We start from the raw sequence: 70982 nt of genomic DNA on the forward strand, positions 1-70982 counted from the left end.
CATGTTCACGAAAGCACTCATGGTCACACTGTACAAAAACACAAAACCAACGTACAGATGCGCGCACCGACAACCAGCGCAAGGCAGCCCTCGCGTCCGGGGGTGCGTGGTTACATCCAGAACCAAAAAGCGACGCTGGGCCAGCCTGCACGCCAACAACGCAGAAGTGTGGTTACATCCAGAGGCAAGTAAGACAGGCTAACAAATAAGGCAACGCCAATGGAGCACGCCACACACTTGCACAATAAAGTCGCCGACGGCCGCCCGCTCTTGAGAGGATCGGGGGCATCGGAGTTCATGGAATCACACTCAGAAAGGCAAAGCGTGCACTGTTGTGTGCGTGCAAAAGTCTTGAGTAGTGCAATGCGCCAATAGTGCAGTAATCCACCGCGTGGCGCAGTACTGCACTATTGAGCGGTATGGACTGTATGTACCAAAAGGGTGCCCTAATTATGACACAAACAGCGCGCATGACGCAGCGTGCCGTTTCTAAAATGCGGATAAATCAACCAATTTGCTTCTTGTTTCTCTATTAAGGTCCTCGTGTCATAATTAGGGCACGCTGTTGGTGCTGTGCTTGCCAAGATAGGCATATCATAGGGCCTTTGGCCATGAGGTGGCGAAAGCCATTTCGTCCAATAAGAACGCTCCGGACCGCCGCCGTCCATACTTGGAGGGCTAGCATTGGGCGACGAATGTAGTCGGACCAAAAGGGAGAATTTTGTATGCGCACCATCGTAGATTTAACTATTAATTAGTAATCTACACTCGACGGCGGCGCGGTATCGCGCCCACCAGTTTCGGACTGGATGACCTAAAGTTGTGTGACCGGGAGCAGCTCACCCCTCACAGAGGAGAGGAACCAACTCTGGATCACGTTTATTGCTCACCTCGTTCAGTGCTGTGTGTGACGCCAAGCGTCACACCAAACAGACTTGGAGGAAAGCATAACCTGGTTGCGTAGAGAGGTTTCCAACAAGGTGTCGATCGTTCGACATGGTTATGAGGAAAGCCCACAAACGGCGACGAGGGGGGTTGGCCTATCTTTAATTTTGCGCACTGTACGATACGTGCCCGCTTGACAGTGAATTTTGGAGTGATTTCCTACATTCTTCAAAGGAGAGGGCGGCTGTGCCGATTGTTGCTACGGTGTTGGTACATCGTGAGTTGAGTAAGGCTGCACTCGCAAGGCCCAAACAATGACTTTTACGCCAGCAGTGGGAGCTCCAAGTAATTCCAGGGAGGCGTATGATACAGTACTGTACTCCAGGGGCTTGTTTATCAGTATTACAGTATTGTAACGACAGCCGTGGAACCGTACGGGAACAGTGCCCTCGCGGGTGGTAATTTACGTATCCCGCCTGAACGTTCCCCCAAAGTGGAGTCATGTGCCGAGTGGGCAGCTGGTGTCGGGAGACCGACCGAAAGGGGCGGTCCGGAGGGGATTTTAGTGAAGGGTAAAAGGGTGGTAAATAGGGTTACCTTAAAGGGAGGGGGAAAAGCGGCAGGCTATTGCTTCAGAACAGCTACAGAGGGTGAGCACGGTCAATGGACGGGATTATCCAGTTGATGGTTCAGGTGATCGAATGTGCTGAGGTCGAAGACGAGTAGCGTCTTCGACCTGGCTTTATAGTCCTATTGACTCTACAATAAAAGTAGGCGCACTACCATAAAAGAGAGGTTGCGCGACCCACGAAATGTATCTAAACGGTTACACCCTAAAACAGGTAGAATTGTAGGTGGCACGTCCTTAAGTAACTCTATCGTTGATAGCTAAACGTAGTCTACATAATCCCTGAATTGATATTGACAACATAGAAGTGTGATATCTACTGTAGTCTAGTCAATAAGTCTATCACTCCCCAAACTTTTTTCGTGACATATGTCATGTGTTCACGAATTGCGATTGATCCACTGTTCGATAGGATGTGTAAGAATTGACCGTTGTATCATTTCGAGCAGTATATCACTTTTCTTGACCTTGGTCAAAGAATCTGCGGGGTTGTATTCGGAGCGAATGAAGCCAATGGCGTGCAGGTCGTGTCTCAGGTATGCATCCTTGAAAAATTTAACATCGATCATTAACCGCCTTTCAGATGTTATCTTTGCTTTAGTGATAAGATCAAACAGGATAGACTATCCGTACGCATAACGATAGGAATGTGGAGCGATGTCATGGTGTGAAGATCGTTTTTCATTGCGAAGGCCATATCGAAAGCGTCAGCAAAGGCCATTGTTTCGCTTCCTAGGACAGATCTGGAAACGCGTTTGGATTTGTGGGACGACCAGAACAATGGTTGGCAATTATCATTTGCATCAGCAAGGAAAATGATATACCCTAACTGAGAAGATCCGTCAAGGTTGTTTCCGTATGAGGCATCAGAATAGACTTGTAACCGAAGACTTTTGTGGTCCAATTTAGGGAATTTGAGGACCTGATCTGTACTGATAAGGAGATGTTTTACCACAGAATTAAGTCCCTTACAGTACTTCGTGGGGTCCGAGTTGAAGATTTCTTCAGTAACCTGAGCTGCCTGTGCAATAGAGCATGTAATATCCGGACGGGACTGAGTGGCCCAAGAGAGTTAGGCACGAAGTGAGCTAAAGTCTTTGAAAGAAGCTTCCTTACTGATGTTCTTAATCTTGGAGATATAGTGCTTCTGATGTACTTGGAATCCGTTAGGTGTGGATTCAATCTTAATGCCTGAAAATTGGACCTTGTCGTAGTCTCTCAGTCGACATTTGAATTTTCTTTCGACACACTTGACCTGTTGATAAAACTCTTCAGTGCCGGCTTGTAGACAGTCATCAACATAAGTATTGTAGCATAAACCCCTGGTCGCGTTGGGGGTTTAGCTGTGGTTCTTCGAAGACCTGTGTACGCGAGAGAGGACAAAAACACACACACCAGAAAAGAACGCGGGCGGTGGTAGCGTGGTAGAGCGGTGGGGAGCGGACGCGAACACAGTACGCGGTAGAGCGGTTCGACGCGCTCGGCGCCCCGGGGCGGCGCTAGGTAGCGTTCTAGCACCGACGGGCGGAGGCGGATCCAGCTCGCGCGCGTACGTTCGCGACCGCTACCCGCGTTAGTTTCTAGTTAACGCGCTCGCGTTAAGAGAACCCGTTTAGAATAAGCGGACGGGGTTAGACCTGCGGTGGAGGATCTGGTACCAAGCCTGTGCTTGTCCTTGTCCTCCCTCCGCCGCCGGTCACCCTGTCACTTAATATACAAGTAAACAATCTATCATAACATATACTACAGTATCTAGGTAGCGCCTTACATGGTAAGCTCGCGCGCCTTACTCCGGATCGTCACGCTGTACACGTACACAGCGAGCAGCAAGCGCGTACTTACAGGCGCGGGTGTGTGCGCTGTAATGCATTTTGCGGGAGTACAGTAGTCACCCCGCGCGTTCAAATAACGTCCTCGCGATTATGCTACAAAGGCCCCCCTCAAGGGTGAACGTCCGCGTTCACTCTTTTGGTAGCGCGGGGGGGGGGTTATAGTCCACGACGGCAATTCGAGTCCTCATGCGTGCCCACCACGCGTGCTCTCCCACTCTCGCAATCCCGTCTTTGCCAACCATACCACAGCCTCGCGTAAGGAACTTAAGCATGACGCCGCGAGCGCGTTCACTCCATCCCAATTGTGCGTTTTGACCGAGGCGTGAAACCTCTCGTCTGTGTCCCCCAACTCTGGCTCGTCCATTCTGTACTGTGAACCTTCATTTTCCCCCTCCTGCAGAATTTGTCCACGCGCCGTCCGTCCGAACCTCATTGCCGCAAGGGCTTTTCTCGGATTGACGGGATCAATCGGTTTTCTTTCCCCTTCGCCAATCTCCTCCTCACATCGGGGAGGATCTCTGTTCTCTGCAGTTTAGCTCCCACTCACACTTCGGTTCAAACGCCGGCCGCGTTACGTGCGGTCCAGCATCTCCGGTCTTTGCTCTTTCACGCTCGCCAGAATCGTCAATCACGACGATACGAGCGACTTTCATCCACCTCTACCGATCCCTCTTACTGACAGCTCCCACTTCCGGCCGTGTCGGGGACACCGACACGGCGAACGTTAGGGCTCTCCACCGCAAGGGGCTTCTCCCCTCTCCCCTGCGTCCTCAGGTCCATCTTCATGGCGCGGTGGGTACAGCGACGTGTGGGGTAAGAATTGAGGCGAGGGAACGGGAAGCAGCCGGTCGGATGGAACTTCCAAACGTTTGTTTCGGGGATTACGACCGACCTGAGTGAGACTGTGAGGATACAGGTTTTCTGTGTCAGTCGGTGAGGGAGTAGAGCCCTGCCCTTGCTGTTAGTAGCGCCGGGGTGAGGTCGCCTGGCCACTCTTACAGAATAAGCGAGGTGGGGGTGCGGTGGTACGCGTGAACGACGCGAAGGGGAAGAGCGGTGGTCATGAGAGCCGCAGCGGGGCGGTAGCTAACGGTCGCTGGCTCGAGGTCTCCCCCTTCTTAGGCCTGGTACCCTTGCGACGGGCGAGCGGAGGTGGCCTTGTGGAGCATGGCGCGTCTCCTCCGGCTCTTACTGTGCTCCGGGCGACCCCAATCGCGACGCCCTTTACAGCGCCCGTGATGACGCGTTCACCTGGCACCTTATGCGCACCCGCCATAGGCGAACGCGTCCGGTGGGGTACAAATTTGCCCTCGATTTTTTTTGGTTCTTCTATATCCATAACGGCGGCTGGTGTGTTGTCCGGCCGCGCGCCGCAGCCCCAGCCCTAGCTAACCGCGTGCCTTTCCTGCAGCGCCCCTTGCGCTTACCATTCTTGACGTGTTTTCCTTCGGTTTCCTTTTGACCCGCCCCTCTCCTGTGCCTCATCGCACCCTTCCCTCATTCCAGATGCCCAACCGCCTCGACAGTATGGGCCCGTCGTTGCGGCCGTTTGGCACGCCTCTTATCCCGCTGTCGGTGCCGCCGGCCAACGACGCCGGGCAGCGCGCAACGAGGACCTCGAGTGCCTCGGGGAGCGAGCTGGGGAGCCTCCGCTCCCCGTTTCAGAAGACCCGCTCACGCGCCTCTACTGTGTCTGTCGTTCTAGATGCCGGCCCGACCTCCGTTTCGCGTGGGGGGAGGGCACGGCGTATGAAGTGCCGGATGGGATCCCATGTGATCGCACGTTCGCGTATAGCGCGGCGGAGGCCGAATATATAGACCGCATGGCGTCCGCCATGTCCTGTGGCCCCCGCCGCGAACCACGGCAGTTCGTACTGTCAGGGGTCGCGCCGTTGTTCGTGTGCCCTCGCCCTTACGCGTACTCCAAGTCCCGCGTATCCTTACAAAAGTCCGCGAGTTCGCCGATGCGTCTCCACGGCATCGCAGTGGCGCATCACGACTGGGCGGCATATAAGAGAGCAGATGAAGTCGACGGTCGCGTGTTTCGGTCGGCTTCTTTCGAAGGGGGTCTCACCCCCTTCGACTTCTCTTCTCTGCCCGACGCTGTCCGTGGGTCCGTTCCGTCCTCGGGTATCCACCCGCTGCTCCCTTACGTATTGAAACACTTCAGATACGCGTGTGTCGACCGTCGGCATCCTGCCTATGCCCTTCTCGCGTATAATTGTGAACGCAAATGGGCCTGGTCTCTCACGAGCGCCATAATGAGTGAGGTCAGCATCAACAGACGGGTGTTTATCCAGCCCCCGGCCACTCTCGCGTATCTAGAGAGGGTTGCAGTGGGGCTTCCGAACGTAGCGTTACACCCTCTCGAGTGGAACTCTTCTCACTTCCTCTGGACATTTAACTCCCCGCTTGACCTTTTACAACGAGCGGTTCGCGTCGGCGAGGCAGCTCGACGCCTGTGGATCGACTTCACATTTGGTGAACGGGCGGCGTTCTTGCTGTACGACCTCCGGAGCGACGCGTTCGTCTCGCGTTCCGAATTGGGTCCGTCCAACCCTCCTCGTGCGGGGGCGCTCGGGGGCGTGGGGTCCAACGCTCGCCAGGCGCGGCGGAAGAGGTACCGCGATTTGGACGCGGTAGGTCCGACCACGGATTTCGTAGGGTGTAACCATTTCCGCGCTGCCGCGCCATTTGCTCCTGTCTGTATGACGGATCCGGTCCCTGCTGTGCACCCTGTTCCATCCCTCGTACCGACAGCGTCCCAGCCAATTTGGGAGGCCGAAGTGCGCTTCCTTCAAGTTCACCTACGCGAAGTCGCGGTCATACCCGAGCTCTCGAGCCCTTGGTAAATTACGGGACCGCGCCTGGTCGGTCGGCGAGCTACTGACGACGTTGTTGACCTGGTTCTTGGCGCGGACGGAACACGCACACCGCTGCGGTGGCGAATGTGATCGTCTATCGTCTGAGTTGCAGCGCATCACGGAGAAACTGCAGAGATCCTGAGAAGACTGTCTCCAGCGTTTGGACCCGTACGAACGTGCATGCGTTAACCGCGATCGGTACCGCAGGGAGCGTGACGCGGTCTGCAGCAGTCGGGCGACGTCCTCTCGCGAGGGTGGTGCTCTCCCTCCGAACCCCACTCCCGTGCAGCGGGAGCCAATCCGCGACCCGTACGCGCATATCCCGAGCTACGCCGCCGTGAACGAGGTCCCTCATCACCCCAGCTACTGTCCCCCGGATCCCTATGGTGCGGGTCCGGAGGGAGCCCCTGGTAGGGCTAACCCGTGATTCCGAGACTTGGTCATAGTCCCCCGTCAGTAAGTAGTCGTGCGTGTAGATGGTCACCGTAAAAAGGGGCTTGGCATCCCTTCTCATCTCCCGGAAATTCGATCCATGCGCGTTGTCCTTGTCAGTAGTGAAATACCCGTGATCTCGTCGGTACGGAGCGTAGTCTCCTAAGGAGAACTGATCCTCAGATGGTAGTGCCGTAGTTACTGGAGAGTTACCTGCAAAGAGTCTTAATGCTCCAAACATATCGAGCACGGCGGAGGAGTGGCCATCGGTAGAAAATAGAACATCCCTGAGGCGTGGTCTGGCGTTTGAGGACGTCACAACGCTTCGTGAAGGGGGGAAGTGGTGTCCGGAGGGTTGTGCGTCAAAACATATTTGGCGTGAACGATGCCAATGCTTGCACACGACGCTATGCTTTCGCGACCGTAGTATCTGGGATGTGTCATTCTCGTCATGCGGAAGATGTGTTTCGACAGTTGAAAAGGGCCTGCAGCTTTGCCCGCTCTTTGTGCAGACGTTACAAGACGCGTTGACGCGAACCTCTAACTTATCCTCCTGCGGTTGCCAACACAGAGTTTGGTGCAGTATCTGTCCCACGATAACCATAACTAAGCGGTTCGATCCTCCTTCCGACTCGTCCCCCCTCCGTTGCGGTCACTGTACCGCGAGCACAGGGTGGCCCTCATCCGTGTTCACGTCCCGCTGGCAGACCGCCTCCGCTCGACTAGGGCCGCGACGCTTATTGCCCCTCAGCCCTCCCTCGCGTAGTAGCCGTCCGACGCAGCGAGCCCTTCGGTGTCGATGCTTCGTATCGCAACCCTTCATCGCGCAGTGACCGTGTGAGCACCATTGCGGGGAACGTACCGCCGAGCGCCACCGTCCTCTACATCATCCGTCCGTCCTTGGTCACGTGCGAAGTCTACGACGCTTGTGAAGCGCGTCCTTGATGCGTACTGTACGCGCGTGCACCAGAGCCAGCCTTGGGCCCTTGATCAAATCTTCCAATAAATTGACAAAAATTCCAACTGCAAATTTTTGGCTAAAATCTCAGCGAGATTTTTGATTGGTGCGCTGCCAATCGCACATCAAAAAATCCCAAACATTAGACCGGGGTGGTGCCGGTGCCAAATCATGATGTTGCGCCGATGCCCGTACAGCACCGACGGAGGCCGTACTGTTCCACTTGCATACACGTGTTGCTTGCCTCGCAAGTCCTCTTCCTTTCCACACATCAAGAAAAGCCTTGTGTCTGTTCTTGATTTCTTTGGGTCATGTGTAAGGTAATTGAGCAAGCGTGTTGGCGTACAAGACCCGCTCCTTTGCCGTCATCACACATCACGGGGCCCGGCACTCATCAACTGTGTAGACAGAACCGGCTTGCTTCTGCCTTATTTTCGGGTGGCGCAAACTCAGCAGTTCCGTGAGCGAAACGCGAATGATATCTTGGCGCATGTAGGCGTCCCTGCCGCCATTAGGATTTTGGCGAGGAACAAATGGCGCCTTCTTCTAAATCCAATCACCGTGTCGCTTTCCTTAAATATTTTCCTTATCTTCCGTGTAGGTCGCGTCACACGTCCTCGTATTCGCGTTCATCGTAAATGGTTTGGCGTGGCAGAACGTACGGCTACTTTTCGTGATGTGCGTCGCGTCCGTTGCCCCCGCCCTTGTTTCCGTTCTGACGTTCGGACCCCTTTTTCATTCGCTCGCACGCAAGTACCTTGCCACGCAGTCTCACCGAACAGCGCGCTCCTGCCCTTTGATAAAAATGGCCGCACCTCACCGAATTGAGCAAAAGATGGGACGGAGATGGCCCTGGGCACAAGCGCAGATGCTGAAGTTGTGTGACCCGGGGATGTTCTCTGTGGGGAAGGGACTCGTCAATCCCATGCACTGGAACGGGGAACGGCAATGATCAGATGAAAGCGATGGGTAACTGACGCGCCTGACGCGTCGGTTTAAATGGGCGTTACGTGAGGATCTCTGCAGACGTGCAGCGAGGCTTAGGCGCCTTCCGGCAGTGACGGCAGCGGGTCCATTGGAACGCATTCCCTCCGCGCATCAGTGCGGTTTTAGGAATCGTTGGGAGGCCGGTTTAAGGGACTAGTTGGTCGGCTTGCCACAGAGAAGCGGCGAACTATTCTGGAAATGATCGCGACGGCTCCAATTTTCGGCTTTGTCCTTGCGCACGTCTTTTGTCTCGCTCTATTTCTCCAAGTTCCGATAGTGAGGGGGAGGTTCCCAGTCAGGACCACACCGGTCCCCCTTAAGATCTATTTCAAAAGCGGGGGGCGTGGTTCACGGTGCCACGCGGCGATGAGGCTTTGGGAAAAACTCCCCCTCAGCTCCTCCATGATGATGGGCGAAGCCCATGGCGGCCTGCCCTTCGCGTCTACCTTCACACCGTTCCCGAGCCTTCAACTCTTATTGATGTAACTGTTTCCCCGACGGTGCGTGAGGATGTCCGCTGCGTTTGCCATGACAGCGCACAGTCCAGCCAAGTTCTTTTCCTTTCCCCATCGTTTCCTTCCAGTAGGGGTCCGTTTCAAGATCGAGCTAAGCGCATCGATGGTTTCTCGTGACTAACGCCAGGGTGCTTCCCCTAATGGCGTCGTGCGCAGGCGCAGTACGCCGAGGTCCTTGCGACGGGTTCTTGCTTGCGGTGGCGGGGGTGCGTCATGCTTTGGTCTCTTCTATGGCCACTTGGCCTCTGCCCCGTTGAGCGGCAGTCTTATTCATACCTTGTTCGTCGCGCGACAGTCTCCTGGTCTTCTCTTCTCTTCCCGTTGTTCATGCCCCAAGGGTGTGGACGTAACTCATATTGGTTGTCACGCGACGAACTTCTGCTTCGCGTGCGCGGTTCGCAAAAACGACAGATAAGTCAGAGTCAGTGGCCCCCGAAGGGGTCCTACGCGATTGGAGAGGCGTCCCGCCCCGCTGATGTGTATTCGAGTGAATCGGGTAGCATTTGCGGGACGATCGCGTGTGCGCGGCCGTGTCGCTTACATTCGGCCGCGACTGCACGATCGCCCGCATATTCAGCCCCCATGTTATCTCGAGGGCTCGTCCATGTTTGCGGTCCGCATTTTGGTCTCGTTTGCTTCCCGATCGCGGCTGCGCGGCAGTGTCGCTTACACTCGGCCGCGACTGCGCGATCGTTAGCATAGCTAGCTCCGTGCTGCTTCGAGGGCACGTTCGCGTGCATCATGCGCGCGTTCCGGTATCATTCGCGGGACGATCGCGTCTGCGCGGCCATGTGGCGTGCAATTCGGCCGCGACAGCGCGATCGCCCACAGGGTCCGTACCCATGACGTCCAAGGACGTGGTGGCGAGGAGGGGCGTCGGCCGCTTGGATCGCGGCGCGGTGCGAGTTACCCCAGAGTTGCGTGTCCCGCGTACGGCTTTCCAGTGTATGCCATGTCGCTGATGGCGTCATCCGAGCTAATTTCTTGTTAAATTTCGGCCTGGAGGCGGCGGCTTGGCCACTGCACGCAAGCGTACAGTACCGGACGACATCCCCTGCCCATTCATAAGGCGTTGGCTCGTCTCGTGACTTGCGGCGTCTCACGTCCGAGTCCTGGCGCGTATCTCCATTGCTCTTCGTGGGCGTGTGCTGTGTTCTCTACTGCCTGTCTGCAGACCCAGTGTTCCATCTCACCTTGCGTATTATTCCGACGTCAACCGTCTCGTTCGGGCGTTTGGTAAGGTATCTTCAGCCTTCTGGCTTTTGCGAATATAGTCCGCGTTCGTCCGCCTCATTTTCACGGCTGCTCAGGGTCCAATTCTTTCTTGAATGTCGACTCTGCCGAGGGGCACGCGTCCTTCACTTCTCTGAATTACTTCGAACGCGATGCGTCAGAGAGCGGTTGAGGGCCCCCCCTTAAGGTTGAACGTCCGCGTTCAACTCGGTTGTCAGGTCCCTACCTGTGTGTGCGCGTAGTCGGCTCGCGTAACGCGAGACGAGTTCTTCGGGGATATGTGTCCTTGCTGTCCACGTGGGATCCTCGTAGTCTGCCCACTTCACCTTGAACTCCGCGGTCCCGTTTTCCATTAGGCGATGATCGAGAAGCTGGTCCACCGCGTACTGTGTCCCCGTAGTGACCTTGTCAGCAAGGTCACCCGGTGCGGTTGTGCTTGCCCGTGGTGCGTCCACTGGTGGTGGCGCGTACACAAACCTATCAGCGGACACGCGTTTTGTGACCCCATCACGATCAATCTTGATGGTACGTTGGTCATTCGCGAGGACGCGGTAAGGTCCCACGGCTGGTGACGCGAGCTTATTTGATGTCTTCGCTCCGTCCGTAGGGTCTAGGTATACATAATTTCCAGGCTTGGCTCGCGTGTTTACGCGTCTCACGCGTTTGTCCAAATCGCGTTTGTAGCGAGCCTGTGTTCGTCGCAGGCTGCTTTATGCCTTCTGAATTGTCTCGTCCAGTCTCTTAAGGAACTCCGCGCGATGCGTTTTTCTATCCGGAAGGGGCGCGTTCCCCTCCGTTCTTCGGAGCGAAAATTTTGGGGGAGGTCGACTGAGTACAAGCTCGAATGGGGTCGTACGCGTAGACCCGTGTACGTGGGAGTTGTATGCGTAAGTTAATGGCCCGACGTACACATCCCAATCGTCTTGGTGTTCGTTGACGTAGTGACGCAACATAGACGTGATAGTACGGTTGTAGCGCTCCGCTTGGCCGTTGGTCTGGGGATGGTACGCGGACGTATACAAGTTCGTAATCCCTAGGATCCGGCACGCGCTGTGGAAGAACTTCGCGTTAAATTGAGGTCCATTATCGGACAACAGCGAACGCGGAATGCCGTACTTGAAAACCCACGCGTGACAAAACGCGGTCGCCACTGTGTACGCGGTCACTGTCCTCTCCTCAACGCGATGACTTGAGTTAACTTTGTGAACCGGTCCGTTATTACCAGAAGGTATTGTTTTCCTCGCTTGGTCTTCGGAAGCGGTCCAAGAATGTCTATCGCGAGGCTCTCTAATGGACACGTAGCGGGGAACAATCTCAGCCGGTTGAGATGTTTTCGGAGTTTGACGCAATTCTTCCCGCATGTCCGGCATCCGCGTACTGTCGCTGCCACGTCCGCGGCCAAATGTGACCAGTAATACCAGCGTCGGAGCGCGTGATACATGCGGTTCTGCCCCGGATGTCCCGCGATAGCGGGGTCATGGCAGAGGCGCAACAGACGCGCGCGTAGTGACTGAGGGACCACCACTTGAATGATTTCAGGATCGTAGGGGTGCTTGCGCTTCAAAACCCCATGGTGGTCCTCAAAGAACGCGGAGTGGCGACTTTTTGATTGTCTGGCCAGTACGGTTTGGCAGAAATTGTCGTTGCGTTGCTCCTCGGCTATCTCCTCCAGGGTGAGAGGGTCCGGCAGGTCGTCCTGTGGAGGAGCGACCTGCGAGCCTGACGCGTCAATTCCTGGTTCTTGAGCCCGTTCAATATCCACCGCGTCGAATTCTTCTATCTCAGCCCATAGGTCGTCGCGTTCTTGTAAAGCCGGGCCTTCTTCGTCGCCCACCGGCCCGTCGCGTGAACGCGTTTTTCTCCTTCTCCCCGCCTTGTTTCGCGTTGTGACGAACACGTGGTCACTGTTGTGGTCGCATTTCGCGGTACAAGTATTGTCGCGTAATTCATCTGACACATCGCGTACGGTAGTGCCGTCGAAGGTGGGAATGTCTTCATCCACCTCGACGGCCTTCCGAGGATCGTCGGCGGTCCTTGGGGAAATGAGACGCGACAGCGCCTCGGGTACCTGATGAACGCGTCCAGGTCTGTATTGGATGGTGAGGTCATACTCCGCTAACCGTAGTCGCCAACGCGTCAGTCGGCCGGAGCTTTCTGTGAGGGACATCAGCCATTGTAACGCGTCATGGTCTGTCCTCACGGTAAATTTGGTTCCATCAATGTAGGGCCGTAGTGTGCGGACGGCCCACACTACGGCGAAACATTCGCGTTCAGTCGCACTGTAGTTCCGCTCACTATCGTTGAGGGAATATGACCAATAGCCGAGGGGACGCCAATCGTTCGTCCAGTCGTGCTCTTGTAAAAGCGTGCACCCCAGTTGATACGCGCTCGCGTCAGTATCAATCATATACGGCCGTCCGTATCTTGGGAGCGCGAGAATTGGGGGCGCAATCATCCGCGCCTTGAGCTCTTCGAACGCGTGAACCTGAGCCGAGGTCGGATTATCGTAGTCCGGATCCGCGTCCTTCCGCGTCATATCGGTGAGGGGGAGTGCGAGTTTCGCGAACCCCTGCAAAAAGCGGCGGTAGACATTACATGCCCCGAGAAATGACCTGTCTTGTGTCAACGTTCGGGGAAATGTAAATGTCTTGAACGCGTCCGCTGCGGTTTCTGTCACGCTTAACTTCCCTGGAGATATCACATGCCCCAGGTAGTGTACGCGTGGCTGAAAGAAGCTGCATTTCTTCAACTTGAGAGAAATGCCGGCGCTTCTCAAAAGTCCCACAACCGCGTCCAAATGTTTCGCGTGCTCCGCGTGCGTACGCCAAAAGACGATAACGTCGTCTAGATACACTAGGCAAATCTGTCATCGTACGCGTGATAGAATTATGTCCAGCGCGCGTTGAAAAGTGGCTGGAGCTCCGCGTAACCCGAATGGCACCCGCAAATGTCGGAACGTTCCCATATGGGTGGTGAAGGTAGTTTTGTCGCGGTCTTCCGGCGCGACCGGAATCTGCCAATATACTGAGTTACAGTCCAGCGTAGTGAACACAGCCGCGTCCCCCAATGAATCAATGAAGTCGTCCATACGCGGAAGCGGATACCAATCCGCCAGCGTTTTCGCGTTCAAGCGACGGTAGTCCACACAGAAGCGTAAAATACCGTCCTTCTTTGGGACAACGACGACCGGGGGCGCCCACTCCGTATTGGCAGGCTCTATAACTCCCGCGTTTAACATTTTCTTCACTTCTTTCGCGACCATTTCAGGCATCGCGGGCCCTTTGCGGTAGGGGATGGCGCGTATCGGCTTCGTGCCGGGCTCAAGTGGGATGCGGTGTTCCGTCGCTTGGATCATTCCGAGCGACCCGCTCCACAAACGTGAGTGTTCGCGTAGCATCTCAAGCACCCGTACGCGTAATTTCTCGTCCTTCACATGTGATAGATCAATCTCCTTTTCCCAATCTTCCGCGTTCGACTTGGGATCCTTATATTGTACGCGTCCGGTATCTTCCGCGAGATTTTGGTACCCTGCGTGCTCCTCGTCCGCGTTCTTGTTCGCGTTCTTATTCGCGGTGGAGTTAGGCCATCCTGCTCCTAATTTTCCTTCTTGGCCGTCCAAGTTGGAAATGTGCAACGCGTGCGCGATCTCCTCGGCCATCCGACGCTCCGGTGTCAGGATGGCAAGAGGGTTCCGTTTCGCGTATCCGACGACTGTATGTTTCGGCAGTCGTCGTACCTGACGCGAAAAATTCGCGACCATAACCTCGAAGACCTGGTTTGGTAGCACTTCCACGACTCTGTGGGTCAGCCGCACCCCGTGGCGGTGCTGCAGCGACGGCTGGGCTCCAAAATACCAGGCCCCTCCCCGCTGTCGTAACGCGTACGCGAACTAGGACATAGCGGGGACATTTACCCAGAGTGCGATCCGAATCGGGTGCTGGGTTTCTTCGCGTACTTCTGCGCGGTTTGTCTTGCGTCCATGTCGCCTTGTAGGGGGAGACGGCTCCCCCTTCGCGTTCACGATGGCCACGGCGCCCCCATGCCGGAGCTCGATCCTCTGGGCTTCTATGTCGATGCTCCGGACATGCGCGTCAATGAACGCGGTGCCCAGAAGCACGGGAACATCCAGTTGGTCCGCGACGACGAACGGGACTCGGAACATCGTGTTCCGAATCCGGACCACCAAACGGACCACCGCACTCAGCCTCAACGGGTTGCTGTTTTCTCCGGCCAGCCTTGGCAATGGCGCGTCACGCAACGCCTGTCGGGTCCAGTCGGGAGGAAGGTCGGCCTTCCTCACCAGATTGTAACCAGAAGACATATCGACGGCGATAGTGTACGGCTTGAACGCGTTCTTCTCAGTAGCTATCGAGCCCAATATATTGTAGATCTTGGACGTCATCAGACAGAAGACGCCCTCGGCGATCTTAGGCGGGGCCGTTCGCTCCAGGTCATTTCGCTTGGGGTGTCGGCGTCGCGTCTTGCCCCTTCTTCGCGTTCTTCTCCCTTGGCCGTCGGAGTCCGGGGCCTCGCGTTTGTCTATCGGCCCTTGACTCCCTGGGCCCAAGGAGGGGCCCACGCGCTTTTCACGCGTTACTTCTTCACGCGGCGCGTTCTCGACGCGCACGTCGCGTTCTTCTTCTTGCACCGGGCTCTCGCTGGCCCTGGTACCTTCACGGCGGATCCGTGGCATCCGACCTCCCGCGGTCGGGAAATATTCGCGTTCGTGGGGTGGTACCGGGCTTACGGAAGTGGCGGTAATTTCGCGTTTGTTAAATACTTGTTTTTGAACCGGACCGACTGGGGTCTCGGTGACTTCGTGTTGCGGCGAGGGGATTATTATCGGTAAATATTCACGTCGCCCTTGATAGGGGTACGTCTGTATTTCTGATTTTCTAAAATTTCCTATGCAGAGACCATGCAAGCCCATGCTCACAATTGGAGCGGTTATCATAACTTTTCCATGGGGATTTGCTTAGGCCTGGTCCTATGCAATACCAAACATGTTCCATGGAACCGTCCATGCACCAGGCTATGTCTGCATGGGGCAATGGTGGCCAAACCAATTCAGATATGTTCAATGCGAGCTCATGCAGGCATTGGTGTGCATGGGTGTTCATGGGCTCCGCATGGCGGATTCAATCCAAGTTTTAGTTTTGCCAAACATGTTCCATAGAACCGTCCATGCAACAGTCTATGTCTGCATGGGGTCATGATGGCCAAACCAATTCAGATATGTTCAATGCGAGCTCATGCAGGCATTGGTGTGCATGGGTGTTCATGGGCTACGTTCACACAAATGTGGAGTTTACATAAACTGGAAGCAACCATGTGGCTCAAGGGTCAGGACACTCCATTTAGAGTCTTATCTATATTCGCTGTCCGCGTTGCGGGGATAGAGAAACAACATTCATTTTGAACGCTCTTTTCGTCAGCCCTTGGTTCGCGTTAAAGCTGGTGCACACTTGTGCTTATCGAGTATGATTTGGTGATGCGCGATTATCTGAACAAGACAGAATGAGTGAGGCTATTTTGCTTTCGACTCTGTTGCATATGTGGTATTGCTTGAGAACAGGCCAGCTCGTCACAGCAGGCAGAAGTCGAAGCAGTCTTTCTCATGTAACATGTCCATATACAAATGACTAGAAGAGGGATGACCATGGACAGAATGAAAAGCAATCAATGATTTCTTAATGTGATGAGTTGCCGGAATAATCAAGAATAGTTCCAAGAAGAATAGAAAACTTGAATGTGTCATAAAATGATGAAGCTGATGGGAGCTATCTCAAACTAGCAAGATCTGACAAATAGCCGGAGATCTTGCAAAACGTCGTCGGTTTATGAGAAGTTTTCGAAACAAGACATCTGGTGTTTTCGTGCAACAGCGAGAATACAACAAGTCACACTCACCAAAACTCTTTGATATAGTTCATCAATAACAGAAATCCTCGCACCTTTGAAGCGCCATCACAACCCTATTTTTTCCACGGCGTTGAAAATATTTTGGTCTTATAGGCTGGTGGTGGAACATCTGAGACGCAAAGTTCTGTTTGGCCTCCCCTGAAGCCCCTTTGCATCCAACCACTGAAAAAGCACGGCATGATATGAGGATGTTTGCGACATGACAATCGCAAAGGACTGATACACGTCAAGTTGGCAACCTTTTCGGTTGCGCCGCTCCTCAGCAAATCAATTTGATCCAGCATGGGGCTGTCTGGGATGCTAAATTTACGCGAGAAAAAGTTCAGGGAGAGAGCAATGTTGTCCCAAAAGGGCCAAAAACCATTCGGCTCTCGCTTGTCGACGATATATGGATGTTGTATACAGAAAAACATTCAGCCAGCACGAATGCTTGCCTGCAGGAATTTACGACGGTGCTCTGTCTAATAGTTTTTGAGCCTAATGTGTACGTAATCTTGGCTCACGGCCAAGGCGCAGCGTTTGCGCAGATGCTCCGAGAACATAGTTGATCTTATCTGCCGATAGGACGTCATGCCTCTTTAATACCGTGAGCGGATGATTCAAAGTAAGGTTGCATACCAACATTGAAGCATTTGGCGATGAGAAACTCTTGTTGAGCAAGCATTCGGTAGGTCGACGATGGCTTGTCAGATACCAGAAAGTCCACTACCCATCGCGTTAACAACAGGACATGTTCGAAAATCAAGAAAGAGACCGCTGGATACCGCTCACCAACGTTACCGATAAAATCCGGGAGAGCCAGTTGAAGTACTGGCGTCGTAATAGTAAAGAGAGCAGCCGTGGTCACGATAGATGCAGTGGACAAAAATTTCAGTACGGGCAACCATCCTCCTATGTCCGCTGCATCATCAGCATCCGGTCGCTGGTGTACGGCGAGCATTTTGTATGTGTCCGTGCGGCATTCCGCCATATTGTTAAGAGAGTTAATCAGTGCTGCAAGCGGAAACGCGAGGCCAAACATCACTAGAAAACCATGTTGAATTACAACTTCTCCATAGTCTTCAACCGTCGACCGATACGGAGGCATTCTTAACTCTTCTACGAGATCTTGCGTGTCTGCATCGTCAATCGTAGCACCTGCCGCGAGCAGTTGTATGCGCTGGGTCGTGTCCATTTCTTCAACTAGCTCGCGATGCTCTCTCCTTTTCAGCCACTGAGTGACGCCCAGTTTGATAAATGGCATCCCTACTTCCATGAACTGCTGCACCGTCGCCTTTGTGATGAGCAATGAAGTGAGCAGCGTCCCAAGCTCAACCATGCAGTCCGGAGCTCCAGATGCATCCAAAAGGCAAGGGTCTGATGGCGTGAATGGCTTGACAAACGCGATATAAAACAATGCAATGTAGTCTGTCGCAGTGGTCAGCAAGGTCTGTTCAACTTTCAAAATCGGATTGGATGTGCTTGCAAAGACGCATCAAACTTACTGGACACAAACTGAAAGGCAAATCGCTTGGTAATGATGCTGTTCTCAGACGCCTGAGTCGTACGATGATTCTCCCACTTTGACAGCTTGAGCGTAGCGCGCTTCCAAAGAGGGTCTGCAACTGAAATGATCACCGCCTGTGCCATACCTGGGGCAAACTTGGCAAACGCATGCGAGCCGAAAAGGCCGGTAATGGATTTTTTGAAGAAGAGGTTCAGAAACGAGCACGCGCCCACACATGATGCGAAAAACAGGGTGACCAACGAGCTGATGTAAACGCGTCCCTGGACGTCGCGCTTACTGGCATACGGAAAGACCGGCAACGACGAAAAGGTCAAGCCCGTAATCGGGGCGTCCAGCACAAAGTCTGGGTCATTCCCGCCGCCAATCCGAATGACGTCCTCGCCACTCGGCTCGAACGCGGCATGCGCGCCCGTCACTCGCAGCAGCTGCCCGCGGATCCTCGATCGCAGCCCCGGCTCTCTGGCGCGTTCGAAATCGTCCGCAGCCGCCCTTTCCGGACCAAGATCCTCCAGGTTGACAAACCCGCCGCGGCAATAAAAACCTTGCCTATCATCGCCTTCGAAATCGGCGCGAATGTCGTTTTCGTTGTCCTCGTAGAACTTGTCCAACCCCCACTTGACGTTGAGCACGGCGTTCCTGCGCTTCCAATAGTCGAGCCAATAGGTCCCCCAGAAGCACAAGCCGAGTGCAATCACACGTTTTAGTTTTAGTTTTGGCCGTGTACTGCCCGAAGAACGTCTCAACGTTCGAATCTTCATGAGATTTGGCAGCGGGACACTGCCAAAAATTAAAATTGTGTAAATCTACAAATTATGTATTAATCTAAACATTATTTAAAATTCAACAAATTATTTATTTATTATCAGTATTCATGCAGAATTGAACTCGCGACCAAAAGAAAGGGTAGCAGGGGAGTGGTACCGAAGCACACTACCCCTGCTGAAACCCCTTCTCCATCGCCCCGCCTTTGCGTGCGCACGACTACCGACCTTTCTGGCGGTGCCAGAAGTAAATTTCCAATCAATTTATATCCGACGATTTCGTGCTACAGTATCGGCCCCCCCCTTGATTAGTGAAAATAAAGACAGATTATAATGTTAAAGAAATAAATGAACTTTTCTGTATCGGCCCACCGCCCACCCTTGCAATTCAATAAAATTCCTCCCGTGCGCAATTTTACACGTGGCTGCAGTCGAGGCATTGCCCGCCCCAGCATTTAATATCCGACGCTCCTCTGCCAACAGGGGGCGCTGCAACTCCTGCAGCCCAGCCTCCCCCCTCTTCGTAACCTCCTGTTCCGCTTTCCACCACTTCCGGACGTCAGCTCGCGCTGCAGAAGCGTCTCCACCCGCACGGCGACAGCTGCACCCACGACTCCGTCGTCCGCGCAGACGTGCCACACACCCGTGGTGCGCCTGCCCCACACGCGGGCCGCTGCCGTCGCGCCGGCAAAGTTGATCGCGGAGAAGAGGCTGGCTCGTGCACAAAGTGCAGGGGGAGCTGATAGGACAGCCGATCTGCACCGCCAGATTGCGCGCTCATCCCTCACGTGGTCATCAAGACGCACGCCGAGTTGGTGGCGCGCAACGCCGTCGACCTCTTGTCTCCGCCGACCCTTCCGCCCTCCATGAGCCCTTCGTACAGCTGCCTCTTGTCCAGCTCGCCCTCCATCCCGTCCCTGCTCTTCGCCGACACGTTCGCCCTCCGCAAGTACCTCCCGATCCAGCGCACGCTCGTACAGCTCCAGGGCGCGGACCTCGTCCATTTCCACTCCTTCCGTGCCGTGGTGTAGCAGCAGACCAAGATTGTCCAATGCATGCACGTAGTCCCTCCTGTCAATCGCAAGCTCGTACAGCTCTGAGGCCCGAACCCCGTTCTTCACGACCCCCCCGAGCCGTCCTGCAGTAAGAGGCCGAGATGCACCATCTCCCATTCGTACAGCGTTAACCGCGTTCGTCTCGACTCCCTCAGTGCCCTTGTGAAGGAAGAGACCGAGATTGACCATCGAAGCGACATCATTACCCTTCTCGATCGCACGCTCAAACTTGTCTATGCCGTGTTTCCCTCGAATCCCTCCACATCATATGCCAGCAGCGTGCCGAAATTGAATATAGAATGGACATGATCTTGTTCCTCAATCGCCCTCCTCTATAGTTTGACAGCCCGCGCTCCGTCCTTCCCAACTCCGTCGTTCCCATCCCTCATTACGTTGCCAAGCTTGTATATCGCGTCGACACACAGGTGTACTTCGATCGCACGTTCGTACAACTACACGGGGCAAGCCGCGTTCCTATCGACCCGCTCTGCGCTCTTCTACAACAGCAAGCCGAGAGCGACCATCGCGGTGACGTCATTCTTGTCGATCGCGTTTTCGTACAACTATGCAGCACGGACTGCATTCATGTCGACCCCGTCTGCCCCCTTCTCCAGTGGTGTGCCGAGGCTCACCATCGCGGCGATATGACCGTGATCCCCAATCGCACGTAGGTCCTCAGTTCGATCCCTCTCTCCATCTACTTTTTGATACGTACTTATCTCTCTGCTTAACCGCAGTGTTGGAACACCTCCCGTCGACTTCCCCAATGAAATTGAACTCAAGAACCTCCTGAAGTTGGCTTGACCATTTTCTTCCGACTGCTGTGAAGTTTGATAAGAAGATCTTCTCTGTAGCTCGTGCCACGTTTGATCATCTTAACGTAGTATTTCATTCGTTCACGGAACTGAACGTTTTCATCGTGCTTCTTCTTTGGTCAACGTAGTCAAGTTCTATGGCTGTACGACGATGAGCTGCCAGAAAAGGGTCGAATCGATCATTCTTGGGAGTACCTTGACACTTGTGTGTGCTGAGTAGCTGTGGCAATGGAAGGCGTGTCGGCATTAGGGAACATCGGAGCGTCGAGCATGGTGATATATGAGCAGTGGCGGGCTCGGGTGTGGGAAAGGAAAGAGGTGTCCGACCCCGACTACCTGCCAACCGAAAACGTCAACCTCTTTTTCGATATATGTTACAAACAATTGCGACATGCTGGATTTTTTTGAAATCATCCGCCTGCACTGTTGCACAATCGTGCCTGTAGCAGCTAGCATTCCCACGCACAGAGAGCGACCTTCAACAATGCTTTGAGGTTCGGTGGCGATTTTTTTTACGATTCGCGATGTGGGCAAGCTGGGCACCATGCTCATCTGCTTCGTCCAGGTCATGCTGTGCGGCTTCGACGTCGTCTAAGGTATGAGAAGACACCGTCACTGCCCCCGTCTGCTGGTCGTGCTTAGAGTGAGGCGCGGCGCAATTTACGTTGAACATGCCAGCGCAAGAAATGCTTGGTTGTTCGGGGGAGGCACAGACAGACGGATCACTGGGAATTCATTGTTGTGTACTATTCGAACTTTTTTTGGTATGGCACTAGTATTTACGTTCTATTACAAGCCTCCAGGTTTGAGTACTACCCCTCGCCGTCGATCCTTATCGGATCAAACTGGGAAGACGTGAGCTCGATAACGCCCACCAAGCCATCGCACACATCTCCGATCCACTCGCAGACATATTTCTTGAATGCTGAAGGTCTGAGAACGACTCGGTCGCAGTCCTTGCCCTCCTTTATCGAATACGGGCAGACGTACGAAAAGGTTATCTCCCTCGTATCGTTTGCATGCTCAAAAGTCTCCCCGCTGGCATCAGAGATCAGAGTCTTCTCCAGCTCTTCTGGAGCAACCCTCTCAACTATTTCGCGCAACGTTTCGTGAATACCCAGCGTTGCTTTTGGTAACAAATGTGAAAGCACCTCAGTGAACATGGCGTGCGAAACTCCACCTTTGCTCAGAACCTTCAGCAACGCAGAGTGTATATTGCTCTCCTCTGCACCATCGTCGGATAATTTTGTCGCAATGCCCAGCGCTGTCCTCGCCAGTGCCACCTGCATTACGCAGCGCGTCGCGATCTAGGCATCGAGGCGGGCGAGTGTCAAAATTGATGCTACGCCAGCCCTGAGGCGCTCTTTTCCCAATCGTAGTCCAGCCCACTCCTTGTAAATATCCCGAGCGGTGTCAAAAACGAACAAGATGTCAACGCCACTCTCTCCAATATTATCGCTCTCTGAATGCCCAGGCGGCACTACTGTACGCCAGTGGTCTAGGCTACCAGAGGTAATACAGAAAATACATGCTCGCATAATTTTGTCGATCCCGCCGCTGTCGTCATCTGCAAACGCAATTCCCATCATTTTCACGTCTTCGCCAGCAGCATTGTTCAGAGCATGAATGATGTAGTCGACTGAGGCACTCTTCAGCTTGTTTTGAACCGGAATACAACTGACGTCCCACACCTTGGCCACCCTGGTCCAAACCGTTCGCTTGAGGCTGGACATATATGATGACGCCTTGTCAGCCACCTCTGCAGAGAGCTTAGATGCCCCTTGGATGCCATTGAAGATGCATGCGCCCGAAATCTCCTCCTTGGATGCTGCTCTCAGAGCACTGGTAAGCGATCCGCTTTCGAGAGCCATCTTGTATGCAGTGCGAGCCAGAATGGTAGGAGACAATTGCGGCGGTAGAAGTGCGCCGTTTGTAATGCCTAGCTTCGCCACATCGAGTGGTGGTACCGCCGCTCGAGTGCCGCCTCCCAGCGGTCCGATCCCATCGCCTTCAGCGATCTTCAGAGGCGAGGGAACCCACCGATAGTCTGCAATTCCTGGCGACTGCTCCATCGGAGTAAGATTGCGCATGCAACGACGCGCGATGTCATCAGAGGCATATTTCATCACCACGACAAGGTCGCGTTGAAGCGGGGTGATCGTGTCAAGGAATGCCTCGTCCTTTTGACGCTTCTTCTTGGTCGCAATGACTGCGCGCTCGGCAGCGGCGGCAGCCTGGCGTCCTCCACGAGACGAACCTGCAACCAGGACCTCCAACGCAGCCTTGGCATGCGAGAGCTCCATCACCTGCGCATTCAGCCGAGCAACCTCGATCATTAACGAATTGATCTTCTCACCTTGTAGCTTTTTCACTTCTTGCATTGTCTGCATATAAATGTGTTGCTCATCAGCGCTCGCTCTCTCACGGTTGAGCAGTGATGCGATCTGCCGCTGCAGTACAGCTGCGTCGGCACCCGCGGCCGTGTCGCCAGTCGACGCTCCGGCGACAACAGCGGGGGGCGAAGAACTTCGGTCCGGGGGAAGGACATCTGTAGCGCGACTGAGGTTGGGGACCGTAGAATCCAAGTGTAGTGCCACGTTGGTGGCCAGAGGCCCGATTTCACTGTCTAGTCGCTTCGGGATCGCCGCGCTCAAGTCGAGAGCGCTACCATCTCCCTCCCTGCTGTCGGGCTCATGGCTTGAGATTCCGTGGCTTCCGCGGTTGGCTCTTTTCCTTTTACGAGCCACTGAGGGAAGTCCGCAATCAGCCACGGTTCTTGTCTCGGAAGCGAGGCCACGCCGCAATCGCTTGCTTCTCCGGACCGGTGACTCCGGTTCCTCATCCAGCCTCCCCCACCGGCGGCCCACAGTCATCAGGCAGGCCGAAACAGTGGTGCGCCGACGGACCTGAGGTTCAGACCTCAGGAGGATTGGCGAAGCTGCGTGCGTACTCGTCCTCGCCAGACTACTCCACCGCAGAAAATTGCGCCTGCCTGAGGCACTAACTCAAGCTTTACGCCGGCAGTAAATTTTTGCTGGAGTAAATTGCTCATGACCGTTACAGAATTATGTAGCGATAGTTTAATTGCCAAACATTATAGTCAAATTTACGCTAGTAAAGTTGAACGTTTTATTTGAAGCCCTTCTGTAGTCGACGACCATTGCCGCACGCGACGAGCACGTCGGCACGTCAGAGAAAGGCGAGACACGCCTACAAAGAGCTGCGCTACGGCGCTGGGTGAATGCGATCCAAGTTCGCCCGGTTCACATGCGGGATAGAGACAACAACTTTTTCAGCCTTCCAATTTTTCCTGCGAGTCTATCGGGTGGCGTCCAGACGTGACGTGTGGGTCGAGAAAGACGGGAGAAGTACATGCGGCGCTGATCTAGAGGAATTGAGGGCGTGTGTATACTGGTAGCATTTCGCATCTGGCACGAGTGATAGTACTGTACCAAGCAACAGTAGGATGAGTGTGGAGCGGGGGGGTTTCGTGGATTGTCGCTGCGATTGGGGAGACCAGACATGGTGCGTTTCAGGAAGGGGAGAGAGAGGAGGGGTGCGTGGGGGCCATGGTTTGCTGGCGCTGAGTAAGACCAAAGAAGGAGGGAGGCGATGCGGGCATCGGGAATGGTTTGTTGAGGCTTCTGTGGATGTGCCGCGGAGCGATGTTGACCGAGCTTCTACAAGTGGTACATTTGTTATTGCGTAGAACGTCACAGCGAGAAGGGCAATGCTATCGGGAATGGGATTGTGTGTGCAGCTTGAGGACAGTTGGGCAAATGTTTATGGCAGCTCACGTGTACGCAGGTGCATGTGTGTATGATTTTTGCAACTGCCAGGCATTTTGCTTTCTGAAGAATCGTGCATCCTGATTACATCAGCTCTCTTGAGCGGGGAGGCATGAAAACACTTTATCACGATCGACATTGTGGGACGCTCTTTGTCTCGATTGACTCAGTCAGTGTCTTTTCAAGATTTTGACGAGCGGTCCGTATTCTCAGAGTTGTCCCAGCGGTTCCGATTGCAGTGCTAAGGCTGCGATTAAGTAGAAGGAGCATTACGGGTCGTGAGGTCTGTGATCATGCTGGTCTGCAGTGGAGTACCTCATCTTACGCATTGGCTGCTTAAATCGGTTGATGTAGAATCGATGCGTCTCCCATCCACTGCGGATGACGGATGGTTGCGACCTCGTGCCTCTCAACTCATCATCGCAACGAACGACGTGAAGCAAGCCGCGGATTGAGCCGACATACTGCACATCAATGTAAGCGAGATCTGTCATTTCCGTAGACGTTTCAGCTTCGCACGCAGGTGCTCCTGGAGAAACAGTTTCATCTTCTCCCCTCACAGCCCAACGAAGTTTCACGCAGTTCAAGGCGCGGTCAACGGCATCGATTTCGTCCCCGTGAACACGATCGTAGTACCGATTGAAACAAATCTCGATGTCATCTCTCTTCACAGATGCCTCAGCCAGGAGGTGACCCCGTGGCGGGATTTTGATAGCGATAAAAGCCAGTACTTTCGCAATGTAGACCTTTCGAGGCACAATTCCGCCTGTGCCTCCCGGCGGATCGTCGCCACTCTCCTCAATCATGACATTATCCTGTCTCGCTACTTTGCTGCTGTAGTAGCTGTGTGACGAGACGGCACGCTGCATCTCTCTGTCTCCATTGTCCATAGTTAAAATCTCAAATTCGCCAGCACCGCTCTCAGGCGCCTCACAGCCCTTTAACGTTGGGCACGGGAGGCCAGCAACAGATGCAGTAGCGGATCTTTGCACAACAGAGTGAGCCAGTGGGCTGTGCTGCTCTTGGATTGAATCAACATACCACTGCAAACGTCCGGGACCTCCGACATCTTCGCGAAGTTCTTGCTCCGCAATGTTGGGTCCTAGCTGGCCTGAGTGCTGGAGAAGGCTGCCGCATGAACCTGCATGTGCATGAATCTGTGCCCACATCATTATGTCGCCCCCACCAGACAAGCCTGCAGCGTCCTCACGCACCATCTCCTGTTTGATCTTTGTGAGTGATTCCGTCCTTCTGCGCTTACCCATTAGCTTGGCGATGACTTCCTCCCTGAGCGGAAGCATCCGGGTGCTCATCGACCTCGCACTGGTCTCTTGAGCTCCTTGATCAAGCACCAAGCGCCGCATTGCCTCTTCCTGCCTGGTGTCTTTGCGTTTCGAAGTCTTGTCATATGCTGTCTTAAACAGTTTGTGGCTTGCCTCGTACGAGTCCGCGCTGTAGTTTGATAAGCTACCACACATCTTGATATCTGAGACAAGGTGTCGAAGAGCATGGAATTTCGGAAATGCCATACCACTTGCCTGGTACTTGCCAAACACCTCGATTGCTTTGTCCTGGAAATTTGAGATCTGGTCGGCGAGCGCGTCGAGCTCAACTGCAGTGAAGCCAGGCTCCGAGAAGCGGGAGGTAGCTGTAGCCACCAGTTCTTGATAAAGGACGCAAACAGTCGTCAAAGGAGACTTATTAATAGTGCCACAGAGCCTGTCCAACAGAGCAAAGACGAATGGCATGACTTGATCAATGCCGGCGAGGTCTTTGGCCTCAAGCATGGCAACTATCCCTGTTGATGTGAAGAACCCAGAGAGCTCATCGTTTGTCCCGGACTTCGTGAAATCAAACTTAAGCCCCACGCAGGGCGATTCTGCCTGAATACGCTTTAGAAACACGTTACATCTTTTCAATACGTCGACTCTAGCCGACTTGAGCTTTCTTGGACCTCCTTTGGAATTCAGCAGCTCTGTCGTGCTTAGCAATGGATCTTTCAACATTTCGCTCGCACAGACCTAAAGAGTCCGCGATATACCCAGGAAAAAAATTATGCAATGTTTCAAAACGCAGCAGTCTCGGCAGTGCCAGTTCTTCGGTTAGATCCATGAACGGCCACTTCAAAAGGGCAGGGCGAACCGTCGTCACGCCTACCAGTCTCATGTTTTCTTGTAGAGACTTCTTTCTCGCCGTATCACAAGCCTGCTCAGCGACTTCGAACTTATTCAATCGCTGCACAGTGTCCAAGATATTACGTGGAATGCAAGGCTCTTGCGAGGCGAGATCGAGCTTTGCAGTGTACCCCTGAGGGCAGTGCCCGTGCATCGTGCCCTCCACGTCCGATGCTTCGGGCATATCCGCAACATATGAGGCTAGAACAGGGTGGCATTTTCGGACATTTCCCTCTCCATCTGCTACGACTATTCCAGTGCACGATACATCCCAAAGCGGAAGCAAGGCCTCCTTGATTGATGCCTGAAATACACGGCTCTTCGATAATCACCGCTCTTGGACTGAAACTCTTTCTGGCATTACAAAAGTCTGTTCCTCTTCCTCGCGGCACCAATATTCCTCGTCATCGCCGGTAGAGTTGGCAACATTAGTTGCAGCCCGCACGAATTCAACTGGAAAGTACGCAACGATAGTGTCGCCGTTGGAAATGAGCTCCTGTCGGATCGTCTGAGTCATGTTCAGAGAGCAGATATGGAAAGGCAGGAAGGAGTGAGATCCGACTTTCAAAGTCTGGCACGATTTTTCTGAGTAAGCTTGAATCGCTCCGACGAAGCTGTAATTATCAATCCAGAATCCACCGCCATCGCCACTGATGATGAAGTCCTTTATCAGAGGAACCACTTTTCTATAAGAGCGCAGCCCATCGTGTGATTGTAAACTCTTACATTGGCGCGGTTCGTTTCTATGAATGGATCGAAGAAGAGCTGGTGTGACTGAGCTTTTGCAAATTGGCGCTTGAGAGAATCGACTGGCGAGCGGAACCAGCCAACTCCATACACGTTGCAGTTCTTGGGGTCGTAGATGGTCTGTTGCTTGAAGTTCAGATCCGCGAGTCAGCATTTAGCGTCCTCCTCTGCTTTCTGGCGCATTTCCTGAATAGATTCGAAGCCGATCCTGAGTAAGCTTGCATCAAATGACTGATGTTGGAGGAGATTGATGATTGTGTTCGCCTGTCGATCACCACCTTTGTCGCCGATCTCCAGCACCACATTTCGCAGCGCGTGAAACACCTCTTCCTTCGTCGCATCCTCAGCTCGCGACTCCTCTACACCTGACGTATCAGCTGCGGTTGCCTCTTCCGGTTGTTCATCCTGCCCTGTTGCATCCAGTGCGTCATGGGGCGAAAACGTTTTGCTAAGGCCGGCGGCTGGCAGGATAATATTCGAATCTTGCGCTGCCAGTCGGATCCTATCCTCATACCGCTCTTGCAAGGCACGACCGGTGAGTTGGAAGCTCCCACGCAAACGACGAGACTTCACGGGTGGCGGTGAGTCAGAAGCGTCAGCCTCTTGTGCCTCAAATTCATCTACTGCTGCCTGCTTGCATTTTTTCTTGTGGGCTCCTAGGTAGGCCTGCCTTGGGAAACTTTCTCTGCAGTACGGGCAACAAACAGAAACGTGGTGCATGGCGCAGGCACAAGTTTCGTGAAGAAGCTGGCCCTGCTGTTGATGCTCTTCCACATGGGCTTGCCGGTGAGTGGCACAAAAACTGAGCAAGAGCATCATGATCTGCTTGAGGTCCAAAACGTGGGAGGGGTGTCTTTTGATTGGCCCAGTAATCTGCCGAAAATGATTTCATTCAAGGGTATTATTGAAATCGCCCGGCGGCTGGTCGCCATCCCACGCGAGCTTTGCGTTGCACGGCCATCCCACGCGAGCTTTGCGTTGCACGGCCATCCCACGCGAGCTTTGCGTTGCACGGCCGACAGCGCTAGTGCCAGCGCGATCGGTTTACGCTTTTGGCTTGTGGGGATGACGCATGGGCCCCTGAAGCGCCTTCGCCAAGCATACAGAGACGAACAGGTACTCGGACGTCAGTGTTCGAACGATACGAACAAACCGTCCGTGAGGCACTACCAAGCCCAATAAGGCTGCATTGGATGCAGTCTCTTTCGCGCCTCTACGCTACACGCTCAGCTGTGTAATAGACGGCCGTGTACGTGGCGTAGAGGCGCACAACAAAACATATCAAGTTAGTGTGTATCAGGCTGTGCAATCCTGCGACGCTCCGTCGACTGGCCACTGCAAGTGGAATCAGCTATCCAGCGCCCCCGGACGTTGAGGCATTTGATTATGCTATGGACTTGGAGTTAGGATATCTACACATGGTTCGAGCTGCTACAATCTAGATGACTTGAAGCAGACTCTCCCGTACTCTCGCAGCATTCATTTCAAAATTGCTTTAGCGATCAAGTGCTTTCATTATGCTGAATACATATGTTTTCTTGCTAACGATCAATGCTAAAGTTTGAGACTCTCGAAGTTTGGTGTTTCGTTCTCAGAATGCATAGCCAGTTGTTACAACTCACGGTACGTACAAATCGATCTTTCCACTACGAGGGAGTCTTTGTTCAACTTACGGCGTCGGCCCAGGTCCTTGCTGACAGACTGCCAGTGTGTGAACACAATCTCATTTAGTCATGCACTGCTTGCAACCGTCACGGTGAGGAAGACACGATTGTGTGTCTGCTGGACTGCGACTGGATGAAAGTTAGGTGAAGTCTCCATCTGGCGGACTCCTTGCACGTCTCACAACTGTACTCTATTCTTTACTGACTCTTTTAGTACGCCTATCGACAACCACAAGGAAGTTTTATGTTCGTCGAAATTTTTGCAATTTGACGTTTGCTTTGCATTTCGCGTAGCCCCCTGCTGCTACAACTGTGGAGTGTCTTCGTGGCCGACGCAGGGAGTCACGGAAGGCACGAACAAAGTTTCTCCGACTCAATAGTTCAATTCAACTTGACTTGACGCAACAAAGACTTTGCTGGTGCGCCACTAGCATGTCAGCATTAGAACGATCTTGGGATGCCCCGTGCACCATTATAGTGCATGATGCCGCCCACAGCTGTCCGGCCCCGCTCCGGCCGGCCACTCTTAGCGCTTTGCGAGAGACCGCGAACGGCGCTCCATAGCCAGAAGCACACGACACCGCCTGCCAAAAAAGTGTATTAGCGGAGCGGGCCGCGGGCTCCACTCGCGACCGCCACCATCCCCAGCAGCTGCAAGAGCGAAAAGATTTGCCTCGACGTTCGGGTCTTGTATTGTAATGTTGTAAACTATGCAAGTCTCCTCCTTTAGTTTATGCTCGTAGCATAAACTAAAGGAGGAAACCTGTACGGCTAGAGCGAAAGAAAACCGCCCAGTAGACCCATGCAAGCCTATGCAAAGGTCAATGCAAGCCCATGCAAATAGCCAAATCAAGTACATGCAGAAAGCCCATGCAAGGCCATGTATATGGCCAATGCAAGCCTATGCAGATGGCCAACGCAAACCCGTGCAAAAATCCCTTCCAAGCCCATGCACATTCCCAATGCGATCCCATGCAAGCCCATACAGGTGTCCAATGCAAGCCCATGGAAAATCCCATGCAAGCCCATGCATATTCCGAATGCAATCCCATGCACATGGCCAATGCAAACCCATGCAAGCCCATGCAAATTACCAATGCAAGCCCATGAACCAGGCCATGCACGTCCACGCAATCATGGCGCTTTTCTCCGCATAGGAAACACTTGGGAAATTTCTGCTCGTGCAAGTATGGGTAAATCGCCATGCATGCATTGGTTTTGCATGGGCTTCGTATGGGAAAGTTTAGACTATCAGAAATACAGACGTATATGGACTGGTCGGGGGTATAAGAGCGAGACGGTTCACGTGACGGCGTAAACGTGACCGCCTTTACGCGTTTTTGAGCTACCTGAACTAACCGTGCTGGTCGCGCCGCTATCTGTAGCCAACGTGGCTCCGGACCTCCGTTCGTGTGGCTGGCCTGGCCCTACTCACTCTGGAGCGGCAGCATCCGTGAAGTACTTGGGTACCTCGCAGGGTTAATTTTCAACGTTCGGACGTTGTAAAATCTGGGGGGCGGCGAGAGTCGGCTCTCGCTCGCTTTCCTGTAGGGGCAGGGGATTCGGATCCCCTGCCCAGTCCTGGAGGTACATTATCGCGTTCTGTACCCCTGTTGGCAATCTGGACCGACCGCGTTCTCCTCTTCTATCTTGACGCGGGTATCGCGTGTCGGCTTGTCTGAAATCGCGTTGGTCGCGCCTGTATCCTCCTCCGCGAGGGGCGAAACGGACGCCTCCTCCGGGGCGATTCGTGTGGCCCGAACGCGGACCACGGTCACCAGCGACCGACTGTTGGAGGAGGTTCCTCATCCCTGGACGCGTCTGTAGTTGGTACCGGTAGTTTCGATACGCGGTAAACATCCGCTGCTCCGGCGCGAGGAAGGGGCACGTGTACATGGCATGGCCGTGCGTTCTGCACAGCCAGCAGACGTACGCGCTCCCGTCGGCTGAGGCGAAGGTCGCCACCTGACGAGCTTCTTCCTCGGTGAGCTGGGGAACACAGGAGGGTATGCGTCCCCCTCCTTGACGCGAAATGTCCAATTCCGCGATGCGGTGGTCCGGATCACCTATCCCCGCTGGGGTATGCCCGAACGCAGTGGCAAAGCTGCCCGTGGTCTCCGTCGACGCCGGCGTTGAAGGCCGTCCTCCTGTAGCCTCCCCGCCTCTCATGACAAGAACGGGGTCAGCTTCCCAATCCTCCTCGTTAACGTGGAGGGCTGACGCGATGGAGCTCGTCGCGTTCGATCTGGCGGATCTCCTTCCCCTCGCTGCCGGTTTCGGGTCCGGCAGCGGTAGTCCGCGTCGGGCGCAAAACGTGGTTCCTTCTGCGGTCGCGATGCGTCTGATAATTGACAGGTCCGTCTTCTGGTTCGCGGGCAACCTCTGGACGGTCTCTGCCACCACTGCTCGCGTCGCGGGAGCCAATCCGCGTACAAAATAATGAGCCAAGGCTTGCTCCGTAAATACCGCGGTGCACTTGAACGCTTTCGATTCGAGCCTATCCGCAAACGCGTTTTCCGTCTCGTGCGGCTTCTGATGAGCCGACGCGACGGCATCGTGCGCTACCCCCAGTACGTCATCAGTGAGGTGGCGCTTGATGAATTGATTAATAAGCCCAGGCCAGCTCACATCGTCATGGAGCTGGCCTGCGCGGATTCCGCGCATAGTGTAGCTTGTATATAATCTTTCCGCGTCGCGTTCGAGAAAATGCGCGAGGATGCGAATCGCGACCCCTTCCGTCAGATGTTGCGAATTGAACGTGATGCGCACATCTTTCAGGAAGGGGAGTAATTCAATCGCGTTCGTTCCGTCGAAATTGCGCATCGTGGGACGAATCCCACGACAACGCTGCACATATTTCGCGATTTGCCCCGCGACCCCTGACGTGACGAGGGTCGAGACGTTGTCCAGGCGATACATCCTGTAATTAGCTACGGAGCTAAATTCTTGTATCATCGTGTGGACTGCCTCGACCCTGGGGCCGCGGGGCCCAATGTGCCAAATGGGGTCACCGGTAGCGTACGGACGTCTACCGGGCCCCGACGCGTAGTGAGATCCTGGGGCTGATAGCCGCCCCACCGGGGATCAAAAGCAAGAATCGGTTCTCTCGATCCCCGGGGGGTATCCCCGCGTCTAGTCTCGTCCGCGCAAGGTACGCTAACCGTCTGCCGCATGTCTCCGGCGACATGCGGCAGGGCTTGGGTTTCGGACACGAAAGTTGCGTCCATCCTTGTTCGATCTCCGCGTGCGGGCCGACTGGTGTCACCACCAGCCGGCTCCAAATCTTGAGCGCCGGACGCGTTCGGAGGTACAGTACCACCGGGCCCTAACGGTGGGGCTCCGAGTGACGTCGCCGCCGGGGTACGTTCCATCTGACGAACACGTCGGCGTGTAGAATATAACTGCGCGGTCACATGGGCAAACGCGCGCATCTGTTCCGCAGAAGGAAAAGGTCTCGCGTCAGTACGTCCCGCAGAAGCCGTACTCTCGGGGCGGCCTTCCCCGAACTCGTCGGGGGAGTCGAGACGCGATTCCTCGACGAGCACCAGTCAACTCTGCAGTTGATCGACTAGTGCTCGGAGGTTATCCAGAGACTGGGAGACGCGTTCAAACCTTCCTTCGCGAAGGGATCGTAGTTCTTCCATGAAACGCGAATATACCGCATCTGTTACGTCGATTCGAAGCGCGGTCCGGACCTCCTCAATATACGTCCCGATCTGGTCATATATCGCGCGTGCGCGGCCTTCTGATAATTCAGGCGACGGTTCCCGGTCACTGAGACCTGCGCCACCGCCGCCGAATGGGACGCGGAGCGCGGCTGGCTCGGAGGTGCGGAACGCTGTTGACTCCATATTCGCTGGCTCGGATTGAATTGAGGCGGCCGATCCTTCTTCCATTTCAACGCGTGCGGACGCGGACTCGAACGATAGTCTTCTCGCGATAATCGTGTGGCCTTCTAGGTCGGGAGACCAATGTAGCATAACCCCCCGGTCGCGTTGGAGGTTTAGCTGTGGTTCTTCGAAGACCTGTGTACGCAAGAGAGGACAAAAACACACACACCAGAAAAGAACGCGGGCGGTGGTAGCGTGGTAGAGCGGTGGGGAGCGAACGCGAACACAGTACGCGGTAGAGCGGTTCGACTCGCTCGACGCCCCGGGGCGGCGCTAGGTAGCGTTCTAGCACCGACGGGCGGAGGCGGATCCAGCTCGCGCGCGTACGTTCGCGACCGCTACCCGCGTTAGTTTCTAGTTAACGCGCTCGCGTTAAGAGAACCCGTTTAGAATAAGCGGACGGGGTTAGACCTGCGGTGGAGGATCTGGTACCAAGCCTGTGCTTGTCCTTGTCCTCCCTCCGCCGCCGGTCACCCTGTCACTTAATATACAAGTAAACAATCTATCATAACATATACTACAGTATCTAGGTTGCGCCTTACACGGTAAGCTCGCGCGCCTTACTCCGGATCGTCACGCTGTACACGTGCACAGCGAGCAGCAAGCGCGTACTTACAGGCGCGGGTGTGTGCGCTGTAATGCATTTTGCGGGAGTACAGTAGTCACCCCGCGCGTTCAAATACCGTCCTCGCGATTATGCTACAAGTAGCACATAGCCCAGTAAGCTTCTCTCTATAGAGAGAAGCTTACTGGGGTATGCCGATGACGCCTTCTTCTTCAAACGAATTATAATTCGTTTGAAGGAGAAGGCGGCATCGGTTTCCTTGGCCTTCATCCCAAGTTCCTTCTCTATATGATGCTTTAACGTTCTACCCCAGTAGTCATCACTATCGGCTAGTCCATACAACTGCTTGAGTTTTTTCAAGAATTGATTAGAATCCAAGTCGAACTCAGACGATGGTGTAACATAGATATCACGGGAGAGCTCTTCCGTACTGTGCAAATATGCCTGTGGGACATCTGTTGAGAAGAGTCTAAAGTCAAAAAGAGCAGCAAGACCGACAAGTAGTTTGACGCTGAACTGTCGTGCCGTTGAGGTGTCGTGAACGAATGACCGTTTCATCTTTTCCTTGTGGCCTTGTACAACGTATCGGGCTTTCCATACTTACTTGTTTGTTCCAAAGTCATTAATGGCAAGGACGAATCGTCCATTTAAGATGTTTGCGTTGTCTGGAACTTCATCGCAAAGCACTACCTTCCAAGTACGTCTTTCGATCAGTCCTTCTATTTCCTTTCGTTTAGCATTATCAAATTGTTGCGCACGAGGATCATTGGGATGTATAACTTCAGTAAGAAGGACGTTATTGGGTAGATTTGAGGCTTTGCCACTACGGAATGGAGCAGTTTGCTGGTGGACAATAGACTCGGGCGAAGCGTAGTATGGCTTGATTTGATAAGCGCTGAACATTTGTCGATAAGTTCCTTCGCTGTTCTGAACAGTTATCATTCGTCCGTGAACATTGCAAACAAGGAATGGACCATTCCATTGCTTCTCTTGCTCAGAGAATACTAGAATCTCGTCTCCAAGATTATACAAACGATCGGAGGCTGGAGGGATGTTCCGATTCAGAGCAGCTAGTACACGTCGTTCTGCGATGATTGCGTTCATTTCCATCTGCGCTGTTGAAAGAATTTGCATTCTTTCAGGCTGCGAAAGTATTTCCGTACTTATGATTGGGAAGCGCGGAACAATTCCGAAGACTAATAGAGAAGGGACTAGACCGTTCTCTCCGATTGTGTCGTTCATTGCCTTGACTGCAAGTTTCAGAAGAATGAACGGAGAGACCTCCGGGAAGTCCGCTCGTACTTTTATATAAATCCTTCGCAGCGGTCCGTGAAGACGTTCTCCAATACCTAACGACGAGTGGGCTTTTACAACAGATATGCGAAGTTGAATTCCAGCTTGTGCAGTTATCTCGCGCCATCGATCAGATGTGAATGCGGATCCTTGGTCAACGAGAAGTCTATTTGGAACGCGAGTATACAAGTTACACCAGGCTTCGACGAAGGCTATCCAAATACCTTCAACGCTTTGGCCATAAGTGGCGCCATGAGTGTCTAGAAAGATGGCTAACGAGAACCTAGTGGCTGTGTAGATGACGTGAAGTACTGCTTTTCCATCTAGAAGCATCAGGTCAATGGACAATTCGTCACCGAACTTTAAATACTGTTCATTGGGTAGCGATACTTTAAAACGCACAGGAGTGGGGCCAAGGCGTTGACAGGTGTCACAAGAAGCTTGCAGAGACTCGAGAAACTGCTTTGTGGCCTCATCAGCTTCAAAAGGGCGGGCCAAGCGAAGCAGATTCATGAGTTCCTCTGATGTGGGATGGGAAAACCCGCGATGAAGCTTGATCAGTTCAGCTTTGGTGAAGTGCGTTTTGGAGGAGTGATCCCACTCCAGAAAGATGTTAACCAGCTTGCGCCGAAGGGGTATGTCAGGACCAAGCTTAGGCAATCGGAGCATGTTGTTGACGCTATCAATGAACATATGGTACTTGTCCAAGAGGTCAAGTCCAATAAGAAAGGGGACATTTGCCTTGACAATGTCAACCTGTTCGCGAATTAAGTAACCATTAGCAATGGGAATGGATATGTTCATGGTTCCAAGTGAAGCTTGAGAGTCATTAGCGAACCTGAAGTGTATCGGGCTCGGCTTGGGCTTGAATTTGGTGCCAGTGAATCGACAGTAGGCTTTGGCTTGAGCGAGGCCAACGACAGTTCGCTGGGCACCAGTGTCAAGACAAGATCCATCCAACTTGGGTCCGTAGTTGGTCGTCCTAGCTCGTGCAAGACTATGATCCCGGATGGTGTGATAGATTTTGAATTTACACCGCTTCTTTCCGCAGACAGTCTCAAAGGAATTTGTTTTACTTTGTGGGTGTTGACTGATGCTACTTAAAAATCCTTTGGATCCAGTCTATCTACAGTGTCCGACAGTACTTCTTTCCCTTTGATTGGCGTGTGAGCGACTTGATGATGAGTAACAGCCTGATCGGCGAAGTCATCATCATCGTTGAGGGTGACATTGGTGAGAATGACTTCACCGGGGTCATGTTGTGCCTGGTCGTCTGTGAAGGCAGTGAAGTCGATCTCATACGCACCTAAGGCATGTTCTGCTTGCTCGCAGAGCTCGTATAGGATTCGCTTGGCTGGTCTGGTCTGTAACATATGGCTAACATTCATTCTGAGAGCCATAGGCTTAGGACAGTCCCTAATGAGGCGATATTTACTTCCACAATTGTGGCAAGCACGTATATTACCGAAGCGATCCGTAACATTCTGGGTCGGGGCGGGGTTTTGGGAGAAACGTTGAAGAGGATATGGTGTCCTTGGATTTGAAGAAGCGGAACCAGGGCGGCGAGGGATGCCATACGTGTTCTGACGTTGATAGTGAGTACCAGCGATGGAAGGCAAGGGCTGGGTACGGGAAATGTCAAGCTGATCACGGCGGCGTCCTTCTTTCTGCTTCTGCTCTTGCAGCCAAGCGGCATCAAGGGCAGTATGGAGCTGTTGAAATGTCCAGGGGGGTATGGCAGCCAAACTTTGTGTTAATACGCTCTTAGTACACTCGACTCCAATCACAGCATCTTGCAGATACTCCGTTTTGTCTTGTTCCGATTAGTGCGTGGGAGGACCTTGTGGGGTTTACTTTGTGATTGTTTCACGAAGTTCTTCCAATACTTCTGACACAGGGATTCTTTTCGTCTCCAAAATTCGGGAAAGTCGGAAATTTTGGAGGAGTTTACGAACTCTATATTATCGTGTCACGCTATTGAATTCGTTAACCATGAGTAAAGTAGAAGAAGTGAAGTCTTGGCCATGTTGGATGACGTGGGAGCGATAAGATCTTTTCGCTTCACCATCAAAAACGTTATGGAAGAATCGGAGCATTTGCTCGTCACTTAAGTGGAAATCTTCAGCACAATAGCGATAGTTGTTTATTGTGTCATGAATATCTTCTCTGATTTTTCCAGTGTACCGGTCCTCCTTTTTGAATCTTGACGAAATATTGTGAGCAATCTTGAAGTTCGGGGCTTCAACTGTCGGCAGAGACGATTGATGGCTTCCTTGTGTCGACCCGGAGACGGAACTGGTGAGACCTTGATTGGCGAGGATACGGTCAGTGTCATCGACATATAGCATGTTTACCAGACCGTGAGAAATACAGTTGGTGGTAGGGTGCGGGGTGTATGACAATCCTTTGACGACAAGGTAATCACAGATAAGTGTACATAAAACAGTAGAGCCTCGTAACATTTCCCTTGCGTATAGAACTTCTGGGGGAAGGTCAGCACGAAGGTTACTACAGCAAACATTGGGGTCAGGTTGGGGGTCCGCCATTACATGCAGGGCTATTGTAGCCTTAACATCGCATTGGATCATGGATTGGGGTTCATAACTTGTTAAAGCATCTCGGATTCCATTTAGAGTGGCCATATTAAAATTTATTGCAAAATAATAGATAAAATGGATCCGGGCTAAACGCGAATGTTAACGTCAAAAAATGTTCCTGTGGTAGCGTGGCGAGTGTACTACGTGCAAAAGTGTGGTGTTTTGTACCCTTACTAGTATTGCAGACGCGCGTGTCCGTGTGCAATAGTAGTACGCGTGTATGTGTAGTCGATATGAACACGTGGGCGGGTGTGCGTGTAGTAACACGTGGTTGCGTGTGCGCGCAGTTACACGTGGGTGTGTGCACAATGACAACACGTGTGTGCGTGGCGGGTAGGCACACGTGGGTCCGTGATGCGCCGAAAAAATTCTTCAGTGACAAGTGTCCCTTGCAAATATTGTAAAAACTTTAGAAAATTTTAACAATTACAATTTTGCCAAACAATTTCCAATTACTTCTGGATAGTGCGCAGCTTGCGGAGGGCCCGGTGATAGATAGTGCCGGCGTAATGCTGGTCTGCGTCGTGTGCGTTAGCAAAGCGCTTGACAGAAACCTTGCAGTGTAATTTTTCGCGTGGGTATGATGCTGCAGAAACTACCCGCTCATGTGGTTGACCAGCTTCGTGGACTCGGCGCTGACGATAACTCGTAAAGGTGCGAGAGCAAGGGCGGTAGAGGTATTGCGTAGGACGGCGGCGTGGGGGATTTGCTCTACGTCGTGCGCGCTGAGTAGCTACGCGGTAGATGGTAAGTGCGCGGCCCTCGTCGAGGTCGAAAGACGGCGCAGCGGCCGTAGAAGTTTCCTCGTCCGAAGCTTCTACTGCCTCTATATCGACGAGGCGGGGGGCGTAAAGAGCGTACAATGCGAGTAGCAACGGTTGAGCTGGACCGGCGATACGGGCGGAGTGGTTTCGCCGCGGGGGGCGTTCGCGAGATGTACACAATTGGCGGTGGGGAAGCGGATTCAGACGGACGGACACGGAGCGGCGAGCTTGAGCGCATAGATGGAGTACCGCGATACGGCGGGAGCGATGGGGTGGAGGTAGCGAGGGCGGCGGGGGCGGCGATGCGGCGTTCCCGAATTACGTCGGGGTGATTGGTAGGGTGCTTTACCCGTGCCATTAACAACTGCGCTAATGCGCAAGGCGTACAGTATTTCGTACAATACGCCCAAATGTATAACGTCCGCTGTAAAATTAGACAGTAATTATTACAGTGAACGTTAGGGACAAAGTTGCTTCTTTTAAAAAATTTCTTGATTTCCAATTCGGCTGGTTGAATAGGGCGGCCTTATTACGGATACGCAAACGAGTTGATTCGACGGTTGGTTAAGGCGAGCCTTATTCTAGGGACGGGGCAGGACCAAACGGGGCGGTCCCGTAAACTTATAAGTGTCGGGAGACCGACCGAAAGTGGCGGTCCGGAGGGGATTTTAGTGAAGGGTAAAAGGGTGGTAAATAGGGTACCTTAAAGGGAGGGAAAAAGCGGCAGGCTATTGCCTCAGAACCGCTACAGAGGGTGAGCACGGTCAAGGGACGGGGTTGTCGGGTTGATGGATCAGGTGATCGAATGTGCTGAGGTCGAGGACGAGAAGCGTCTTCGACCTGGCTTTATAGTCCTATTGACTCTACAATAAAAGTAGGCGCACTACCATAAAAGGGAGGTTGCGCCACCCACGAAATGTGTCTAAACGGTTACACCCTAAAACAGGTAGAATTGTAGGTGGCACGTCCTTAAGGGACTCTACCGTTGATAGCGAAATGTAGCCTACATAATCCCCGAATTGATATTGATAACATAGAAGTGTGATATCTACTGTAGTCTAGTCAATAAGTCTAACATCTCTAGCCGTACTGGATCAGAGAAACCCTGGAAATACACAGAGTTTTTAAAAAGGTCTATTTGGTAATTTGACCTGCACCAGAAAGACCAAGTAACGCGGACGCGGCAACGTTGATGCAGAATGATGAGGAGATGACGCACGTTGGAGAGGGGCCTTCGTGTGCCTTTGGAACCGCAGTTGATCGTGCCCGCTTCTTGGTCGAGCTGACAGCCTTTCGGGCCTTGCCACTTTTCATGCTTCCCAACCTTTTTTGTGCCCTCAGCTTTTTCGCTTCTGCTTTATGTTCTTTCTGCAATTCTCTCTGTTTTTGCTGGGCAGCCTTCTCCTCCGCCTTTTTGTCGTTGTAGCCGTTCCTCCTAAAAAAAGTCTGCTTCCTGCGCGCAATAAAATCGCCAAATGTCATATAAATTGGCGGCGTCCCCAGCTGAATCGTTTCTTTTCTGCCCGTGTGACTCTTTTCTCTTGGTCCTTGTGGCCTGGGAGCACTTGAATTCATAACAATCTTGTTAACGCTATCATGATTTTTAGGATCATCTCTGCCCCTTTTATTGCGAGTGAAGCGGACTTTTCGTTGTTGACAATTTCCTTCAGCTTTTCGAAGACGATGAGGCAACATTGCGGGGACCTGTAGACGTGGTGAACGCTCCAAGTCCCAGAGCGTTTCCCTGGAGTCCAGGGATGAAAGACTGTACGCATTGTCCGCCCTGTGTTTACCTCAGCGGCATGCTTTCGTACAATGGAAGCAATGAGAACTGAATCACCAAATTAGCCTTTTTACCAAATAATACTTTTCTGGAGTGGTACCGTTACAGAGTAAAGTCTCGATAAGCTGCGTACCTGAGAAAGGGGTGTCGCTCAATAGTGCCTACTTTAGTAGTGCTTCCCTCTACATAGTGCTATGGCTCACCCTCTGGCACAGGATATCATAAGCTCACACGTGTATCATCCGGCAAGGTTCAGTACAGGGGACCCTACGCATTAGTGCTGCTCCGTGTGAGACCCCAAAAACGGCACTATTGGGAGGGTAGCATTAGTAAGTGACGCCGACACATCCATTTACAGGCACTCGGAAATTAACATTTGCCTGATCGGCGTTGGTGTTCTATCATGTTTTGCAGTGAGAAACGCGCGCTTTACTCACCTTAGATGCGATAAAGCGTCTGAAACTTGGCACTCAGATGCCAGAAGTTCCAGATCTCCAACACAATTCCGCGATTTCCAGCGCAGAGGGTATAGCGCTTCTTCCTATCGTATCCCCAGCGCTCTCATCTTCATCACTTGATTGTGTTTCAGGTGGATTCCGCACCGCACGCACTGCGTCGAGGTAGCAGCTTGAAAAACAGGCCTGTTTCGTCGACATTGTAGATGTTCTCTGGGTCGAAATTGCGCAAACGTGATCGCAGAATGTTGATGTCTTTTGCGACTTCCTGCACTTGTACTTGCCCTCCCTCCCCGTGCAGGGCTTGTAACAACTTGTGGGTTGTCGCTATTGCGTAGGCGTGATTGGTAGTGTTAGTCGGTAGAGATAAAGAGGAGGAAAAATATGTAAGGCAAAGGGGGCGAAGAGAGGCAATGTCGCTCAGCACGAATGTCATCCGTGTGTGCGATGCCTTTACTCAGACCAGCTTTGTCTGTGGCTAAGTACTACACAGCCAAGAACTCGCGGCCCGCGAAGTTCATCGGTCCTGCCATTGCGGTCCATGTCCTGTCCGGAGGACCGTAAAGGGATAGAACCAATTGCTGTGTTCGGACGTTGTCTGAACCAGGGAAATAATCTGATTCAAGGCGCACTACCGCGTGGTATAGAGAATATTATTCCGTATAGTGAACGGTAGTAATTTACAGAGCACATCAAAGTGAGATCACTCGGTATGAGCGGGAGCTCACCTGCCAATTCAGGCAGCAGAGGCGTGTGCCTCACGGTTAGCCACGTTATAGAGCTATCCCTGTTATTACGGGTCTAATCCCACGTAGTGGGCGAGCTCAATCAACGAGGTGTTACAGTGCCCCATGAGTAAGAATGGCGGCTACCAAGCGAAGTCATGATTAAGAAGACTGAGATACTGCTTTTCCCTTAAGCTTCCGGGACCCGGTTGTCTTCAGTAATTCAGTCAGGAATTCCGGAAGATCTTCCTGAACTTGGCTGAGGGGTTCCCAGGTCATATCGACTTCATCGGGTAAACCTTCCCACTCTACTTCAATTTCGATGCGTTCGTCTCGTAGGCGAATGCCTCGGAGTGCTTTAGCATCTTAAAAAGTAGCTTCTGCGTGTTCAGCTGCTCGCTGCAATTTCGGATTCGCAGCTTTCCCGTCCATGTCTGCGCGGTACAGCTGAAGCCTCCTTGCGTGAACCGTCGATCGTTTGGAGTCCAACAGGTCTTCGACTTCGTAGACAAGGTCGGAGTGGACAGAAACAATTCGACGCGGTCCTGTCCAGATGAATTGCAATTTGTGACCCTTCGTAACAGCGCGGCGTACCAGAACGAAATCTCCCTCGTTGAAATTTACATGCCGTAAATTGGTCTTACGATTATGCTCATCGACCTTCCGCTCCCGAGATTTTTCGGCTCGCAGTTTAACATCTCGATGCATATCTTCCAATGCGGCTTGCATCAAGTCAATATTGACTAATTGTCTTGCGCGCACTTCGTCCAAGCTTGGCAAATTCTTGTTTCTCTCGAGCGGAAGAGCGGAAAGCAGTGGTCTAGTAGGGACGTGTCCAGTGTAGACTTCCAGCGGTGTGCGGTGAACTCCAGGTTGATTCTTGTTTCTCAATCCCAATCGTTTGAGCGGAGCTTGATTCAGGACGCTTTGCGCGCATTCTGTTACAGCTGGCCAATCTTGCGGTGACAGCTTCTATTCGCTGCAAAGCGCACAGCAAGCTCTGAGTACCTCTCGGCACACGCGTTCTACGGTTCCATTTGACCAAGGGGAGTAAGCAGTTGTGAAGTGGTGATGAACACGGAATTCAGAAGACAATTCTGTTAAGAGTTGGTTCTTGAAATGCGAACCTTGGTCGCTCACTAACCATTTCATTCCACCAAAAGAACCAATCCACGTCGTGAGAGCATTTGCTGCTTCCTTACAAGTGGCAGCCGCAGTAGGCCACAGCCACACGTAGGAAGAATGGTCGTCTCGAATAATGAGTAGGTAAGACTTGCCTTCTGTACTCTTTCCCATAAACAGGTAGTCCATGTGAATTACATCGTTGGGTCTTTCTCCGTGGAGTGCACGCGCCAGAGGCCGCGGAATGACGTTGCCAGAACGGGTGATAAGACAATGCAGGCAGCCTTTTACCAACTCCTCGACGTCCTTATCGAGAGATTCCCAAAAGAAGTTTTCTTTCAGAATGCTTCGAGTTGCTTCTATACGTCGGTGTCCGATTGAACCACAGTGGGAGACGACAATGAGCTTGAGTTGCAGCTCAAGGTCAGCACCGGGAATCCAGATACGACTGTTGTGCTTCCAAAGATTTTCTTCAGAGTCCAGAATAATATTCTGTTTAGAGATTCGCTCAGACATGAAGTTCTCTTGTGACGCCCTCACGATCTCTAGGTCTGGCCGGACGAATTCTTCAGCAGCAGGGATTATCTGACAGGACGATTCAATGAGACTGGAGAGGGTCTTCATCGATTTGCCTTGATTCCTATAACCCCTAGTCCAGCGAGTCGGTATGTCCGTAAAGATGTTCGATTTGCCTTCAATGTGTTCGATGAGGTACGGAAATCTTGACAAAAAGAGTGCCCAACGCTGAACCTTTGAGACAATGTGTCGTCCAAGGGCAGGTTCGAGTGCTAGAGGAGCGAACACGAAAAGTAGATTGCGATGGTCGATGTAGATATGAGTCGGTTGTGACCCCATCAAAATGTAGTCGAGCTTATCGAAAGTTTCGAATATAGCGAACCCTTCCTTCTTGAAGGTAATCCATCCGAATTGTGCACCCTTGAACTCAGATCCGAGGAATGCGAGAGATTCGTGTCGTTGTTCTTCCAGCGGTAGGTCTAGGTTCTCGAGCGTACATTGTGTCACGACGGCGGACCAGAGTTTTTGTGAAGCATTAGTGTAGATACATATTTCCATTCCTGGCTTCGGATAGGATAGCTTCACGGCGTTGCGCAGCGTGTCTTGTAAATCGCGAAATGCATTGATGTGGGTTGTGCCCCAAGACAGGGTGCTCAACGCAATTTTCTTGATCAAGCGCTTCGTGCGCGTGCTGGAAAGAAAAGCCTCTTCGAGGATGTTGTTAAGAGGTTCGACACGGCGAGAAAAATCTGGGATCGTGTGCGACATCCATCGGCAGCAGTAGATGAATTCGCTAAGCTCATCGGCTGTGACGGGACTGTCCATGTCTCGGAGTCCTTGGAGCCTTGCCGGGTCCAGAGTGTACCCATCAGCTGAAATGACACGGCCGCACCCTTTGACACTGCCGGCGAGGAAGACCGATTTAAGTGCAGAAAGGAAGAGTCCATGCTCGGAACAAGTAGCGAAAAATTTTGCTAGTTGGGCAAGGAGCTCGACCTCTCCCATTGCGAGAAGGTTAAAATCATCAAGCCAAGCCTTGTGATTTGCTCGCAATTCGCTGAAAAGGGGCTCAACGGTGCTTTGAAAGTAGGAGGTCGCGTTGGCGAGTCCAGGGAGTACCAGCTTCGAGGCTAGCACGCTCTTTAGAGTAATGATACCACAAGCAGAATAAGATTCTGGATGCAAAGGCAATTGGCAGCACGCAGATACAAAGTCTAAACTCGCAAAACAAGTGCTTCCCGCGAAGTCCATTACCTCAGAGTCCAGGTTAGGCATCGGCCACGATTCCTTCACTGTCGCAGCAATGACCGGTCTCAGGTCAATCGCCATTCTGTTGGCATGAGGACACAGAAATCTATCTCCAAGAGCTTCTCAGCATACTTCTCCATGAATGCAGGCTGTTCTGGAGAATAGCAACGTGCCTTGACGCGAACAGGGGATTTTCCTGGTTCGAGTCGTACCGGCATCGGTTCGACGTTGGCCGGTCGGGTTTTTCCCAGCCTTAGTCGAAAATCTGCTTGTACTGTTGAAAGATGTAGCATAAACACCCCCAACGGAGAGGGGTGTATGCACAGCTCGACGCAGACCCCGTCCGAACGGGAAGACGGGGGTGAGGCGGGACACCAGCTAACGGCACCGGGCAGCGGGCCCGGGTAGCGTGGTAGAGCGGGAACGGAGAGGACGCCGGTACGGGCGAGCGGTCCGACGCCTCGACGCCCCGACGCGGTACTGGGTAACGATCCAGTACCGACGGGCGGAGGCGGAGGCAACTCGTGGGCGTACCGCGCGCGTCCTCAACCCGCGCTCGGTGCCGCTCTAAGGTAGTTAGCGAGCGCTACCTTAGAATAAGCGGGAAGTCGGACCTTGACGGTCGGTGGGTAACAAGTCCGTGCTTGTCGCCCTTCCCCGCCGCCGGTCCGCTCCATATTTAATGTACATAATAACCTATCATAATAGTACAGTACCGATGTACTGTAGTGACGTACTGTAGCGGTCGGTCGACACTGTAATACTGTCAGCCATCGGGGCTGACAGTACACGTGTGCACGCGCACTTCGGTCCCGCGCGTACACGTGTACACGTGCGCCCCCTGTACTTGGGGATACACGTGGTGGTACTGTAGAGCATCGAGCCCTACAGTAACCGATCCGATTCTGAGTTGATCTAATCTAAAGTAAAGCCCCAGGGGGGGTTTATGCTACACGGCCCCCCCCTCAAGAGGGAACGTCCGCGTTCACATGTGCTTGTAGGGCTGTTCCTGCTTCCCTCCTCGACTCGATCCTCTTTTCCCCAATCGACCCTCGCCTGCGTCCGTCTTACGCTTCTTCGCGCGCCGTGGGCTCCGTTCCTTACTTCCCCCTTCCGTTCATGTTCTTTCCGTTGGCTGTCTTCCCTCTCCGTCCCGACACCAGCGAAGTTGCCTTCCTCACGTCTGCCTATTGTCGGTCGGTCGGGTCCTCGCGCACGCGCGACTTTCCTTTGTTCCCTTTCGAATTCTGATGCTCCGTTCCCCTCGTCCGTCCTTCCCCTTCGTGCTCCTCGCCGTCGGCGGCGAGGGCATTGCGCGCGGCCGTCGCGTTTCCGTCGTCGTCCCTTGCCTCGGTAGCGAGAGTACAGTACGCAGCCGTTGGGTTTATTCTTGGCTTCTCTCGCAATCGGTAGCGAGGGCACGGTGTGTCCGTGTATTGGTTGACCTCCCCTTTCTGCCGAGTCTCGGGCTCGCCGGAGGGGGTCAGCGCGACCATGGCGGTGGCGGTCGGTACCGCTCGTTCACGGAGCCATTGCCATGCCGCTCCTCGCCACTGGAGGTGAAAAGGCGTCAGCGCGGTTTTCTTGTGGTCGTCTCCCCATCGGGGATTTGTCCTATTAGCTTCCCTCACACCACGCTACGTCTTCCACTCTGCATCGCCCGTTGCGTAGCATGCGCGCGGCCTACGGGGGCGGCGACGTGGCGACGGGGCTCAGCGAGACGAGGCCCGGCGGAAGGTCGGCGAGACGGCGCGCGGCGGAGGGCGAGGGCGCGAAACGCAGCTCGTCCATCTGCATGAGGAAGGCCGGCTGCGAGGCAGGCGGAGCGGCGTGAGCGCGTGCGGAAGAGGAAAGGTGGGGTCACCGGACCGACGGTGAGGGCAGGCGGAGGACACGAGGGGGTTGAGCGGGACGTGACTGCCCCACGTGCGCGCGCGTTTCTGTCCAGCAACTACGGTAGAGCCCATTCTCTACAGTGTGACATGCACGCGCGCGTGCTGTCCAGCAATTCACGTGCGTAAAAGCGCCTTGACCTTGATAAAATCACCCAAAAAAATTCCAAAAAATAAATTTCCCGCGAAAATGTATTTTTGCCGAAAAAATCGCAGCGCAGTCCGTGACGTGTGGTGCGGCCCCACCACGTCAGCGCCAGCGCCAGCAGCCGCTCCGCGTGCGCTCGGGTAGTGCCATCGGGCTCTAAGAGGGACTCCGTGTCATCGAGCACGTCCTTGAGGGCGGCGCTGATCTCGTCCATGGTCACTAACGCGACCTCGTCGACGAGGTCTCGGCGGCTTCATCGACAATCGTGCTCTCTCTTCGGGTCTTGGTCGTTCCAATACCGAGCCTTAGGCGTCTCTGCGAGTGCAGTATCTTTCTTCTTCCCTTGAACGGTGAGGACACTCGTGTGGCGACGTTGTGTCACGGTCCAAACCGTTCGTGTGTACCCCGGTGTAGTGCAATGCGCCTGTCGGGCAGAGACCGCGGTCCGATGGTCCAGCAAAAACAACAACAGCAACAAAAAGAAGAACTGCCAATGGCACAGCGCTACGGAGTGTCCGACTCTCCCTTCTCTGTTTAAACGAGCTTGCCACTCGTAGTAGCTCAGATCCCTGATGGGGGGGGGGCACAGAAAAATAACCCGGCCCGGGATCGGTGTGGTAGAGACTTGCGAAGAGAATTGCTCGACGAGTGTGGGGTGGGGCGCGTACGTAGATACCTCGATTCCACTGGGTGGTAAGGCCAATGCTCGTTGAGCTTCTTCGACACCTTGTAACGCGACAAGGCCTTCGACGGGGGCGTCGCAACGCAGCCCGACGGGATGAAATGAAAGTAGCAGCGCTACGTCAACTGTGCCGCCCGATGGCTCGAAACACCTACACCGCTTCGGTCGCAACCGACACCGATGGTACCAACACTGGCTCGTAATACGACGGAGCCCTTCGAGGGAGACGTCGTTGCAACAGTCTCCGTCGGAAAATGGGTCACAGTAGCAGCGCTACGTCAACTGTGTCGCTCGACGGCAAAGAGACCTACACCGGTTCGGTCGCAACCGAGGTCGATGGCACCAACACAAGATAAGGGAAAAATATGTAGAATTAGAGATAGAAAAGGATAGGGAAATAAAAGAAAGAGAAAAGGGAACCCCGAGCGATAGAGGATGCCGTAGGCTTAGGTAATAGGGAGCGTCTTGGTAGAGACGGACTTCGACCAAGGCGACATTCAACTCCGGCAACTCGGGTTACCTTTACTGACTTGGTCGTCAGAGGGCTAAGGTATATATCGCCCCGCCGAAGCCAGTACAGTAGCTCGCGGCGCTATATCCTAGATCTAATCTAGTGTCAGCAAAATTAATGCCAACTAATTAACTAAATGAAATAAAATAATTAAAAATTAAAAATTAAAACTGTGCAATTATTCCCACGTGTGTCCCCCAAACCCGGACTACCTTTCATATCCAAGTGTTTTCCTTTCTTTTCACCCCCCTTTCCAGGTGCATATTGCACTACACCCGGGGAGGGGTCGAACCTGGAGTAGAGGTCGATCGGGCATCACGAAGGCCTCTTATTATGCCACGCTCTTTCCTCAGCTTGCTACAGTCGACGTTGTCAGACAATTGCCGCCTCCCTCTGACTCCGCAGATGTATCGGGGGTTCCTTTTTTTGCACCACCCCACGTTCGAGCGACAGGGCATGGGGCGCCGTTGCAGACTGCGAGGTTTTCGGAAGGTGGCTCGCGACGTGCCCCTGTTCCACTCTGACCGTTCGTGTAGTCATCGGCGCACGGCGCCGAGCCTTCTTATACCTCTCCCCGTATCGGGAAGTTGTTCCCGTCTCATTCGCACCGCCTTTCTGTCGATCGTGCGTCACACTGGACCACTTCCATATCGTGAAGGCCTTGTTGTGTCGTCGGGTTCCTTCCCGGCTGGAGGGGCTCGTTCTGGACCTTCGGGGGCCCATCTATTGTCCTTTTTCTCTCTCGTTCCGGACTTGGGCGTGTTCTCCGGTCAACTGTACGAGGTCGACGTCGGTCCCGTCGATAGTCCGGGGGCGGTGGGGTCTTCGCGCGCTCGTAGTTACGCGGCTCTGCGATGGCAGTCGATACCGCCTATCTCTGAACTGTAGACTGCCGCCCTCCACTGTCTCGCCGTGACCTAGCCGTTCGGTAGCTGGCGGCGATTGGGTCCCCTCCTTCGCATCGTATACGGTGGAGGACCTACGACCTGTTTTTGGGTGCCTGTCGCGTCGGCCGAGGGTGCCGCGGTCACGCAGGGGCCATAAGTCACTATGCCGCCTCAGCGGCTGTGGGCGGCGTGGGCGCTATCTTCGCTGTGGCACGGGATGAAGATCCCGTCCGGGCATGCGGTGCGTCTCAGGTCTGTTGGGGAGGGTTATGCGCGCCGTCCCGCCCCCTCCGCCTTCGCCACCCCGGAGTGGTCCTTACCTCGGGTGAGGCGATTTGCCCGGTTCGTCGTAGTAATAAGATCCGAGTCGTCCCCCCTCACCGTCGATGGCGAGGGCTAGTGTCGGTCTTGAGGGCGCCGTGTCCTCTGCGCTGCCGCCCTCAAGCGACCCGAGGCGAGAGGTTAGCTGACTTGGTCGGTGACGACGGCGACTCCGTCGTCCCTATGCAAAGGACGCCGAAGGGGAAAAGAAGGGGGAGTAGCGCGGCGTGAATCGTCGCTCCTGGCGTTCTTTCGCCACTGTACGGCGCGGTCGTCGCGATTATGGCCGCCGCGACAACGCAGTACCTGCCTTTTCGTTTGGAGCGGTGGTCACTCCAGCGCGCGCCAGGCAGTGGCAGCTGAGTGCTCGGCGCCTCTTTCCGTTTGTGTGCTGAATGATCATCCAGGACGGAGGGGAATCAGCGCGGGTTCTCGTGGCTTGGTACCGCCTCACCCCTTAGGCGTTTGTTGCCAGATGTCGGACACAACGCCCGCTTCGTTGTCCTGTCGACGATTACGTGTGGTGCGGGTGGCGCGTCCCGCACGTGCCACACGCGCATGACGGTGTAATTTCCCACTTGCCCTTAATTTCATCTGCTTTTAATTTTCTGCCGTCGGTGCCGGCGGTTGGCCAGAACGGTCTGTGCCGAATTTACAGTGCATACCGCAGACTGACAGTGAGGCGGGTCGACAGTTGTGGCACGAGTTCCGCGCCGACGTATTAATTGGGGTTCGGGCTTGTTCACCTCGTCCTCACTTGGTCCGTACCTTGAGCATGGGTACGCCTCCATTGCTCCTCGTGCCTTATTTTAGGCGCCCCGTACGTTCGCGTACTCACGCACCGGCGCCAGGTTATCGAGGCGACCCTTTCGGTGGGCATGGCACGCCACAAAGCGCGTGAAATCCCACGCCCTACCTTGTGAGTTGGCGTTTCACAATTGGCGATTCGAGAGTTCATGCAGATCGCTGCTGCGCCCCTGTGGCGGCGAGGGGATTCGGGACCCCCTGACTCATGCTGTCGTGTTAATGCCCCTGTGGGCTACCACGGCTCTGGTCCGTATTGTCGGCTGGGAGGGTCCGTTGTTCTTCTCCGTTAGTTGCCGCTTCCGCTGGGATTGTCGTAGGGCAGCCCGTACTGCTTGCTGTCAAGCGACTTCTTCGCGTTTCCGTGCTCCTTTCGAGGATCTTCGTCCGGTGTTGCTCCTGGAGTCGTGTGACTCCCTTCCCGTGGGGGAGGTTGGAGGACCTGTGTCCTTGCCCCTTTATCGGAATTTTGCCTAACCGCGGTCGGTTACCTTTATCCCAAAAGGAGCGGTTAGGGGCCCCCTCCTCAAGCGTGAACTTCCGCGTTCACGTTTGAGTTGAGGTCCATGCCGGTGCGTCTCCGGAGGCGTTGGGCGTAACGACACACCAACTCCTCCGGGACGTGAGTCCGCGCAGTCCAAGTGGGCGTGTCGTAATCCGCCCACTTGACGAGGAACTCGATAGTTCCGTCTTCCATAGCACGGTGCTTCAGTAGTCGCTCGGCAGCGTACTGTGTCCCCTCTCTCACCTTGTCGGCGAGGTCAGCTGGGGTTTTTGTGCTCGCCCGTAGTGCGTCCGTCTGCGGTGGCGCGTATACGCAGCGATCTGCGGAGACCCGCTCAGTGACCCCATCACGATCGATCGTGATGGTTCTGTGGTCGTTCGCGAGGACGCGGTAGGGTCCGACCGTGGGGGACCCGAGCTTGTTCGAAGTCTTCCCCCCGTCGATGGGGTTGAGGTATACGTACTCTCCCTGATGGAGTCGCGAATTGATCCGTCGTATGCGCTTATCGAAGTCGCGCTTGTAGCGAGTCTGCGTCCGACGCAGGCTCCCGTAGGCCCACTGGATTGTCGAATCCAAGGTCTTGAGGAATTCGGCACGTTGGTTCCCCCTGTCGGCAGGGGGAACGTCACCGTCGGCTCGTCGAAGCGAAAACTCCGGCAGTGGTCTGCTGAGCACGAGCTCGAACGGCGTCGTGCCGGTGGTGCGGTGTACGTGGGAGTTATACGCGTACGTAAGCGTCCCCACGTACACATCCCAGTCGTCTTGATGCTCGCCTACGTAGTTGCGTAGCATCGCAGCGATCGTTCGGTTGTATCGCTCAACTTGCCCGTTCGTCTGGGGATGGTATGCCGATGTGTACATATTAGTTATCCCCAGAACACGGCACGTGCTGTGGAAGAACTTGGCGTTGAACTGCAGTCCGTTATCCGACAGCAACGTGCGCGGGACGCCGTCTTTAAACACCCACGATTCGCAGAACGCAACTGCGACGGTGTATGCGGTTATCGTGCGGAGCGCCACGACTTGCGTCAGCTTACTGAAGCGGTCCATAGTCACGAGCAGGAACAGTTTCCCTGTCTTCGTCTTGGGGAGCGGCCCCAAGATGTCGATCGCGAGGCTCTCGAGGGGCCTCGTAGCTGGAAACAATCTCAATCGGTTGAGATGTTTCCTCAGCTTCACCCGGTTCATCGCGCAGGTTTGACACCCTCGCTCCGTGGCTGCGACGTCTGCAACCAGGTGGGGCCAGTAGTACTCGCGTCGAAGTGCGTAGTACATACGGTTCTGGCCCGGGTGCCCCGCGATGGCCGGGTTGTGGCACAGGCGAAGGAGCCTGGCGCGGAGCGTCCGAGGTACCACCACCTGAACGATATCAGGGTCGAAAGGGTGTCTCCGTTTGAGCACCCCTTGGTGGTCCTCGAAGAACGCGGAGTCCCGGGACTCTGACTGTCGTGGAAAACGGTTTGGCAGAAGTCATCCACGCGTTGCTCCTCGGCTATCTCCTCTATCGTAAGAGGGGCCGGAAGGTCGTCTTGCCGTGGGGCGACCGGGGTGTCGAGCGCGCCAGTCTCGGGGTCTTCGGCGCGCTGGATGTCGGCGGCGTCGAACTCGTCGTTCTCCTCCCAAAACGAATTGGGTCCTTGGAGAGCGGGGGCTTCGTCGTCGCCTCTCGGTTCGTTGCGCGTCCGTACGCGCGACCTTGTTCGGGCTTCGGCTTGATTCCGTGTTGTTACGAAGACATGGACGGCCTGATGATCACAGCTCCCGGTGCAAGCGTGGTCCGCGAGCTCGTTCGATACGTCTCGAACTGTCGTGCCTCCGTCGAAAGTGGGGATGTCCTCATCCACCTCGACGGTGGGGCGAGGGTCATCGGCGACCTTCGGCGACACGAGTCGTGACAGGGCATCGGGCACCTGATTCACGCGTCCGGGGCGGTACTGAATGGTGAAATCGTATTCAGCCAGACGTAGCCGCCACCGGGTGAGTCTTCCGGAACTCTCGGTGAGGAACATGAGCCATCGGAGGGCGTCATGGTCCGTCCGTACGGTGAACTTCGTGCCTTCTACGTGCGGCCGTAGTGTGCGGACGGCCCACACTACGGCGAAGCACTCGCGTTCGGTGGCGCTGTAGTTGCGCTCACTATCGGACAGTGAGTACGACCAATACCCCACGGGGCGCCAGTCGTTCGGCTCTTAGTGCTCCTGAAGTAAGGTGCAGCCGAGTTGGCAGGCACTCGCGTCGGTGTCTATCATGTACGGACGACCGTGCCGGGGCAACGCGAGGATCGGCGGAGCGATCATGCACTTCTTAAGGTTCTCGAGCGCCTGAAGTTGCAGCTCCGTGGGGTTATTGAAATCGGGATCCGAATCCTTGCGCGTCATGTCGGTCAGAGGACGCGCAATCTTAGCGAACCCCTTAACGAATCGGCGGTATACGTTACACGCCCCGAGGAACGAGCGCACTTGCGTCAACGTCCTCGGGAACGTGAACGTCTTGAAAGCGTCGGCCGCCTTATCAGCCACGCTCAACTTGCCTGGGGAGATGACGTGCCCCAGGTAGTGCACCTTCGGTCGGAAGAAGCTGCACTTCTTGAGCTTAAGGGAGTTACCGGAACTCTGCAGTAAGCTCAAGACGGTATCGAGATGCCTGGCGTGTTCTCCGTGCGTACGGGAGAACACGATCACGTCGTCGAGATAGACGAGGCATATTTGCCAGCGGACTCCGCAGAGTATTATGTCGAGCGCACGTTGGAAGGTGGCCGGTGCCCCTTTGAGTCCAAACGGCATGCGCAAGTGGCGAAACGTGCCCATGTGCGTCGTAAACGTGGTCTTATCCCGGTCTTCCGGAGCGACCGGGATCTGCCAATAACCGGAATTGCAGTCCAACGTGGTGAAGACGGCTGCATCTCCTAACGAGTCGATGAAGTCGTCTATCCGTGGCAGCGGATACGAATCCGCTGCCCTCTTCGCGTTGAGACGCCGGTAGTCCACGCAGAACCGAAGAGAGCCGTCTTTCTTCGGTACGAGCACCACGGGGGACGCCCACTCGGTGCTCGCCGGTTCGATAACCCCTGAATTCAACATCTGGCTGACCTCCTTCGCGACCATTTCGCGCATAGCCGGGCCCTTCCGATAGGGCATTGAACGAATCGGTTTCGTTCCCGGTTCGAGGGGAATGCGGTGCTCCGTGGCTTGGATCGTTCCAAGCGCACCGCTCCACAGACTCGAGTGCTTACGGAGCATCTCGAGTACGTGGTCACGGAGCTTGTCATCGTCGATGTATGACAGGTCGATCTCTTTTTCCCAATCCATCGGTGTATTTCCGGGCTTTTTTTGCTGGGGGAGTACAGTACCTCTCGCCGTCGGTTGGCATAAAGGTGACCGTTCGTCCAGGTCGACCCCCCTGCCCCTGGCGGTGGTCTTATCGTCCGAGTTGGATCGGCCAACTCCTACCCCACCGACTTGATCGGTCAAGTCGGTCAGGTGTAGCGCGTGCGCGATCCCCTCAGCGACCTTACGTTCGGGAGTGAGGATCGCGAGGCGGTTGCGCTTCGCGTATCCCACGACGGTGTGCTTCGGAAGCCTCCTTTCTCGTCGTGAGAAATTCGCGACGATAACGTCGAAGGTCTGATTCGGTAGGACCTCCGCGAAGCCATTCGTCAGCCTCACTCCATGTCGGTGTTGGAATGAGGGCTTGGGTTCCAGGAACACGAGGCCCCTCCCCGCGGTTGTCACACGCACACGGGCTTGTGACATCGCGGGGATGGTAACCCAGCGGGCGAGTAGGATCGCTTGAGGGGCCTCCTCGCGTATGTCTGGCCGACCCGTGTGTCGCCCGCGTCGCCTGGTAGGGGAAGTCGACTCCCCCTTTCTGTCGACGATGGCGACGGAACCGACTTGGCGTAGCTCTATTCGTTGAGCTTCGATGTCGATACATAGCACGTGCGTATCGATGAAGCCCGTGCCGAGGAGGACCGGCACGGCGAGCTGGTCCGCGACTACGAACGGAATTCGGAACACCGTGTTCCTCAACCGCACGGCCAGGCGGACGACGGCCGAAAGCTTGAGGGGGTTGCTATTCGCGCCTGCCAATCGTGGCAGAGGTACGCCGTGCACGACGTAACGCGTCCAATCGGGGGAAGGTCGGCCTTCCTCACCAGATTATACCCCTAGCACGTATCAACGGCGATCGGGCGGGGTTTAAATGCATTTCCCTCTTTGGCTATCGAGCCGAGGACGTTGTAAATCTTCGACGTCATAAGGCAAATGACGCCGTCGACAACCTTCGGGGCGGCCTTATCGGTGAGGTCGTTCCGCCGGGGCCTTCGATTTCGGTGCTGGCCCCGCTTGCGTTTCCTTCTCTCCCTTTGTTGGAGCGTCCACGGATCAGTGACGCCCCTCGGATTACTCGAGTCCGTACGACATGGACCTTTCTCCGGCGACCTTCGGCTCGCGGGAGTCAGGGGGTCGACCGAATCTTTTCGGTCGTCGTTGCCCCCGCCGCTATCGTTACGCCTCACCGGGACGTCGGCTGTCCCGGTGTCTTGTTCTCCTAACGTCGGGCCTTCGGAGGCCTCGAAGTGCGCTCCCTCCTGTATCGGCATTACAGGAGCTCCCGTGCTCCCCTCCGGTAGCGGGGGATGTATTATAGGACAATACCCCCCGTGTCCTTGGTGAGCACGCGGGGTCGGGTCTAGTTGGTGGGGAAAAGACGGCTCACGCGACCGCGTGTACGTAACCGTCTTTACCCTTTTTTCGAACTACCCTTGCTATCGGAGGAAACCTTCTGGCTATCGACGGCCAGGTCTTCTTCGGGTAGCCGCCCGCGTGGGTCGGGACGATTCCCCCACTGCGGCTCAGCGGCCCTGGTGAAGTATTCGGGTACTTCCGGGCCTTGACCTGCGGCGTCCGGTCGTCGCAGGATATGGTGGACGAAGCGAGTCGGCTCGCCTTCGTGACCCTCCGTGGGTAGAGGGTACGGATCCTCTACCCAGTCTTGCAGGTACATTATCGCATTTTGTACCTGTTGGGGTAACCGAGAAAACGGTCTCGGTCCCCTCTATCTCCTTGTCGGGGGTACCTTGTGTCTGCCTGCCGGTAGGCGGGTCGATCCCGACGGTCGACTTCGTTACGACGGTACCCGCCTCCACGGGGGGGGAGAAGCGTGCGCCCCCACCCGATCGGTTCGGGAAACCTTGACGCGGGCGACGGCCCTCGCCCGCCGCTTGCCGGAGGAGATTACCGGCACCGGAGCGCGTCTCCATCTGGTAGCGGTAGTTCCTGTACGCCGTGAACATTCGTTGTTCCGGCGACAGGAACGGGCACGCGTACATGGCATGCCCGTACGTACGGCATAGCCAGCAGACATACGCGCTGCCGTCCGTTGAGGCGAAGGTCGCCGCGTGCCGCGCCTCCTCATCGGTGAGGAGGGGCACGCGAGGCGCTTCGCTTCCTGCATCTCGGCTCGATATGTCGAGCTCTGCGACCCGGGGGTCCGTACCCCGTGCCACTCTTGGAGTGGCCGCGAACGCGGTCGCGTAACTCGATGTCGTTCCGGCCGACATCGGTGAGGGGGGTCGACCCCCTACGGGCCCTGCTCCTTGCGTAATGAGGACAGGGTCGGCCTGCCACTCATCCTCCCCAAAATGGAGGGTAGAGGCGGGCCAACTTGTTGCGGCGGACTTCGTAGTCCTGCCAGCCTTCCCTGCCGGTTTCGAATCCGGCAGAGGTAAACCGGTACGTCGTACCTTCCGCCGTGGCGATACGGCGGATGGTCGGAAGATCGGTCTTCTGACTGCCTGGCAGCCTTTGCACAGTTTCGGATACTGCGGCACGGGTTGCCGGTGCAAGTCCCCGCACGAAGTAGTGCGCGAGGGACTGTTCGGAGAAGACTGCCGTGCATCGGAACGCGGCAGTCTCGAGTCGGTCAGCAAACGTGCTTTCCGTCTCATGCGATTGCTGTCGCGCCGTAGCGGCAGCGTCGTACGCTTCACCTAACACGTCGTCCGTGAGGTAGCGTTTTAAGAATTGATTCACGAGCTCCGGCCAGCTCATGTCGTCATGGAGCTGGCCGGTGCGGAGGCCACGCATCGTATAACTCGTATACAGGCGCTCCGCGTCGCGCTCGAAGAATTGCGCGAGGACTCGTACCGCAACACCTTCGGTCAGGTGTTGCAAGTTGAAGGTGATTCGGATATCCTTCAAAAACGGCAGCAGCTGGATCGGGTCGGTACCGCCGAAGCTGCGCATCGTGGGACGGATCCCACGACAGCGTTGGACGTACTTCGCGATCCGTCCCGCGTCACCCGAGGTAACGAGCCTCGAGGTGTTATCCAGGCGGTACATACGATAGTCAGCAACGGCGCTGAACTCTTGGATCATCGTATGTACCGGCTCGAGCCCGGGTTCAGCGGGACCAAGCGTGCCGAAGGAGGTAACCGGTAGCGTACGGACGACTACTGGATCTGGATGCTCGCCGTAACTCGCCGGCGGGTAGCCGCCCCAGCGGGGATCGACGGAGAACATCGGTTCTCCGGATCCGCGGGCGGCTCCTCCACGGTCCTGTTCGTCCGCGTACGATACGCGGTCCACTTGCCGCCTACTTCCGGCGATAGGCGCCAAGGCTTGGGTCTCAGACGCGAAGTTCGCGTCTATCGGAGGACGGCTTCCTTCTGCTGTCCGACTGGTAGCGGCACCAGTCCGACGCCAACCTTCAGGGGCAGCGGCGCTCGGAGGTACGGTACCACCGGGCCCTCTCGAGGGGGCACCGGGTAGCCTTTCGGCCATGGTACGATCCATGTCACGGGCACGCCGACGAGTGGCGTCGAGCTTAGCGGAGAGGTGCACGAACGCACCCAATTGCTCTGCGGACGGAGAGGTTCGGTCCTTGGGTCGTCTCACCGAGGTCGGCCTCTCAGGGCGACCTTGCCCAGACGGTCCGGGCGAGGCGAAACGGGAGTCCTCGACGAGCACTATCCGCGAGTGTAACTCGTCGATCAGTGCTCGGAGATTCTCTAAGGACTGCGTCACTCTATCGAACCTCCCTTCACGCAGGGAGCGGAGTTCGGCCATACATCGAGTGTATACATGGTCCGATACATCGATCCGAAGGGAAGTACGGACTTCCTCGATGTATTCGGCTATGCGTTCGAACATCGCCGCCGCTCTTTCCTCGGAGGAACCGAGCGACGGTTCGCGGTCACGAGGACGTGCGTCGCCGTCGCCCGACGGGGCGGATGGGGACTGCACAGCGGCCGGACTCAGATACGCCGCTTCGGAGCGGATCGAGGGCTCAAACTCTTGGCTCATCTCGACGCGATCGGTTCGCGGAGGGAAGCGGAAGTCTTCTGGGAGATCGGACTCCAGGGTCTTCTAGGTCGGGAGACCACTGTATCATAAACACCCCCAACGGAGAAGGGTGTATGCACAGCTCGACGTAGACCCCGTCCGAACGGGAAGACTGGGGTGAAGCGGGGCACCAGCTAACGGCACCGGGCAGCGGGCCCGGGTAGCGTGGTAGAGCGGGAACGGAGAGGACGCCGGTACGGGCGAGCGGTCCGACGCCTCGACGCCCCGACGCGGTACTGGGTAACGATCCAGTACCGACGGGCGGAGGCGGAGGCGACTCGTGGGCGTACCGCGCGCGTCCTCAACCCGCGCTCGGTGCCGCTCTAAAGTAGTTAGCGAGCGCTACCTTAGAATAAGCGGGAAGTCGGACCTTGACGGTCGGTGGGTGACAAGTCCGTGCTTGTCGCCCTTCCCCGCCGCCGGTCCGCTCCATATTTAATGTACATAATAACCTATCATAATAGTACAGTACCGATGTACTGTAGTGACGTACTGTAGTGACGTCCTGTAGCGGTCGGTCGACACTGTAATACTGTCAGCCATCGGGGCTGACAGTACACGTGTGCCCTCTCTGTACTTGGGGGTACACGTGGTGGTACTGTAGAGCATCGAGCCCTACAGTAACCGATCCGGTTCTGAGTTGATCTAATCTAAAATAAAGCCCCAGGGGGGGTTTATGCTACAAAAGAGACCATCGAGCTTCTTCACGCCCTCATCCGACATGCCGTTGGCACGTGCCTGTTCTACCCGAGCAGCGAGGGCGGCGTCGAGATCTTCCGGGGAATCTTCTCCGAGGTCTATGTAGATGTCGGAATCTTCCAGTTTGTCTTCCTCAGTACCTCCATGACTGTGGAATGTGCCTCCAAAATCAACGTTTCTACTTTGTAGTAGACTGTGGATGGAGCCGCCCGATGCAGCATCAACACGTCTCTGCTTTTCCAAAAGTTGATGCCCATCAACAGAGCCTTTGAAGCGTTCCGTGGCTGCGGCAAGCAAGACGGGCTTGTCAAGTCCTAGGGCTCGTAGGACATGTCTGCTAACCAACACGTGACCAACCGGCTTGTTGCTGACCAGACATTCAACTCCACGAAGAGACAGATTGGTTCCATGGCGGATACGAAGTGGAACACTGGCGGTAACCTTGCGACTGCAAGGCACGGACGGAGCAGACTTGTCGACAGTCTCATAGTAGACAGTACGTTCCAGATCGATGATCTTCAGACCAGGATTGGAACTTAATATCTGAGAGAGGATCTGAGGCGGTAGAATGTTGGCGTCAGATCCTTGGTCTGCCATGACTGTTGTCTCTACAGCGCCATTGCAGAAAGTTGCAAAAAAGAGTGAGGAGTGATCCTCAACGTCTTGGGAACCGAGACGTCCTACAGTCCCTTTCGATCTCTTCGATTCGCGATACGCGGCAAGTAGGCGTTTTTTCTCCTCAGCGGATGTTGTCTCGCACTCGTTTAGAAAATGTTTCTGATTGCAGTTCTTGTTCAGGCAGTCTGCACGCCATCGTTTCTTGGATGCGGGATCGGAAATGTTGCGCTTGTCCTTCTGCGAACCAGGAGAAAACTTGTTTTGATTTACATTGCCCTTGTCCCGGTTACGTGAGCCGCGGCGATTGACAGAAGATTTACCCGAGCCAGAATTTTGTTCTGGAATGTCGATGTCAGAGTCAGAGTTATTAGACTCGTCAAAGTTACTGGCAGCATCATGCCTGTCGAGGACACGTGCCTCCTTGGCGGTCTCCCTCATGAACAACTGATAGTCCTTCGTGAACTCCTCCTTTCGAAGCTTAAGCGTCAGCTTCATACGTTTGCGAAGCTGCAAATGAGTGATCCTTTTCAGGATGTGCCCTATAGCCAACTTCGGTTGCATCGATATGAACTTAGAGTAGCCTAGGTCTTCCAACGTCGTTGCATAGTGTAAGCCCAGTTTCCAAATTTGCATCTCCAACGTCTTTACGCTCTTGTCCATGCGTATCTTGGAGATACCTTTCTCAATTTGTGCTAAGTCATAGTCTTCCGGGTTGACCTTGGCGCGCTCCTCAATACAAGCCTTGAGGTGATCCTCCGTGATATCGTCTACGGAAGACACAGGAACCCATTGGGCGGTGACAAACATCTCCAGAACAGGATTCTGGATAGAATTTCGGTAAGAAGGAGCAGGAATAGTGGTGCCCTGTTCACTGCTCTTTTCGGTAACGCGGCACTCGTATATCTCACGCTTCTGTTTGAAAGAAACAAATTCTTCGGTCGATATTCCCGTGAGTCTTGGAGCTTCCAGCGTCTCAACAATTGTCTGACGGACTTGACCTGACTTTGCCGAAGCATCTGTCCTTCTCGTAGCACGTGGCGGCATGATAGATTGATATCCCACACTTTAGCCGTAACAAGCTCCTCGCGGGAAAGAGTAATTACTGTAACAACTTGTGGGTTGTCGCTATTGCGTAGGCGTGATTGGTAGTGTTAGTCGGTAGAGATAAAGGGGAGGAAAAATATGTAAGGCAAAGGGGGCGAAGAGAGGCAATGTCGCTCAGCACGAATGTCATCCGTGTGTGCGATGCCTTTACTCAGACCAGCTTTGTCTGTGGCTAAGTACTACACAGCCAAGAACTCGCGGCCCGCGAAGTTCATCGGTCCTGCCATTGCGGTCCAAGCCCTGTCCGGAGGACCGCAAAGGGATAGAACCAATTGCTGTGTTCGGACGTTGTCTGAACCAGGGAAATAATCTGATTCAAGGCGCACTACCGCGTGGTATAGAGAATATTATTCCGTATAGTGAACGGTAGTAATTTACAGAGCACATCAAAGTGAGATCACTCGGTATGAGCGGGAGCTCACCTGCCAATTCAGGCAGCAGAGGCGTGTGCCTCACGGTTAGCCACGTTATAGAGCTATCCCCGTTATTACGGGTCTAATCCTACGTAGTGGGCAAGCTCAATCAACGAGGTGTTACAGGCTACAGAACGAAGAGCATGTCGCTTGACAAATTTCTCTACCCATCCACGAGATGCTGTGAACTTGTCAAGCGTGGTGCGATCTTTACCTGTCACCTGAGACTTGATCATTTGTTCCTTAATCTTGAGGGCCCGCGTTTGTAGGACAGTTTGTGTTACTGGCATTTTTGCTGATCTGGCATAGTTGAGAAATTCAAGGAGCTTCAGTTCGAAATGGGGGACCATAATGGACTGACGGGTCTTCGCTTGAAGTGACTGTGGCTTCTGGTTGGCTACGCGGAGCAATGCGGGAGCAGTTGCCTTGATGTTTCGTACGGTCCGCTCGGCAATGCCGAACTGTCGCATAACGGCTGTGGTACGGTATCCATTGTCGAGCAGATCTGCGATTCCCAGCTTCTGCGATATGGTCAGACGCTTGCGGGTCGCTTTCGTCTTTTCTGGAACCGGAGCCATAACGACTACAAGCTAAAGTCGGTGGACGGTGTGCTGCAGTAGCTTGAGGAGGATCGGGCTAAAAAGGGCTTTTTGTGTTTGACACGGACGGGAGACAGCCTAACAGCTGGACCCGTATAACACGTGGCACTTTTCGTGTTCATGCGTCCGGCGGTGCACTAATGGGAGGGTGCCAATAATAAAAGCGGCACTAATGCGAGTCCCACCCCCCTGTACTCAAAGGATGAAGTTATTTAGTTGTGTTATACAGGCTTTGTTGTGTTTGTGTTAGCTGTGTGCTTTGTCCCCAAATATATGTATTTGAGCCTCCTTTGTATAGTGCCATCCCCCCAATAGTGCCATAGCTAGAGGTATGTCACGCTATAGCACTATATCCTAGGAGGCACTGTATGATGAACTGTCTCGGTACAGTGAACTGATGGACTACAGTATGAGGGAGGCGCCACCCCGCTTTTTGGCCCAGAATCGACGTTTTCGTATTTCTAAGGTGAACCAGACTCTATAGAATGAACTACGCGATACCATGAACATAAAAAATATGAAAAACCCAGAGTTCACTTTATCGAGGCCGAAATGCGCACTAGAAACGAACCATCAACGACAACAGAAGCTATCCATACGACTTTGCCTCAGATTTGAACGCTGAGGGCTCCTTACGCGGCTTTGTTCCTCATACAGAAGTGACTTGAGGCTCGACGGCAGCCCCGATTGAACTAGATTTGCGTCCGTCATAATACAACTGGATTCGTTAGATAGAGCTTCTAATGCTCCGCGATACCGAGCAAGCGGCGGTTTGCGGCCTGTCCGGTCTTTCGCTGGCACAATAGAGCGATCGTCCTCACTATCTGAATCACCGTTAAATTGATCTTGCTCAATGCCAGTAAATGCCCCAAAATCCCCCAATCCAAGATCAATGGCTTGACCGAGAGCTGACTCTTCTGATATAGACTCTGGATGTGGCAGAATTAAAAGAAAAGGAAGGCTGGATCACAATGTGAAGTGGTCCAGATATGGAATTGCGCCCGTCGACGTTGCCCGTCGATGGACCGAGTCAAGGAAAGTGACGTTGTGTTCCTTACTGTACCCGTAAAACGGGTACACGTGTACACGAGCAGTTCCGCCGCCGTGAACTGCCTCGGTAAGGCGAACTCAATGGGGTGCTCGGAAGCGCCACATTTCGGTTCACGGTATCGAGACTTTACTCTGTACCATCAATTATGCATGTTGCTCGTGTGAACGTCCGAACAGATGATTGATGGATTCCAGTAATAAACCGGAGGAAGAGATATGTCGAAATGGGATTTCGCCTCCTATATTGCTGCCCGTAAGTTACGTTTGTTAGCGAACTAGTAAACTTCGAAGTGATCCAGTGTCGACGAGCTGCTGGAAAGAAGCTTGCGATAGACTAGCAGCCCGCTCTTCCGCATAGGTGGGACAGATAAGCGTAGATTGCCACCAGTCCTTCGATCAGGAAGGGCGGTAGAAACCATGTTACACTCAAATAAAAATAATGACTTCCGACATGGACAGCGCTTCCACTTTCCAAGAGTGGCGAGGACACACAGACAGATCGCAGGATCCGACACCGGCCTTGAGCACGTGTCTCATGTCTACACGGGTCGTCACATGAATCCACACAGCTCCGGATCGGTCTCCCGAACTCCACAATTCAAGCCACGCCGCGTCGTGCAGGAGCACTAAAGGAACAATCACTCATTGTTTGCGGGGCCATGCGTGATGGTGCTCGTGCCATGCCGTCTACACCGCCGCTGAATTTGCCTCACTTTGCCACATTTCGCCAAGTTCTACTCTAAGACAACACATCAGAGACCGATTAAACAATGAAAATAAACGAAGACTGGAGCACTTCTCGTTTACTGTACGATTGGAAGGGCGTCAAAGAGTAGGCTAACCGTTAATGCGGAGAAAAACAACTCGCCAGAGCGAAGCGGTAGTCTTCTCAATGCACATCCCAGTTCCATCACAACACAAACAACTCGCATTACTGTTGTCAGTAGCAGCAGCAGGCACCTGACGTGCCTCCAGTGCTGCAGGTATAGACACGGCAGCTGCTTAATCTGCGACCGCACTCGGCGAGGGCGCTATCAACGTTGGTGCGGCAGACACACGGGCAGGTTGCAGCTTCGGTCTGGACAAACATGACAGCGAAGAGAGCGAAGAGAGCGAAGATAGACATGAAGCTGCGAGACATTTTGGAGTTTGTTGAAAATTCGAGAGAGTGTCTTTGCTTTGTTTGTTGCTGAAGGTTGTTGAAGGCTGTGGGTTTGTGCGGTCGAAATCTGTTGCACACCGACCTATGCTTAAGTACTGATGAGAGCTCACAGGTGCAATAACTACAAATGCAGGAGCGTGCTGATGGTGCGCCTACATGCGCTTGCTCACAGCCCCCCTAATCAAAAACAGGACTCCCCATGCCATTGCAAAGAGCACGCAGGGTTACAGCCATGTCCTTACCGACTACCAACAGCGCATGATGTCAGGAATAAGAATAATCGAGAGATTCCAGTTTGTTGAAGCTGCGGTTTTCGATCCGCTGGGCGTTCTTTCCAATTGAAAAGTGTCCTCCTCCTCTTCCACGGTACATGCATGCGAGTTGGGGTTGTCTGAATAGAGCACTCATCATGCGATTTCCCCCTATATCTTATGGCCATGCTATCAATGCAGCGATGCCCTCAGGCGAGGTTCATTCAGTCCCACAAAAACAGCTAGAATCGCAAGCAGTCTAATAGAGCTAGTCTCCAACCGAGCTCGACCAAGCCCTTGTTGATGGTGAACCGCACTCTATATTTTCTCCCTACATTGCCATAGGCAGACACGGCGCTGCTTGATATCTTTAATCTGGAAATAGCAAATGTCCGACGACCTTTCACAAGTTATTTTTGGTGGTATGCAAGAAGAGAAAAGGCCTAGTCGTCTTCTTCTCTCTTCTTGCACAATTAAAGAATAATCTCCAACAGCTGTGAGGAGACTTGTATATGCATTTGCCACGAGAAAAGGTTCGGCAGCGTTCACATACATTGTCGACTCCAGCACTACTGTATACAGTTTGTACACGTGTGCTAATAACGAGGTAACTGCGGACTCTTCCAAGCGGTACTGCTGAACATGACGCGTATATATTGCTCATACTGAACATAGTACAGTACACTGAACTGTAGTGTGTAGGTGATACAGAACTGTACCGTCTACCGTCGCGAGAGTATTGTTGTATGCTGTGGCGCAGGTGACGCGAGCCGGTAGCATACACTTGTACAGCTAGACTGGATTGGGAGGTATCAAGAGGCGGGAGGCTCCTACGCGGTGCTGCAATGTCACTCTAACACGGTGTGGAATGTTTGCCTTCCAGACTGGTGTCGGAACTCTCTTGACACATGCTTTGGATGGATTCGTCTCTGGGTGTTGATCTTGCTTGGAATTTAAGCACATTCTCGCTGGTCGCTCGGACATTTTAAACACCAAAGCTGCTTACGATTAATGCGACCGAGTGGCGATCTGGGCCCATGCGCAACATCATACTGCCCTGCGCAACTGCACAGCGCAAGAGTGCAAACTATCCCTTCAGCATCCGCACATGCGCACAAGCTCCCAACGTAAACGGGTAGATCCCTGATTGTGCGTACAGTACTGGGTGCCAGAGCCGGGGCCAAGGTGACTTGTTACCTCCTTTTGGATAGCAGTTCGGCAGCAATCGGGTGAAAGAAACCTAGCGAGATATCTCACATGGAGCACGAAGTAGCTGCATTAAGAGCCAGAGGCACGCTGAACTGCACTCAAGCCTTTCGATACACTTGCAACTCAGGAATGCAGCAGATAGAGTGATGGGTACTAAGGGGACTGGCTGCATTGCTGCATGCGTTCCACGGTGCTCATGGAGCTTCGTTTGCGTATGCGAATCCCTGCTACCCTTCGAGTGGTACCGCGATGCAGAAGACAATGCGCCTGTGTCTGTACCGAGGACACTAGTGTCACCATCAACTCATGATCCGGAGTTCAGGCTGTCATTTTTATATCGGTACGCCTGGTACCACTCCAGGGACTTGCTGTCGCTACGGACAACGATCGTTTATACTAAATTTTCATACTGTAGTATCGCTCCGTGCGGGGGAGGAGCTGTGGCGCCTGCCGGTGCTGAGGCGCCTGCCGGTGAAGATCGAACCTGGTGAGCACATAGAGAAAAGGTCAAGGGCAAGGGGCTTTCATAGATAGAGTTAGTTGGGTCTTACCGTATTTCAACTTGGACCGTTATTTCATTTGGAGGATCCCTAAATCCTTCCATTTACATTACATTACTGCTGAGGCTCGCAGAGCCAGGAAAGGAAAGTAGAGGTGGCTAATGCTGGCGACGGGAGTGGGGCGGGGGAGAGGATATTTCCCCCGAGAGTGCAGTGATGGCTGCCATCTGCGATACCGTACATGAGTCTGGATGTGTAAATCAAACAGCTCTGATGCTCCTTGCCCAGTTCGACGATTCTCTATTTCAGCACCTTTTTCCATTACGCCTTGCTGATATCGTCGCGCTGAGTGTTCACGCGAGGAGAACGCTCGCCAATTTTCCGGACAAGAGCAAGAAATTTCTTCCACCACAATGAACGAACCCTGTGCTTTCTCCCCGGAGGATCCTCAGTCTTGCAAGGACTTTCATCTTGGGAAGAGGTCCCCTGATTTCCTTTAGTTTTATCATGCGCAACTCCTACAACTTCATCCAAATCTTTCTCGCTGACGTTCTCGCTTACCCGGGAAGACAATTTCACCAGATTATTTTGAGCATTCCCTGACAAGCCAGCATGCGCAGTTCTCGTCGGTAGCGTTTCATGAAACGGCAATCGGCTCCCGTTCGGCGAAGGCTTCGAATTAATTGATGCAATAGCGTTGTTAATAATTTCAAATTTCTTCAGGAAGTTACCTTTCCTTTCACTCCGGGATGGGGTGGGGGTACAGGCCTCAATGTGCACGTGAAACTCGGCATAGTCCTGCGCAACGGAAGTCATGGTAAGTTACGGTGGAGTTGTGAAGAACAAGAAAGGTTCCAGGTTCTCTTGTGGCTGATGAGGATAAGTTTGAGTAATATAGGCGGGTAACGGAAGAGACAAAATTTCCGTTAGGTACGCTTAAGAATGAAAGAAACTCCACGAGAACTTTCCCGCTCAAATACCGTAGACGAAAACGGTTGCACAGACAAATTCGCCTGTTCTTGGATAAAACTAACGAAGCCTCTGATTCATGACATAAGAAGAACCTCCCCTTCGTATTTAGAAATGCTTCACAAGCAACATGTTTCATGGACGAAGGGGGACATAGAAGTTAATTCGCAGGAGCGATTTTGGAAACAAATGTCGACTAAACTGTCATGAAGAAGCAACCAGCCAAACCACTCCCACCGTGAAACGAAGAACAGAATGAATACATTATTAGCTTTGAAGACGGTTTCCGAGCTTAACAACAAAATCAGGTAAAGTCTAAATGAGGTCTGACACAATAATATATTCTAATCAAGGGGATTACCACACTGGATTTTCGTCTGTCCAGGCGTATACTGTACCCTTGTACAGTACATTAGCGGGCGCGTATTTTCCAAGAAAGGAGTCATAAAAATATTGATTCTGGACAATAGGACACAAAGTTGAGAAATTGCGTGGATTGTTCTCTGTTTCTTCAGAGCTGGTGATTTGGTGTACCAGTTTTTGCATAGAGCCGGAGAGCCTCTCGTTTGTATGGGAAGGCAAACGCCCTGTCCGGAAATAGTAACTCTGGATTACGTTTACTCTGCAGACATCTGTTTCCAAAATCTTACTTTGCTGGTGCAGCGGAATGTGAATTTGGCAGCCGGGAGAATTCATCTGAATTTTCCACATGAAAGAACGTTCTCTTCTGAGTTTTACTATTTAACATTCCATTATATCCCTGTATATGCAGAGAGCTCTTGGAAAAAAAACTGGTACCCTCACGATGCCGAACCAAATCACCAGCTCTGAAGAAACAGAGAACAATCCACGCAATTTCTCAACTTTGTGTCCTATTGTCCAGAATCAATATTTTTATGACTCCTTTCTTGGAAAATACGCGCCCGCTAATGTACTGTACAAGGGTACAGTATACGCCTGGACAGACGAAAATCCAGTGTGGTAATCCCCTTGATTAGAATATATTATTGTGTCAGACCTCATTTAGACTTTACCTGATTTTGTTGTTAAGCTCGGAAACCGTCTTCAAAGCTAATAATGTATTCATTCTGTTCTTCGTTTCACGGTGGGAGTGGTTTGGCTGGTTGCTTCTTCATGACAGTTTAGTCGACATTTGTTTCCAAAATCGCTCCTGCGAATTAACTTCTATGTCCCCCTTCGTCCATGAAACATGTTGCTTGTGAAGCATTTCTAAATACGAAGGGGAGGTTCTTCTTATGTCATGAATCAGAGGCTTCGTTAGTTTTATCCAAGAACAGGCGAATTTGTCTGTGCAACCGTTTTCGTCTACGGTATTTGAGCGGGAAAGTTCTCGTGGAGTTTCTTTCATTCTTAAGCGTACCTAACGGAAATTTTGTCTCTTCCGTTACCCGCCTATATTACTCAAACTTATCCTCATCAGCCACAAGAGAACCTGGAACCTTTCTTGTTCTTCACAACTCCACCGTAACTTACCATGACTTCCGTTGCGCAGGACTATGCCGAGTTTCACGTGCACATTGAGGCCTGTACCCCCACCCCATCCCGGAGTGAAAGGAAAGGTAACTTCCTGAAGAAATTTGAAATTATTAACAACGCTATTGCATCAATTAATTCGAAGCCTTCGCCGAACGGGAGCCGATTGCCGTTTCATGAAACGCTACCGACGAGAACTGCGCATGCTGGCTTGTCAGGGAATGCTCAAAATAATCTGGTGAAATTGTCTTCCCGGGTAAGCGAGAACGTCAGCGAGAAAGATTTGGATGAAGTTGTAGGAGTTGCGCATGATAAAACTAAAGGAAATCAGGGGACCTCTTCCCAAGATGAAAGTCCTTGCAAGACTGAGGATCCTCCGGGGAGAAAGCACAGGGTTCGTTCATTGTGGTGGAAGAAATTTCTTGCTCTTGTCCGGAAAATTGGCGAGCGTTCTCCTCGCGTGAACACTCAGCGCGACGATATCAGCAAGGCGTAATGGAAAAAGGTGCTGAAATAGAGAATCGTCGAACTGGGCAAGGAGCATCAGAGCTGTTTGATTTACACATCCAGACTCATGTACGGTATCGCAGATGGCAGCCATCACTGCACTCTCGGGGGAAATATCCTCTCCCCCGCCCCACTCCCGTCGCCAGCATTAGCCACCTCTACTTTCCTTTCCTGGCTCTGCGAGCCTCAGCAGTAATGTAATGTAAATGGAAGGATTTAGGGATCCTCCAAATGAAATAACGGTCCAAGTTGAAATACGGTAAGACCCAACTAACTCTATCTATGAAAGCCCCTTGCCCTTGACCTTTTCTCTATGTGCTCACCAGGTTCGATCTTCACCGGCAGGCGCCTCAGCACCGGCAGGCGCCACAGCTCCTCCCCCGCACGGAGCGATACTACAGTATGAAAATTTAGTATAAACGATCGTTGTCCGTAGCGACAGCAAGTCCCTGGAGTGGTACCAGGCGTACCGATATAAAAACGACAGCCTGAACTCCGGATCATGAGTTGATGGTGACACTAGTGTCCTCGGTACAGACACAGGCGCATTGTCTTCTGCATCGCGGTACCACTCGAAGGGTAGCAGGGATTCGCATACGCAAACGAAGCTCCATGAGCACCGTGGAACGCATGCAGCAATGCAGCCAGTCCCCCTAGTACCCATCACTCTATCTGCTGCATTCCTGAGTTGCAAGTGTATCGAAAGGCTTGAGTGCAGTTCAGCGTGCCTCTGGCTCTTAATGCAGCTACTTCGTGCTCCATGTGAGATATTCGAATCGCGCACAATGTAAACTGATAGTGGAATCAACACCAATGGTGGTGGATGGTGGTGGATGGTGGTGAAGATGCTCGCTCATTTCTCTCACAACAAGAGAAGAGTGTCGTTGCATCCTGACAAACCGATTGATACTCACACTTTTTCAATTAACATCGCGCAGCCGCACTGTGTTGAAATCATCTAACAGGTCATTATTGCCTGTGATGCAAGATCGATGGCTCGGTTTACTGTGATCGCGTCTCTATCTACCTTATGTAGGGATGGTAGCGATCCGTAGGCCGGCGGCGATCGTGGTGAGTTGATCGCTGTTGTACGTGTGCAACGTGTGTGTATATGGCTCTCATGACTGCTGACGCATTGCTGTTGCGGCGTCGACGTTTGTTTTTATGGCTCTCATGACACTCCCCCTGTCGACGGCGCTGCAGTTTTGCCGTCTGCAGTCGTGTGGTTGCTGAGCTGTAGTTTGGGGAGGAGGCGCGTGTATGCTTGACGACGCAGCGGTTTTGTGAGGATGTCCGCGAGTTGGTCGTCCGTGGGGACATGTGCAATGGCAATTGTGCCCTTTTGAGCCTGATGCGTGAGGTAGTGATGCCTCAGATCTATGAATTTTCGCCTCTTCGTCGGTCCCGTGCTGTTGGCAACGTGGATGGCGGACTGGTTGTCTATCATCAAGGGGGTCGGGGATTGCGGCAGCATGTGCACATCCTGTAGCAGACGTCGGATCCACGTGGTCTGCTGTGCGGCGGAGGTGGCCGCAATATATTCTGCCTCACAGGTGGATAAGGCTGTGATGTTTTGCTTGAGGGACCCCCAACATATCGGTGTGCCGTTGTATGTGTGGAGGGTCCCCGATATGGACTTCCTGTCCGTGATGTCGGCAGCGAAATCGGCATCGGCATACGAGACAAGGAGGTTCTGGGGTTTCTCTTTGTCTGCTTGCTTGCCGGCTCGGAACGTGAGGCCTGTGTTTGGTGTGCCCTTGAGGTACCTTATCAGGCGTTTTAGTGCGTTCCAGTGCCTTTGTGTCGGGTTGTTGGCCGCTACTGCTAGTCTGTTTGCCAGGAAGTAGATGTCTGGTCGCGTTGAGTCAGCGATATAGCGTAGGTCCCCAATGATCTGCTGGTATTTTTTGAGTGTGTGCAGTTGGGTCTCGTCTTTGTCTGTTGGCTTGTGGAGCAGGACACCGTCGCAGTATGGGGTGTCTTTGGCATTGCATTTGGCCATGTCCACTTGCTGTACTATGTAGTTGATGGCGTTGGGCTGGGCGATGTGAATGTCTCCGTTTTGGTGTCGTGTCACCGTCCATCCGAGAAAAGTCCTGTGTTCCCCTAGGCGTTTGATGTTGTACGCTTTCGCTAGGGCTGCAGCGAACTCGTCTTTGAGTTTCGCGGTTGGGGCGATTACTGTGAAGTCATCCATGCTGACAGCAGCAATTATATGTTCTTTGCCTTTTTTTTGGACCAGAGGCACAGGTCTGCTTCGCTTTGCTTGAAGTTGTTCTTTCGTAGGAGTGTGAAGACTGCAGATAGGTATGTGTGGCCGGCGGATGGCGTCCCGTATATGTTCATGTTTAGTTTTCCGCCTTGGCAGGCATGTTTGTATGTGCCATTGAATCTGGCATGCTGTCTCACATATACTGTTTCTCCTCCGTTGTGCGCGAATTTTTCGTGTAGGTACGCTGACTTGATATCGATGTGTTCGATGTGCATGCGGTACTTGGCCGCTATTCCAAACATTGCGCGTACTGTGGTCTTGTCGGCCATGTACGTTGTAGTTTTGGATGGGTCGTAGTGCTTGTGTGGTAGCATTTTGTCCCCCCTTGCAGAGCATCGGGCTTTTCTCGATGCAATTTGTCCTTTGCTGTCCCTCTTGTAACGATATCCCATTTTTAGGGGTATCAGTTTCCGTTTCTTGGGGATTTCGGAGTCGGGTATCCACTGTACTACGTTCATGGCGTCGAGGTTGTCGAGTTCGGCGTTGTGGGCTTTTTCCCATTCGGCAGCGTCGGGGTATTTTTTGGCTTGTCCGGGGTGAGCTGGGGCGGGTGTGGTGCCTGTTATCTCTGTTGGCGTGCGATGCGGGGTGAAGGCTTTCGTGGCGTATGTGCGTGAGGCTACAGGATCGGTGGTGCTGTGGTATGGTTGGAAGTTGACGCATCGAACTCGTCGTGGTCTGTTCGTGTCGAGTTCGAGGACCATTATGTGGTTTTCGTCGATGCCATGGAGATACCTGGCGGGTGTTGCCCTGTGGGCGAGTTTTGATATTTGTTTCCGATTTGCTAACTCAGGTACTGTACCGAGCTGTCCGAACAGCAGGAATTGCGGGACGTCGGGGGTGGCATTGGTCCACATGGTGTAGGGAAGGGTGTTGATCCCGTGGTGGAGTATATTGTTGTACTTGAATGCAGCGTCCCTTACTGCGTCTTCCCAGTGCGTCTTGGGTAGTGAGCTGTGGTGGAGGGCGGCTCTGGCTGAGTTCATGAGTGTACTGTTTATCCTTTCCGCGATCCCATTTTGTTGGGGCGTATGTGGGACTGTAGTGCTGTGCATGACGTTGTGCGATCTGTATACGGCGCTGGCGCTGTCTGATACATATTCTTTCGCGTTGTCTGTGTGGAACAGTCTCGGTTTGCACCCTTTTCGTTTGTTGAGGGCTGTGAGGATGACATCCAGCCTGTGCGGTGTTTCTGCTCTTGATTGCAGGAAGTCGACTATGAGGTAGCGGGATCGGGTGTCTATTACTGTGAGTATGTATTTGTTGCCTTGCCTGGATGTGGGGTTGAATGGTCCACATATATCGCTGCTAAAGGCG

The 70982-nt window shown here is 53.7% G+C and overlaps 3 protein-coding genes across 3 annotated transcripts; 1 reads left to right on the forward strand and 2 right to left on the reverse strand.

The window, feature by feature from the left end:
- Positions 1 to 20872: 20872 nt before the first annotated feature.
- CHC_T00001591001 (hypothetical protein) lies at positions 20873 to 21067 on the reverse strand. The gene has a single exon (XM_005712441.1). The coding sequence runs from the start codon at positions 21065 to 21067 to the stop codon at positions 20873 to 20875; it is 195 nt and encodes a 64-aa protein (XP_005712498.1).
- Positions 21068 to 21206: 139 nt separating this feature from the next.
- CHC_T00001592001 (hypothetical protein) lies at positions 21207 to 21557 on the reverse strand. Its single transcript, XM_005712442.1, has one exon. It carries the CDS (start codon positions 21555 to 21557, stop codon positions 21207 to 21209), a length of 351 nt encoding a protein of 116 aa, XP_005712499.1.
- Positions 21558 to 21822: 265 nt separating this feature from the next.
- Positions 21823 to 22020, forward strand: CHC_T00001593001 (hypothetical protein). The gene has a single exon (XM_005712443.1). It carries the CDS (start codon positions 21823 to 21825, stop codon positions 22018 to 22020), a length of 198 nt encoding a protein of 65 aa, XP_005712500.1.
- The last annotated feature ends 48962 nt before the right edge of the window (positions 22021 to 70982 follow it).

This window comes from Chondrus crispus, genomic scaffold, assembly GCF_000350225.1.
Source record: "Chondrus crispus Stackhouse genomic scaffold, scaffold_104, whole genome shotgun sequence".
NCBI lineage: Eukaryota > Rhodophyta > Florideophyceae > Gigartinales > Gigartinaceae > Chondrus > Chondrus crispus.

Coding starts and splice junctions, on each gene's coding strand:
- CHC_T00001591001 (XM_005712441.1), bottom strand. CDS start 21,067: ATGTTCAACGTAAATTGCGCCGCGCCTCACTCTAAGCACGACCAGCAG.
- CHC_T00001593001 (XM_005712443.1), top strand. CDS start 21,823: ATGTCAACGCCACTCTCTCCAATATTATCGCTCTCTGAATGCCCAGGC.
- CHC_T00001592001 (XM_005712442.1), bottom strand. CDS start 21,557: ATGTTCACTGAGGTGCTTTCACATTTGTTACCAAAAGCAACGCTGGGT.